At 41.9% G+C, this 72,089-nt stretch overlaps 1 protein-coding gene across 2 annotated transcripts; it reads left to right on the forward strand.

The window, feature by feature from the left end:
• The first annotated feature begins 7,120 nt into the window (after positions 1-7,120).
• SLC19A2 (solute carrier family 19 member 2) lies at positions 7,121-40,697 on the forward strand. 2 transcript variants are annotated; one of them, XR_002787015.2, is made up of 7 exons: positions 7,121-7,490; positions 16,489-17,091; positions 28,617-28,839; positions 29,973-30,165; positions 30,535-30,676; positions 32,782-32,913; positions 33,276-33,384. XR_002787015.2 is itself a non-coding variant. In XM_003414882.4 (6 exons), exons 1-6 carry the CDS (start codon positions 7,290-7,292, stop codon positions 33,402-33,404), a joined length of 1,491 nt encoding a protein of 496 aa, XP_003414930.1. In that variant the 5' UTR covers positions 7,123-7,289; the 3' UTR covers positions 33,405-40,697. The 2 variants fall into 2 exon arrangements, 1 of the variants encoding a protein (XP_003414930.1); XM_003414882.4 differs by lacking the exon at positions 32,782-32,913 and having other exon boundaries at positions 7,123-7,490; positions 33,276-40,697.
• The last annotated feature ends 31,392 nt before the right edge of the window (positions 40,698-72,089 follow it).

Below are 72,089 nucleotides of genomic sequence, written 5' to 3' on the forward strand. Positions count from 1 at the left end.
AACTGCCAAACTACTACATAACTGCCAAACCACTGAGAATTATGGCCCCTCAAGTAGACACACAACCTTAACCATCACAGCCCACTCCTTTTCAACTTGGCACCTGTATGTATGTCCTTAAACCATACATAATCTCTAAGTAAAGATGATTCTAAAGTCATACTTGCACCTAACATGATACAACTAACACCCACACAACAAAAAATCACTAGCCTGTTTACATCTTATATTTTATAAGTGAAGAAAACAAAAATATTTGATGCACACATACAAGGAAAAAATGCTCATAACAATTACAGTCCTTGTTTCTGGAACTGCTCATGTGGTCATAACTGGTATTTAGAACTAGCTTCTTCCACCATCCATTCTGTGTTTCCTTTGTCCTCAGCAACCTCCTCAGCAGGTTGTTGTTCTTTGCCTGGTGGGATGATCCAAACCTTCATTCCTGAAGGGTCTGGGCCATTAGTAGTCATGTTGGAATTGGATTGCCCTGCAGTTTTCCGTTGACTTTAATCACAGGTCATGGTAGTATTAAAAGACATTTTTAAGACATCTGTATTCCAGGCATACTCTTTTTTTACCTCCATTATGTAATATCAATCTGAATTCCTCTTGGTAATGAGGATCAGTCACACCAGCCAGTACATTAACTCCTTTCTTTACCTGTTGATCCAGAGGCATGAGGAGCCCAAAGTGGCCAGGTGGCACTCTTAACTTCCAGTTCAATGGAATCAGTGTTGTTTCTCCAGGTGGGAGTATTTCTTCCTTTGGAAAAAAGACCTCTAGACTTGCAGGGCCACTGGGACAGGAAGCAAAATTTTTGAGTGGGTCACTAGGTATAGTGAATGGTGCTACTCCTATTTCCATCTCTTGATTCCTGGAACCATGAATCCTGGCTATGGGATAACAGCACCGTATATTGGATGCTGGTTTAGAGCATATACAGCCTCCTGAAGAATATTGCCCCAATCCTGCAAGGTACTGCCACCTAGCTGGTGCCATAATTGTGTCTTTAGAAGGCCATTCCATCATTCTATCAAGCCAGCTGCTTCAGGATGATAGGGAACATGGTGAGACCAGTCAGTTCCATGAACATGGGCCCGTTGCCACCCTTCGTTTCCTGTGAAGTGAGTTCCTTGATCCAAAGCAATGCTGTGTGGGATACTGTGATGCTTGGATAAGGCATTCTGTAAGTTCATAGAAGGGACTTACAGGGAAGGAAAATCCACATCCAAAGTGTCTATTCTGGTAAGAGCAAAACGCTGCCCTTTCCATGATGGAGTGGCCCAATGTAATCAACCTGCCACCAGGTTGCTGGCTAATCACCTTGGGGAATGGCACCATACTGGGGACTCAGTGTTGGTCTCTGCTGCTGGTAGATTGGGCACTCAGCTGTGGAGGTAGCCATGTCGGCCTCAGTGAGTGGAAATCCATGTTGCTGAGCCCACGCATAACCTCCATCTCTGCTACCATGGCCACTTTGTTCATGAGTCCATTGGGCAATGATGAGAGTGACTGGGGAAACAGGATGGCTGGTTCCCACAGGATGTGCTGTCCTATCCATTTGATTATTAAAATCTTCCTCTGCCGTGGTCACCCTTTGGTGAGCATTCACATGAGGCACAAGTATCTTCACTTCTTTGGCCTACTCAGAGAGGTCTATTCACATACCTCTTCCCCATAAACTCTTGTCTCCAATTTTGCAATCATGTTGTTTCACAGTTCCTGGAGTTCCATTCAGCCAAACCATTGGCCGCAGCCCATGAATCAGTATACAATAGCACATCTGGCCATTTCTCCTTTCAAGCAAAGTAAATATCTAAGTGCAGTGCTTGAGATTCTGCCCATTGGGAGGATCTCCCTTCACCACTGTCCTTCAGGGAGGTCCCAGAAAGGGGCTGTAGTGCATGCATATTACGCGGAACCATCTGTAAACTAGGCACAAGTTTTTTCTTTCTCAGTCACCTGATCATAAGGAACTCCTCATGAGGCCATAGGTGCAGACTGGGAGGCGGAAGGTAATGTGACAAGAGTGGAGACCATAGCTATTTGGGCCACTTCCATATGCAACTTACTTATACCTTCAGGTCCTGCTCAGGCCCAATTTTTTTTTTTTTTTTTTTTTTTTGTGGGTGGCATACTTCAAGTCCTTGGTGGTGGTGGTAATCTCTGCAACCCCTCCAGGAATGTGATGTTACTTTTGATTTACTATTTTCCTAAGTAGGGGCAGTTCTAATGGCTTCCAGTTGGCTTTTTCTACCATAATAGCCCTTACTCCATTTGTCAGGGAGCCAACGTGGGGGCTCTGCCAGTTGCTGAGTATATGTATCCTAATTATGCATTCTGGAACTTAGAAATCATTATAGGATGAATTTGGGGACCGGTGGGCCTACTGTGTGACAGACATGAGCTAAGACTCTGTTAACCTCACCTCCACATGTCTCCATTCTAACTGGCAGGCCACAGTGATGTTTTGAGTCTCCTGGAATTAGTGTCAGTTTAGAGCCGGTAGTTCCCAAAAAGTCTGATTATTTCCTTTTACCCAAAGAATAGTCACTCTTGTAAAAGGCTGTAGATCCCTTTGGGGAAGGGCAGGAGAAAGATTAACAGTAGTGGGTCTCTAAACTTGCTCAAGTCTAGGAATTGATTCAGGGGCCGTGACTTTCTATTCTGGAGAATTGTTAGACTGTTGCACACTTGACCTAGGATTCTTCCACTTGTACAGATCAAGTAAATGTTTAGTAGATTTCCTATCTATTTCACCATGACTAAGCAGCGAATACCATAAGTCCATACGAGTCAGACTATTCTGATTACTGCTTTGACTTCACTGTTCATTACACTAACCACATCCACCTTGTCTTTGTTGACTGAGTGCCAACACTTGGCCCCTACCACCATGGGCTCCAATCAGCCCCATTGCAGTTAGGTGTCTTAACTCAGTTAGGGCAGTTTCCACTGTCAAATCTGACTTACGTAAAATAGCAATAACGACAATCTTCAAAGATGCTGGGGCTCCCTTCACGAATTTGTTCCTCACCATTGTAGTAAATGGTGTATCCTCTGGGAAGTCCATGTGTGGGTTTGTGGGTCTAACCTGAAAAATCCACTCTAACATGCCAATTTCCCTATGCCTTTGGATACCTTCTTCTACAGTATACCAAGGCAGGTCTGGTGCTTCAACTTGACTTAGTGTAGGCCACCATATGATTTATGTTTCAGTGGCCCAACCAGATAAACTATTAGATCCTTTCCTAACTTCTCAAGCAGAAACACTGAATGAAGACTCTGTGCTTAGTGGGTCCATATCAGTAAACTCAGACTGATCCATCTTTATGTTCCTTGTACCATTAGCCCACACCCTTAAAAGCCATTCCCACACATATTCCCCAGGTTTCTGTTTGTATATTAGAAAAGTCAAGCAGTTCTTTTCTAGTGTAGCATGCCTTCTCCTGGGTCATACTTCGTACTTCATCTTTTGTGGCCCGCTGGGACTCTTGTCTCATTACAGGTCTAGAAGCCAAAATGGATGGTAGAGGTGTGTTTTGAGAACACTCAGCATTGTCTCGGAAAGCATCTGCCTCAGGCCATGCCCCAGGCAATGGCTCAGCTGATATCTCAGACAAAGGCTCTTCAGATATAGCTGGATTCATCTCATCAGATGGGGTGGAGAGGATAATGGTTTCCTTGGCAGGAGCAATTCAAGAGAATTTAGGAACTCACTGTCCCCAGCTTCCTGATTATCTGCCCATATATCCCCATCCCAAGTCTCAGGATCCTATTTCTTCCCAATCAATGCTCTCACTTTAGCTTCAGATACCATTTGAGGTTAGGAATTCAATTGGCGTTGTAATTCACCCACTCTTACATTAAGACTCTGGATTTGGTTTTCAGCAGTATCAGCTCTTTTACTAGTAGAAATAAGGCTTTCTTTCAGGACACGAATGGCAACTTTGAGATCATTTATGTGGCACTTGAGCTTTGACTCTGAAGCCCTGAGCTCATCTCTTTCTTTCAGCACTTTCTCTAGCAAAAGTAGGACCAGCCATCCAGATTCCTTATACTTCTCACTCCTCTGACAAAATTTTAGAGAGGTATCAAACATGTGATCACCGAGAGCCTCACCTCTCCCCAATACCTCATCTATTGGTGGTGATATTTTGTGTATTTCTATTGCTACCTCATGCCATGGGTTAGCAGTGCTCTCTTTACTTACAGAAGCAAAGTCATCAAAATCTTTAAGACTAACCAGACTTCAAAACCATTTTAGAAAAGTCACTTTTACAATTTTCTTTCTCTAGAACCACTCTTCAGACCTGTTGGCACAGTGATTAAGAGCCCAGGCTGCTAATAAAATGTTTGGCAATTCAAATCCACCAGGCACTCCTTGGAAATTCTGTGAGGCAGTTCTACTCTGTCCTACAGGGTCACTATGAGTCAGAATCGACTCGATAGCAAGAGGTTTGGTTTTTGTTTTAGAACCACATTTGGTACAAAATATCTCAGGCTGGGTTCTCTAAAGAAGCAAAACCATTCATGTGTATATACACACACACACACAGATTTATCTCAAGGAAATGGCCCATGTGGTTGTAGAGCCTGCAAGTCTCAAGTCTGTGGGTTAGGCATCAGGCATTGGGCTGGAGGCTTCCCCTGACTCACGCAGCTGCAGGGGCTGATGAATCCAAGATCAGCAGGCAAGATGGCAAGTTGCTGATCCAAGTTTCAAGTCTGTCAGATGCTGATGAACTGAATGCGGTATCCAGAGCAGAATAAGAGACAGTGAGCTTTGTCAGAAAGTTCACACATATTTGATGCAGGCCACAACCCCAAGGAAACTTCTTTTCAACTGTTTGGCTACTCATAGCTGATCTCATCAGGAAAGTAATTACATCATTATATGACTGCCAAACCACTAAGAATCATGGCCCAGCCAAGTTGACACATACCCTGAATGATTACAGGGATTCTACAATGGCAAGGATCATTGGGATCATTCTTAGAATTCTGCCCACCCCGACCTCTGAGAGAAAAATAACAAAAATCATTTTCTACCTAATTCAAGAACATATTAGTTGTCAATATCCTGTCTTGTAGCAAGGAGGGTTTGAGGTGGCTAAGTGATTTATACCAAGAAGAGTTCCAGAACCAGTGATTTATAGATTAACACAGTTCAGGTCTCCAAGTGTCAAGGAAAAGGCACGAAGCTGTCCTTAATACATAGGCTTCTCTTTCTGAGGCCTCTCCTGGCTTTCTTTCTCTTCTCTTCTCTTACTAAAGCACTGAATGTAAATGCAAAGTGACTGCCAATAGGACCACTGGTGGTCTTTATGTAGGGTCAAGTCATGACGAGCTGGCAATATTTAAATGTGGGACTAGACAATTGTATTGTGTAGATGAGTAGTTCTCAAACTTTTTCCACTCAGGACCCCTGTTCCTGAGGACCCTAAAGAGTTTTTGTTTTTATGTTTTATACCTATTGATATTTGCCATTATTAGAAATTAAACCTGAAACATTATTTAAACACAGGACTATATAAGCACACTTTCTCTTCAACTTCAGAGTAATGTCATCATACATCATATAGCCTCTAGAATGGAAAAGGAAATAAGGTATTAGAATCATTATGAAAAATGTTTTGACCTGGTGGAACACTGAAAAGGTCCCGAGGACCCCAGGGCTTCCTGACCACACTTGGAGACCCACTGATACATGGCATAGTGGTTTAAGTGCTTGGCTGCTGATGCCAACTGCTCTGGAAGAGAAAAATGTGGTGGGAGAAAAATGCGGCACTGTTTCCTAATGTAAATATTACAGCCTTGGAAACCCTGTGGGGGCAGTTCTGCTTTGTGCTATAGGGTCACTATGTGTCAGAATCCACAAAGAGGTTTTTCGTTTGTTTTTTATGGATGTAAATACCAACAATTGAATTTCTTCAGTCTATTGGTGCATTTCCTCGTGCAGCCTTAGAAACAAACTTCCTTTTACTAACATCTGTTCCACTTGGCAGACTCATTTTTGTTGCTGACATATTCTACTTGCAAAAACTGTCATTTGTTACCAATAGGCGAAAATTGAGCTTGATGGGTCAAACATACATTAAAGAAAAATAGAGTTCAAAAATACTTTTTGTGAGCTTCTGGCATTGTCTGTTACTCTACAAACACACTGACAGGGAAACTTGGTTTAAATGCTGCAGCTAAGTCTCCAGCAGAATTGGGACAGGATTGAGCTGGGAGTCAGGCAGAAACACAGAGGGAGATGAAAGCAAGCACTGGGATTCTTGCCAGGCTTTGCCCTTGAAAACTATGCCAAGACCTACATCTCTCTCTCTCGCCCTCCTTTTTTCTCTCTAACGCAGAGATCATGTCCTTTTAAACAGTGATGCGCTTAATTGCTCTTTTTGTATCCTGCCTGCAAAAAAAAAAAAAGACGAATTCAAGCTAAATCCCTTTAATTGGGATTTTTGTTAAGTGATTAGCTTGTTCCTTCTTCTCACGCTATTTTTTTTCCACTTCCTTCGGTTCGGTCTCTCGCTAAGCGCCCTGAGCGGTTAGGTCCTGAGCTTCCAAAGTCTTTCTACCGGCAATGAAATAAAGCCGCTGGAGGAAAGGTTTAGCATTTCCCCGCCCCAAGGTCACCAAGTCTCTGGGAAAACGGGACGCCAGTGGAAATCCGAGCAACGGTGATTAAGAGTCAGAGAAAGTGACTGTGTGGAACGGCGCACTCCTTTCGCTGGCGGTTGAGGCCCAGTGGGGCACTCCCAACAGGTGAGCGGCAGCACTGAGGGTGACCCAGCCGACCTCGCTGTGGGACCGCGGCACGCCGCCTGACTAGCGCGCGCCGACGCGACCAGCCACTCAGTTCCGACTTGACTCCCACAAGCACCGCGCCAAAGCCGAAGCACAACAGCGGCCCAGCCTTCCGCGGCTGCCGGTTCGCATCTTGCGAGGGGCGTAGAGCCACTGACCAATGGGGAGCAGCGAAAATGCTAGCGTCCGCTGTGATTGGCTACCAGGCTGAAGGTTGGATGGGGAGGGTGGGCCTTGGGGCGTGTCTTGTTTTCGGCGGCGCGGCGGGGCAGCAACGCGTGAGGGAGCCGCTGCGGAGAAAGGCCCGGGGTGCTGCGATCGGAGGCGGCGGCTGGCGCGGGCCCTGCCGGCAGGAGGCGCCCCTCTCGGCTACAGGTGCCCGCGCCGGGCCAGCCGTGGAACCTCGTTCTAGCTGGAGAAGGAGGAAAAGAGGAGAAGGAAGGGGCCGGGCCGGTTCCTCGCCCCCCGCTCCCCGGATGGATGTGCCGGGCCCGGTGTCCCGGCGGGCGGCGGCGGCGGCCACCATGCTCCTGCGCACGGCTCGGGTCCCCCGCGAGTGCTGGTTCTTGCCCACCGCGCTCCTCTGCGCCTACGGCTTCTTCGCCAGCCTCAGGCCGTCCGAGCCCTTCCTGACCCCCTACCTGCTGGGGCCCGAAAAGAACCTCTCGGAGAGGGAGGTAGGGCGGGCCGGCGGGCCGCCGTGTGGGGAGCGGGGAGCGGGGGGCGACGGGGAGCGGGCGGGCCGCCGTGTGGGGAGCGGGGAGCGGGGAGCGGGGAGCTACGGCCGCCGTGTGGGGAGCGGGGAGCGGGGAGCTACGGCCGCCGTGTGGGGAGCGGGGAGCGGGGGGCGACGGCCGCCGTGTGGGGAGCGGGGAGCTGGGGGCGAGGAGGGCGCTTGGTGCGAGCAGGAGCGGCCGGCCATTCTGGACCAGCTTTTGTGACTTCCCGGCCGGAGGGCGGCTCCGCGCTGCGTGAGTTCATACTTTGCTGTCGTCCGTTGGGTTTATAGGGCGCGTCCTCTGTAAAGGGCTCGGAGCGCGGAGCTGGAGCCCCTATGCGCTGTACCTCGGGCGAGGTGCTCCTGCCGCTGTAATGTGGGCCTGACTGCCCAGACTGGTCCAGCAGCTCCTGGCTGTTGGAGGTGGAGGGGCCTATTTGATTGAAAAAAGTAACCACAGTAAACTGTACCTTGGACATGGTAGGGTTTTGGTAAAACATTTGTGGACTGACTGAATGTAGGGAGCCAGATGCTGAGTACTGCTTTTTTGAAAGCACCCCTTTCCCCCTACTTTGTTTGCCGTTGACGGATGGATATACCCAGTCAAGTGAGGACAGTAACAGGGACACCAAGAATCCATCGTTTTAATTTGTCTATTTTTAATTGGGTGACATTTCCCCCAAGGATACCCTGCCCATCCCCCCTTAGGTCCCATCTCCTGGGGTAAAAGCAGATACTTAGATGGTATGCCTAATTGTCACTTAATTATAGTTTCTCATGTGTTGTTAGTTGTTGCCTCACAGGTGTTAGTTTTGCTCAGCTAGATGGTGAGAACTTCGAAAGCTTCGGTACTCCTGTGATGCTCAGGGTAATTGAGAGCACACAGCCGATGATCAAGAACTTCTTGCTGATTGATTTTCCCTAGAAGAGGATTTATAAATAAAGTACTTCAGAAGTGCACATAGTGTGCTTTAGAAATGTGTTCACCTCTAAAGTGTATAGTCAATCCCAGCACTTGCCCTTAAACTGAAAAAGGAATTAATCTCCAGGTGCTGCCAAAAACCCAAAATAAATCAGATTCAACCACCTTTTCCTGGAACACAGCAAAGTGTGAAAGCTAATGTTTGGTATTCTTTTTCCTAGTGTTCACTGAGTGGCCACTCATTATCTGGGTTGCTGGATTTTTGTTGTTGTTTGGTTGGTTGGTTTTTCCTATGCCTTCTTTTCCTCCCATCCTGCCTCCCTGCCCCAAACAAACATAGCTGCCCTATAGGACAGAGTAGAACTGCCCCATAGGATTTCCAAGGAGCGCTTGGTGGATTTGAACTGTGGACCTTTTGGTTAGCAGCTGCTCCCAGTGCTGATACCTGGAAGGTGATCTGCTTTGTCACCTGCCCTGGACAGAATGCTGCTCAGTGATGTGTCATCGGGTGCCCTGTCTTATCAGAAAGCTTCCTAGGATGCGTGAGACATGTTCAGGGGTCATAGAAATGCAGCAGGGCTGCCAGGCCCAGCAAATATTTGCCAGTTGTGTAACTAAACCATAAGCCCACTTCTGTATTGCAGATTAGATGAGAAAGAGATCTGGGTTTGAAGAGAAATCTGGTGGTCTGGACAAGGGTGTCATTTTTCCCTGAGGCCCTCGAAATCATGACTCATCTGTTGGTTGTGCACAGTATGGCTCTGCTTACCCTGTAGATAACCCTAGGTGTTTCGAAGAGCTAAAAATTGAAATAAATAGAACAACTGACTCTCCTTCCCAAATGAGTACTTGCTTCCAGCGATGTGTAGTGAAATCGGAAATATTACGTAATTATTAGGCAAAGTGAATGCCAAGCCATGTTCCATGACACTTGTATTTAAGGTTGTATTTCCCACCAGAAGACTTCAGAAGGGCTAAGTTGGATCATCTTAGAGTTCTTGTTATCCTAGTTTGAAGACAAAAAGAGAAAAAAAGACAGAATTTCTTCTTTCCATTCTCAAAGGATTTTTCCTTAGATTTCAGAAAAGTGTTACCTTTAAAAACAGGTACCATTTTATGTCTTGAAATAGGTTAGAATTTGACTGCATTTCAGTAGTTGAAAGCCAAACTTTGAATAAAATAGAGATAGAACTCTTTATCTCCCAACACGTTTTTTTTCCTTTTTTAATTGTACCTTAGATGAAAGGTTTACACAACAAACTGGCTTCTCATTAAACCATTAGTACACATGTTGTTGTATGACATTGGTTAACAACCCCACAACATGTCAACACTCTCCCTTCTCAACCCCGGGTTCCCTATTACCAGCTTCCCTGTTCCCTCCTGCCTTCTAGTCCTTGCCCCTCGGTTGCTGTGCCCCTTTAGTCTTGTTTTGTTTTGTGCGTCTGTCCAATCTTTGGCTGAAGGGTGAACCTCGGGAGTGACCTCATTACTGAGATGAAAGGGAGTCCGGGGTCCATACTCCCAGGGTTTCTCCAGTCTCTTTCAGGATGGCAAGTCTGGTCTTTCTTTTTGAGTTGGAATTTTGTTCTACATTTTTCTCTAGCTCTGTCCAGAATCCTTTATTGTGATGCCTGTCAGAGCAGTCAGTTCACAACACATTTTTTTTATCCTTACATCTTTTTAGTGTGTGGTCTGACGGATATTCACTGCCTTTCTTTGATTTTTTCTAAACATTCCACGTTTTCTGCCTGACGTTCAGAGCCTTACAGTTCGGCGCTTGCCTCTTTGACAGCCTTATCTCTCACCACATCCTTTTTCTCTTTGCCCTTTTGCACTGACCCAAACCCCAGTCACATTAATCCTGTCATCACAGATCCATTCTGTGCATGGTCTCTAATCTCCTAGTCACACTTAAAGGGGTGACCTCTGCTTGGACTAATCTGCCCAAGTGTGTCTGTTGATGAATTTCTCTTAGCCTCTAACTGTCTCATCCTCAGGACCCATCTCAAGGAAGCAACTTCATAGTTCCTGTTCCTTGGCGGCACTGTGTGTGTATGTAGTCTTCACCAGGCAGGGAACTCTGGGGAAGCCGAGGTTTCGTTTTAGTCTTCTTCTCTAACCTCCACACAGCTTCAGAGTGGTGTTCTGCAAATAAGTGCTTACAAAGTGCTTGTTTAATTGAGACTCGGCTCTGCAGTAAGGTCCAAATCTGAGGAAGTGCTTAAAGCTGAACATCTGTTTTCCATTGACGTTTTGTATCTCAGAAGAAAAGATAAATATGCTCTGATCCAGAGTTGGGAAAAGCATCTTGATTAGAATAAAGTAAATTCCCTTGGCTCACGTGGCAGGTTTTACCCGAGATGAGAGATTACGGTATGGACAATTAATAGGGTCTGTAATTGTACAAGGAGCCCTGTTGGCCCAGTGGTTAAAGTGCTTGGCTCCTAACAGAAGGATCAGCAGTCCAAACCCACCAGTTGTTCTGCAGGAGAGAGGTGTATCAGCCTGCTTCTGTAAAGATTTATGGCCTTGAAAACCCTATGGGGCAGTTGTACCCTGTCCTATAGGGTTCCTTTGAGTCAGGATCGACTCAGTGACAGTGGGTTTAGTTTGGGTTGGTAATTTGTACATTTTTGCCTGTAGGAAGTTTCGAGTATCTATCAAAGAACCATTTTCTGGTTTAAAAGTCTTCTCCTTGGGAGCATTGAAAGAGGAAGAATTGCGTTTAGATACTGGACAGCTAAGCTGTGGGGACTGTATCTCTTATCTCTTCATAAAACAACGCATTGCGATCAAGTCAGTTCCAACTCATGACAGCCTCATGTGTTACAGAGTGTAACTGAACTCCTCCATAGGGTTTTCTTGGCTGTAATCTTTACCGAAGCGGATTGCCGGCCCTTTCTTCTGGATCTCCACTGGGTGGGTTTGAATCACCCATCCTTCCATTGGTAGTAGAACACGAACTGTTTGTGCTACCCAGGGAAAGTGCCCTATAAAAGCACCTTAGTGAAGATTGCAAAAGCTGCTGCAGCCATTAAAAGTGACCCTGGAACATAGTAGTGATCAGTAAAACCTTCCTGTTAGAAGAAAGGAGGCGTTTTAGTGTGGTAGAGTCGTAATTTCAGATTCTTCCTCTGCCAGTTACTAGATGTGATAACTTTGGACAGCTTATTTAACCTTTCTTTAAGCCCAAGTTTCCTCAGTTGTAAAACGGAGGTGCTAAAAATAAATATTTACTTCATAGGGCTGTTGTTTGGATTAAATGAGGTGATTCAGGTAAAGTGCTTAGCACAGCGTGTAGCACGGCAGTTTGGTGTTGGGTGCCGTCAAGTCGATTTTCAACTATGGTGACCCCATGTGACAGAGTAGAACTGCCCCTTAGGGTTTTATAGGCTGTAATCTTTACAGGAGTAGATGACAGCCTAGAGTGGCTTTCTCCCCTGGAGTGGCCAGGTGAGTTTGAACCGCCAACCTTTCACTTAGCAGCGCAGTGCACCACCAGGCTTCCTTGCACATCAGTAGAGGTTTGCTGTTACAATGCTGATAATCGTATTAAAGGGACATTCACCTTAGATTGATACCCATTATGGGAAAGGATGAAAGTCTCTTACTTATAGTAAATGAAAGAGAATTTGTCTGGTCTTTTCTCCCACTTGCCTTTACTTTTGTTTTTAGTTGGCACTGCAAGGCTGACTGCGTTACTTTCCCTTGTTTTCATTATCTAAGTTGTGATTTTGTGCTAGGAGTAGAATTAGACTTGTAATTATAGACATTTTAAATTGATAGTTAAGAGGATGGGGTTTAAACAATGTAAACTTGGCAGGTAATCATCTTGGGGCAACTGAAGGAGGCTGAGTGGCACAAGCAGTTTGTAGTCAGCTGCTAGCCTAGAGGTTGACAGTTCAAACCCACCCAGTGGCTCTGTGGAAGAGAGGCCTGGTGAACTGATTCTGTAAGGCTTACAGCCAAGAAAACTCTATGGAGCACTCTACTGTGAAACACGGGGTTGCCATGAGTCAGGGCTGCCTTGATGGCAGCTAACAATTTTTTTTTTTTTTAATTTTAGGTGAAGGTTTATGGAATAAACTACCTTGTCATTAAACAGTGCACATATTATGACATTGGTTAACAACCCCATAACATGTCAACACTCTGCTTTCTTGACCTTGGGTTCCCTATTACCAGCTTTCCTGTCCATCCTGCCTTCTAGTCCTTGCCCCTGGGCTGGTATGCCCCTTTAGTCTTGTTTTGTTTTACAGGCTTGTCTGATCTTTGAATGGAGGGTAAACATCAGGAGTGACCTCATTATTGAGCCAAAAGGGTGTCCACGGGCCATACTCTCAGGGTTTCTCTAGTCTCTGTCAGGCCAGTAAGCCTGCTCTTTTTTTGTGAGTTAGGATTTTCTACATTTTTCTCCAGCTCTGTCTGGGACCCTCTATTGTGATCCCTGTCAGAGCAGTCAGTGGTAGCCGGTCACCAGCTAGTTGTACTGGACTCAGTCTGGTGAAGGCCATAGTAGTTGTAGTCCGTTAGTTTTTTGGACTAGTCTTTCCCTTGTATCTTTAGTTTTCTTCATTCTCTCATGCTTCTGAAGGGGTGAGACCGGTGGAGTATCTTAGATGGCCGCTCACAGTCTTTTAAGACCCCAGACACTACTCACCAAAGTAGAACGTAAAACATTTTCTTTATAACTATGTTATGCCAGTTGAGCTAGATGTTCCCCGAGACCATGGTCCCCACAGCCCTCAGCCCGGCAGTTCAGTCCCTCAGGGAGTCTGGATGTGTCTATGGAGCTGCCATGACCTTGGCTTGTACAGGTTGTGCTGGCTCCCCCAGAATTGTGTACTGCCTTACCCTTCACCAAAGTTCCCACTTACCTATGAAGTGTTTTTCCATCCCCACCCCCCCCATAACCATCAAAGATTGTTTCTTCTTGTGTGTAAACCTTTTCATGAGTTTTTACAGTAGTGGTCTCATACAATATTTGTCCTTTCGTGAATGACTTGTTTCACTCAGTATAATACTTTCCAGATTCATCCATGTCGGAGCTGCTTTGTAGATCCATCACTGTTCTTTATCGTTGCATAGTGCTCCATTGTGTATATGTACCATAGTTTGTTTATCCATTCCTCTATTGATGACAACTAACAGCATTTTTGAAAAGTATATAAAATGTCCAAGTACAGACAATATTACTGGACTCAAGGTCAAAAGTCCCAGGGGGTGTGATGGAAAACAAAAGAAAATGAAATGTTGGAGGAGTGATAGAGGACATTTTTAAAGGAAAGACTTGAAGGCTAGTAGCTTTATGGTGCTGTGTTTGGCAAAAAACATACTGGGGAAAATGTGAAGTGAAGAAACATGCTGAATCAAACAGGAGGCAGTTTTCAAACATAAGAAAACTGAAGGAAAGTTTCTGCAAAACTGTAGACAAAAGGAGTGGGAAGCTGTTAGCTGGGAACCCTTCACTCTTCACTGGTTTTATCTCAAGGTTACCTTGCTCCTTCAGTTTTGTGCTGAGAGGAGCCTTAGACTGTGATCATGCCAGCCAAGTGTACTCTGTTCCTCATATTACAGAAAAGGGCAACAAAATTTCCTGATCACGTGGAGGTTGCTAACTGATGTACAAATGTGAATTAGACCAAAATTCAGGAAGACAAGGCTATTTAAACAAATCACTTCGGATATTTGCCCAGTCAGAAATCAAGTCTGGAGTGTATTTCAGAAAATGGGGATTGCGTTTTATTTTATAGTTGTGCTCTAAACTGGCAAAAGTTTCATAGTACTTATTTACTTTATTATTTCTCTACAACACTGGAAAAATTAGCCCATTTCCGCTGGGATCAACTGAGGTATACGTGAGAGCTAAAGAGAAAGTTACCCTTCATCTCAGATTGTCAAAGTCCAGGATTAGTCTGTTCTGTCCAGAGCATTTAGTCTGTTAAATACTACATTTCAGAAAGCACTTAAAAACTGGGGCCACTGATCCTGGCTTTAAAATGATCCTTTAAAAAACTATGTTACCTAAGCTGTCAGGACCTTGCTGGACACTGGGTAGGTGTAAGAAGAGGGAATGTCTTCTGTGATTGTTTCTGGAAGAATGGGGTTGACAGTCCAGTTAATGTAGTTATTCACGTTGCACCAGGTGGTATGTTTCAGCGTCTGTCCTCTAGTTTTCAGACCTGTAAATAAATAAAGCATGGTAAGTGATTTACATGCGTTCTCTCATTTAATCTTTATAACAAATAACCCTATGAGGTAGGTCATATCCCTCATTTACTAATGATGAAGATTGAGGTTAAGGGAAACTGAAGAAACTTGCCTGTAACCACACAGCTAGCAGATAATAGAACTGAAATTCCAGCTGGGGATTTCCTGATTTCAAGCTTATATTAAAAGTTATTTCTACTATAAAAAACCCAGTGCCGTCGAGTCGATTCCGACTTATAGCGACCCTATAGGACAGAGTAGAACTGCCCCGTAGAGTTCCCAAGGAGCGCCTGGTGAATTTGAACTGCCAACCCTTTGGTTAGCAGCCATAGCACTATATAACTGAAAAAATATGCATTAAAAAATAGAAAAAACTCCTGTTATTTTTTTCATATTAAGGAAAAGTGAAAGGGACATACAAATTGCCTACAATCCTACCATCCAGAGATAGTTATCCTGTCAAGACAGTAGGAAAGATTTTCTATCTTCTTTACCTATTCTTTTACAGGCCCCCTGTTGGCGCAGTGGTTGCAGCAGTTGCCTGCTAACCGAAAGATCAGTGGTTCGAAACCACCAGGGGCTCCGTGGGAAAAAGATGTGGCAGTCTGCTTCCATAAAGATTATAGCCTTGGAAACCCTGTAGCGTCTGTATGAGTTGGAACAGACTCAACGGCAGTGGGTAGGGTTACCTTCTCCTTAACCCGAAAGAAACAAAAACTGAAATCCGAGAAACCGAACCAAATGGTAGGATCAGGCTCCCTAACCTGTGGCTAGAAGTAAGAATTACTTGATGCTGATTCAATCATTGAGCCTAGTATCTTCCAGAAAGTATACTGGCTATTAGATGGGTTATATATATGAACATGGGGTCCACCCTTACAAACCTGTAAGGCAGTGGTTCTCAACCCTGGCTCATATTAAAGTCTGGCTTATGGATGGCCATCAATATTACTTAAAAGTTCCCTGGGAGATATGCAGCCGGGGTTGAGGAGCAGTGCTATGAGGTATCTGGGGAGTCTGACACTGTCTTAGTTATCTAGTGATACTGTAACAGAAATACCACAAGTGGAAGTTTTAACAAAGAGAAATTTATTCTCTCACAATCTAGGAGGCTAGAAGTCCAAATGCAGGGTGGCAGCTCCAGGGGAAGGCTTTCTGTCTTTGTCAGCTCTGGGGGAAGGTCCTTATCATCAATCTTCCCCAGTCGAGGAGGTCCAACTCATGTGCTGTGCTCCCAGTGGTTCTTTCTTGGTGGCATGAGGTTCCCATGACTCTCTGCTCGATTCTGTCTTTTATATATCAAAAGAGAGTAACTTAAAACACAACCTAATCTTGCAGATTGAGTCCTGCTTCATTAACATAACTGCCGCTAATCCCACCTCATTAACATCATAGAAGTAGAATTTACAACACGCAGGAAAATCACATCAGATGACAACATGGTGGACAATCACACAGTACTGGGAATCGTGGACCAGCCAAGTTGACACACATTTTGGAGGGACGAGTTCAATACATAACAGACAAAAACAAAGAAATATCAGTAGAGAGCTGTAAATGTTGTAATACAAATACTGTCAGGTCCAGCAGAGTCTTCTCGGATGAAGAAGCCCTTGAACTAGGCTTTGGTGAGTGGGAAGGATTTTATTAGGGATGGTGGTGGTGGGTGAGGAGAAGGATATTACAAATAATTATTAGAACTGCCATTCCTGTTGTCAAGGGTTCTTTGGTTGATTAGGATGAGGTTGATTTATAAGAATAAATTGTTACGAATATTCCATTTGATGGCACTAATAGCTTTTTGTTCTTCTCTTTCTACCAGGTCTTCAATGAAATTTATCCAGTATGGACTTACTCTTACCTGGTGCTGCTGTTTCCCGTGTTCCTTGCCACAGACTACCTCCGTTATAAACCTGTTGTTCTGCTGCAGGGACTCAGCCTTATCGTCACATGGTTCATGCTGCTCTACGCCCAGGGACTGCTGGCCATTCAGTTCTTAGAATTCTTCTATGGCGTTGCCACAGCCACTGAAATTGCCTATTACTCTTATATTTACAGTGTGGTAGACCTGGGCATGTACCAGAAAGTCACAAGTTACTGCCGAAGTGCCACCTTGGTGGGCTTCACAGTAGGTTCTGTCCTGGGGCAAATCCTTGTCTCAGTGGCAGGCTGGTCCCTGTTCAGCCTGAACGTCATCTCTCTCACCTGTGTTTCTGTGGCTTTTGCTGTGGCCTGGTTTCTGCCCATGCCACAGAAGAGCCTTTTCTTTCACCACGTTCCATCCACCTGCCAGGCTGTGAATGGCATCAAGGTACAAAATGGTGGCATTGTTCCTGACACCTCAGCTGCTAACCGCCTTCCTGGGTGGGAAGATCTTGAGTCAAAAATCCCTTTAAATATGGCAGAGCCTCCCACGGAGGAACCGGTAAGTTCAACATTAAATGTCTTGGGTGAGTACTTAGTTGCTACTCTGGGGACTGGACCAATAATGGAAAAGCAGTCCCTCTTGCTAGACCTTGTATCCATTTGTATTCAGGCTTTATCCTGAGTTGGTTCATTCATTCCTTCATTTGTTTATTCTGGAAAGGGTTGTTTTATTTTGGGAATACCAAGTATATGTTCCCCTGGAGTGAGTGACCTCCAAAGTCAGGCCCGTGAAATAATATAGCGCTCATATCAGAGAGTTCTTCAATGACAGGGACTTTGTCTTCCTCTTTATATCCCCGGTGCTTGGTATGTAAAGAAAGCACTCAAAAAATTTTCCCTAAACGAATAGGTGAAATGATTCCAATAAATGATGAATATATTCTTCAAGTTTCTGAATCAGCGTCCAGAGTATCTAAGGATAGGAGGTTATGTCCCTCTTCTGTGCTGGAAGTGATACCGGGTATCTATTCTGAAATGACCGTTTGAAGAAGTGGTAATGAGTAATACAGAGGAAAAGAATCACAAGAGAAACGTTTAAGATAATGATGGAATAAATATTAAAAGTGTGACTGTGAAGTTGCTTCTTAAAAGAAAGGGATATAGTATCATAATAATTTATCCCTCTATTCTTTCTAGCCAGGAAGGCTAATTACCGCCTCCCCCCCGCCGCAGCTCCCACCTTCTTAAATTTTTTTTTTCTTTCTACCAGATCATAGCTGTGAGTGGCAAGATTCATTCTAACTTTGTTGAATTAGTCTCAGTTTTCCTGGGACATATTTGGAAATAAGCCTATTAACATTGCAATTTTGCAGGTGGGCTCAATCAGACATAAAGCTTCATAAGCTTTGTAGGCTGGGTGAGGATAAAGAGCCACCGTGAATAGAATGTTTCAACTTGGCATTTAACGTTTCCTTTCAATGGCAATGGGTTTTTTTTTTTTTTTTTTGACTGCCCATAGCCTTCACCTCTGGTTAAACCAAAACCAAACCCATTCCGACTCACAGCGACCCTATAGGACAGGCTAGACCTGTACCATGGGGTTTTTAATGCTATAAATCTTTACGGAAGCAGACTGTCACATCTTTTTCCCACGGAGTGTCTGGTGGGTTAGAACGCCGACCCTTTGGTTAGCAGCCAAGCGCTTTAACCACCGTGTCACCAGGGCTCTTCCTCACCTCTGGCTACTGGTTAAAATTTAAGTTATCATCCCAAAGATCCATCCCTATAACCTGGGCGATCCTCATCATGAAACTCACCTTGATTACCAGGCACCTGAGGATACTTTGGTCAGAATGAGCAGGGATAGGTGAGCAATGAAATGCTTGTTCCCTCATACTGTGTTCGATGATGCTGGGAGCCAACAGAGGGTTGATGGAGTGGGAAAGGGAAGTATAATCGTTTAATAGCTTTCATGTGATAGAAAAACTCAGGACCCTTTTGATCTGTTTCAAATGTGTTGTTATGGCTTTAGCTAACAAAAAAATACATATACACATGCATATGTATAAATTTTAAATATTAACATATTGGTGATAGTTCTAAAGACTTTCATAGACCAGTGATTTTCAGGCATTTTGAACATGACCCATAGTAAGAAATATATATTTTACATAGTAAAGAGTACGATATAAACCCAACCCATGGCAGTTACTGGGCAAGGATGGATTATATTAGTAGAAAACAGGCCTCTAATCCATTTTGAGAGAACCGTCTTATATATCCACATATTGCTAATCCAGCAGCTCCAGCCAGGAAAGCCAGCAATGCTCTTGGCCATGAGACATGAACATGACCCATAATAAGAAATATATTTTACATAGTAAGGAGTACATATATAAACCCAACCCATTGCCGATGAGTCGATTCCAACTCATAGCGACCGTCTAGGATAGAGTAGAAGTGCCCCATAGGGTTTCCAAGGAGCGGTGGATTTGAACTGCTGACCTTTTGGTTGCAGCCAAACTCTTAACCACTGCGCCACCAGGGCTTCAGTACATATAGGTATGTGTTTATTTTGCTTATGACTGAAACAGAAGTTTTACAACATAGTACTTTATCCTAAGACGGTCTATCCCATTTTTTTTTTTTAGAATGCAGGTTACTATCAGAGATCAGGCTGCTAAAAGGTCAGCAGTTCAAATTCAGCAGCTGCTCCTCGGAAATCCTATGGGGTAGTTCTACTCTGTTCTGTAGGGTCACTATGAGTGGGAATCAACTCGACGGCAATGGGTTTGTTTGTTTTTTTTGGTTTAATAAAACTATAATTATGAACCATAGTTTACAAAGCTCTGTCTTAGACCAACTGTAAATTTGTTGTTTATACATATATGTAATGCCCAGGGACCGATTACCCAATAAGCAAAGTAAGCACCTGTTTAGGGCATCAACAGAATTGGGGCACCAGCTGTCCAAAGCAGACACCTATAGATGTCAAGCAGATAGGATACAAGGAAGAACAAGCGCAGCAGTAAAAAGGGAACTGACAGGGTACTGAGTGAAACCGATACCAGCTCCAGTGCCTGAAAATGTGCTGGCTGGAAATAAAGTTCATGCAGGGTCACCAGGGTGCCCATGCACAAAGTCGTTTAAACTGTGAGGCCCTACCACTTCCACACCTTTGTCGACATGTCTCCTATGATTCCCTCCCATGTCATTGAAACTCCTTGTCTTAGTGGGTCTCTCTGGAGTATATTGTTTATTTCAAATAAACAAGAGGTGGGGGTGGGCTGTCGAGTCTAACTCTTGCTGCATTCATCCAGTATGCAATGGATCCAACATAAGCAGTTACTGGGCAAGGATGGATTATATTAATAGATAACAGGTCTCTAATCCATTTTGAGAGAACAGTCTTATATATCCACATATGCTAATCCAGCAGCTCCAGCCAGGACGGCCAGCAATGCTCTTGGCCGTGATGTAAACACAGGGCATGCGCTGGCATACATCCTGATAAACAGCCAATGGGAACTTCAGTTCCAGATAACGCGCAAAAGCGAGAGAACTCCAATGACCACTGCAGTAAATTCAATCAAGTTACTTTTTAACTGTTTAGGATTTATGTGCAGAGTTATGTCCTAAATTTTGTAAATAATAATTATAATTTTAACTTTAAAATATGTTTGGCATACATGCAGATGCAATCTAGCATACATTTAATGTAATACTAACATGAGTAATAATTTGAGATATTAACATAGCAAATGTCCAAAACACACTGGAAAAATTAAAAATTATCTAACACATAGTTTCACTTTATGTATCAAGTGAGTTCATTTTTTATTGTCTGATGCACCACAGGATACAGTGCTTGATATGACTGTATATATGCTGCATTGAGAGGATGCAGAATTCAGTATTTATTGTGCAAAATATGTTTCTGTTTTGCAACAATGAGTGTTTCTAAATTTGTCTTCCAAGAAAACAACAAAGGACATTTATCAGAACATTACATTTACATTTTACCATAATATTTACATATCTCTGTGTAAGGAAATTGAACAATTCCTTGAGGAAATAAATGAATAGTTAGATAATAAAAATTATGTAAATATATTTTCCATTTTCCATCACACTGACTTCTTTTAAGAATTGATTGATATTGTTGTGACCCATAAAATAAACTTGCTTATCTAGAAGTGGTGCTATTGCTTTATTAATTATGTACATATCTCCAAATATAGGAGTTGAACAATTCCACAAAGAAATAAAAGGAACATTTTATAAATTTTTTTACATTAACAGTTATATTTTAATTTTGGACTGATCAGGTATAACCTCACATTCAGTTCTCTCTCATCAGCCACATAAGAATAGAAAGAAATGTTTTTAATTATAACACATTAGAGATGAATGATCTATCTAAAATATAGTAATTCCACATAAGAATAGAAAGAAATGTTTTTAATTATAACACATTAGAGATGAATGATCTATCTAAAATATAGTAATTAGTTGTAATATTTGTTTTCTGATCATCAAATTTTCTTTTATGACATCTTTTCATTTGTTCATTTATAGCATTTCCACCACATTTTTGTCAGTTTGTCATACTGTGGTAGCTTGTGTGTTGCTGTGATGCTGGAAGCTATGCCAGCATTATTTCAAATACCAGCAGGGCCACCCATGGTGGACAGGTTTTAGCAGAGCTTCCAGACTGAGACAGACGAGGAAGAAGGACCTGGTGGCCCACTTCTGAAAAAATTGGCCAGTGAAAACCTTATGAACAGCAGCAGAACACTGTCCAATATAGTGGCGGAAGATGAGCCCTTCAGGTTGGATGCCGAGCAAATAATTGGAGAAGCTGAATTATAGGAAGAGAAACGGGCATCAAGATTGGTGGAAGACTCATTAACATCCTTTGATACGCAGATGACACAACCTTGTTTGCTGAAGGTGAAGAAGACTTGAAGCACTTAACTGATGAAGATCAAAGACCACAGCCTTCAGTACGGATTACACCTCAACATAAAACAAAAATCCTCACAACTGGACCAATAAGCAACATCGTGATAAACGGAGAAAAGACTGAAATTGTCAAGGATTTCATTTTACTTGGATCTGTAATCAACGCCCATGGAAGTAGCAGTCAGGAATTCAAACAATGTATTGCATTGGGCAAATCTTCCGCAAAAGACCTCTTTAAAGGGTTGCAAAACAAAGATGTCATTTTGAGGACTCAGCTGTGCCTGACTCGAGCCAGTTGCTTCATATGCATATGAAAGCTGGACTGTAAATAAAGAAGACCAAAGAAGAATTGATGCCTTTGAATTATGGTGTTGGTGAAGAATATTGAATATTTCATGGAGTGCCAGAAGAACGAACGAGTCTGTCTTGGAAGACATATAGCCACAGTGCTCCTTGGACATGTTATTAGGAGGGACCAGTCCCTGGAGAAGGACATCATGTTTGGTTAGGTAGAGGTCAGCAAAAATGATGAAGACTTTCGATGAGATGGATTGACACAGTCGCTGCAACAGTGGGCTCAGACATAGCAACATTTGTGAGGATGGCGCAGGACTGGGCAGTGTTTTGTTCTGTTGTATGTAGGGTCACTATGAGTTGGAACTGACTCAATGACACCTAACAACAACAGCAGCCAGTTATAGCATTTATTATGAAACAAGCATCAAAATTGAAGTATGACCCATTTAAAGCAGAATTGGTGAAAGTCTGTTTTTCGTTGTGGAGATCAACAGAATTTTACATTGATTGTTGGAACAACTAAAATCACGGACTCATTTTCTTTGTTGTAGAACATGTGGAATATTCTTTTTGTATAAAATGTGGTGTATAGTAAAAGTCTTAGTACCCCGCATCCACTAAAAATCTTATAATCCAGTTCATCTCATTCTGCTCAAATGGTGTAGGCCACTTTTGTGTTCAGTTGCTAATATAACCACATTTACAAAGAAGTTACATCATGGATAGCTAAGACACATCCACAAACACGTATATATACCTGTGTGTCTGTATAACATATCCGGTTCAAATGCATGAGTAAGCAGAGGAGGGGGCACCACAGATTAACAGTGTATAGGGCCCTCAGCAGCCTTAATCCAGCCCTGGTAATGCAGGTATTTCACATACTGAAGAATTGTAAAATTTTAGAGTTAGAAGTGGTTCTAACCACAGTTTATGGAACAATCAAAGCACCTGAACGTTAGAGGGAACTTGAGGTCTCCTTAGCCCTCTCATTTTGGAGATAAGGATGTTGGGGTCATAGATTAGTGACTTGTGTACAATTCTACAGATGTACTCCTAGTCTAAGCATAATTTAATAGGTATTTATGAGATCCACTTCTCTTTATATGTTGCTCCGTAAAGTCTTCCACTAGGGTGACAACGTTGTCAGGGCTGTCTTGTTGGCTACCTGAGAAACCCATTGCGGTCAAGTAGATTCCTACTCACAGTGACCCTAGAGGACAGAGTAGAACTGCCCCCATGTGGTTTCCAAGGAGCGGCTGGTGGATTTGAACTGCTGACCTTTTGCTCCCAGAGCCCCATGTTAGCTACAGTGTGGTCAGAATTATCCTTGGCTCCGCTGCTGACGCTGTGGCAGGAAGACAGTACTGCTTGGCAGCAGTACTAACTGGCCCTAAAATGCTGCTGCTTTGTCTTTTGCAAGCTTGAAAGAAAGTCAGTATACGGATATTGGGGATCACGGGGCCATTTAAGTTGACAAAGCCTGTAAGTATTGTGATTGTGGTAATTATGGTAAAGAAGAGTAGGTAGGTGAGTGGTATTACGTTGATTTTCTAAAAAGGAAAAATGAAGTAGGAGGAGTCAAAGCAGTAGCCAGTCCCCAAGCCGCCTTGTGAGTCCTTTCCGGAAAGAGCCTGTTGCTTTGGGACAAGCGGAGCTGTTGCTGCTGGAGACACCAAAGCCAGTGACTGTTTTCACAAACAGGGAAATGGAGTCATTATGTGCTTGGTGTATAGCCGGATCTGATTGGTTCTGAGTTGTTACTCTATTAGAAATTATGTAAATTAAAGCACCTCTTTAACACAGGGCCTGGCGTTAGTAAATGATACCTGCTACAATGGAAATACTTTCTGGTAGACCGACACCTTTTACCGTTAGCAAGCATTCTGTGTGTGTATCCATGTGTGAATCCTGTTCCTATAAGAGAGACTATAATATGCACTTCATGGAGTAATTTTGCGTACTAAATGAGGCAATGTAAAGCTTTCAATTGCACATACTTGAGTAGGTACTCAATACATGATAAATATTCTTACTATCATTATTAGATATGAATAACCAAGAACAGCTTTGTACCTTCCCTGTAGATGGTTATTTTTTTGAGAGGCTGTAAATAATCTTTTTCCCTTTGAATTAGTACCCCTGGTCTTCTGGACCTTTTGAAAGGAGTCACCAGATCTAATACTAGTTCCATCACTAGTTCTCCCTCTTAAGCTGAGTTAGACAGCTCTTAAATGTAGAGCAGGTTAAACCAGATCGTACTAAGCTTTCCTTAACTCTAGAATCTGAGTTTAATGAGCTGATTGGTGTGAAGAGACTCTGTTTTTCTCCTGCTTCCCCGGTACAATGTGGACAGCTTCTCCTTTTCTGCCTTGTTATCGGTAGTTGACGCCAAGCTGATTCTGACTCGTGGCGACCCCTTGCATGCAGAGTAGAACTGCCATAAGGTTTTCAAAGCCATTTGGAAGCAGATAGCCAGGCCTGTCTTCCAGGGTGCCTCTGGGTGGACTTGAACTGCCAGTCTTTCGAATAATAGTCAAGCGCTTAACGATTTGTGCTCCCCGGGGACTCCTAGCTTCTCATACAGGTAAGAATGCATAATAAAGTCATCGTTGTTACATAGAAGTGATTTAATTGCAATCATCAGCCCTTAATATCGTCTCGGTTTAGGCATTAGCCCTATTTCTCCTTCCCTGTGTGTTTTCCTGTTACATGTAGAAGAAAATCCGAAATTCTCATCATGACCTGTAAGACCCTAGTCTGACCCCTTGCCAGTTTCTCTGTCAGTATCTTTTACTACTGTGCTCTGCAAAGCTCTGGCCTAAACTGCATCAAGCTTATTTCTACTTCAGAGCCTTAGTCAGGAGGTTCCCTCAGGACTGCCCTTCATTCTGATTTTTCCATGGCTGATTTCTTTATGTCAATTCAGATCTCAACTCAGACACCAGCTTTTCAGAAGGCCATTCCTCAAATACTCCACCGTCGTTACTTCCCCATAACATAGTCACTTGCTAGCCTGTTCCCCTGTTTATTGTCTTCGTAGCATTATCATTGTGGCTGTTAGTTGCTGTCAGGTCAGTTCTGACTCATGGTGAAACATCGGCTTGTCCTTGCCATTTTCATGATCATTGGTATGTTTGAGTCCATTTGTCTATTGTGTCACTCTCGTTGAGGGTTCCCACATTTTTGCTGATCCTGCCTGTACTTTACCAAACATGATATCTTTTTCTCGCAATTGATTTTTCCTGAAGACGTGTCCAAAGTAAGCAAGTCGAAATATCACCATCCTTGCTTCTAAGGTTGTACCATATTTTTACATAAATAGCACACACCTTCTGTGTGTGTTTGCCCACTGTGCTCTCCCACCACGAGACATTTTCGTAAGGATGTTTGCTATTTTTTTTACAGCAATGGGTGGAAGAGGATTAAGGTAGCAGCGCTTGTGAGGGTGTCTTTCAGAGGGAAGACGAGGCCGGCAAACAAACACAGAAGGCACGTGTTTTTGTGTAAAAATAAGATATTTTGTGCAAGACTGATTTGTTCATGCTTCTGGCAGTTCATGGTATATTCGCTATTATTTGCCAACACCATAGTTCAAACACATCAGTTCTTCTGTTTCCCTTTTTCTTTGTCCGGCTTTCACATTCATTTAAGGCTACTGAAGAGGCCATGGCTTGGGTCAGGTGTACCTTGTAAACACTCATATGTGTATTTGTTTATTGTCTGTTTCCCTTATTAAAACGGGAATTTTATGAGGGTAAGGACCTTGCCTGCTGTAATCCAAGTACCTAGAACATTGTCTAGCATGTAGTATAACCAGAAAACCGAACCCACTGCCGTCAGGTTGATTCCAACTCATAGTGACCCTATGGGACAGAGTAGAACTGCCCCATGGGGTTTCCAAGGAGCTCCTGCTGGATTTGAACTGCCGATGTTTTGGTTAGCAGCCATAGCTCATAGGCATTCAGCAAGTATTTGTTGAATATATAAATGAATAGAATGTAAGGGAAGCCTGCTTTTGTCGAGCACCTGCTACACGCGGAGTACGACTCATTTAATTCTTCCAGCAGCCTGTCACGGTAAACATTAATTTCTAGTTTGTAGTAAGAAAAAAAAACCCTAAAATATAGTTTTCTCATGTGCATGCATGCAGGAATGCTCCTTCTGTGTCATCATAACTCCCGTTTATTTTGACTCTGGTACCAGATACCATTTTGACTGAAGCTGCTAAGAACCTTGGATTCATTATCTCATTTAATTCTTATTAAAACTCTATGATGTCGGCACTGTGTCTACATTTTACAGGTGAGGAAACTGAGACTTGGGTTAAGTAAATTTCCCCGCTGCACATGGGAAGTGACGCAGCCAAAATTTCCAGCCCAGGTCTCCAAAATTGACTCTAAAAATCACTAGAGTAGACGGCCTTTTCTTGAATGAGGGCAATAATTTTTTAGCTTTTTTTTTTTTTTTTAATTAAAGCAGTATCAAGAACATTTCTTTAAATAAGATCTGAAACTAGAGGCCCAATGGGATAAACAAGTGAAAACTGAGCTTTTCTCTTTGAAACAGGACTAAGGGTCTGAGACTCTCACCCTCTTGGGCCTATCCTATTCTGCACCCCACATGAAACTCTTAAGGCCCCTTGAGCACATTGCGAAGGTCACTTGATTTAGATAGTGTCCGTGTTAGCTATGGAACAGCTGAAAGTCTTGATGTAATGGAACAGGTTTTTGTTCATTTATAAGGTGTCATTTAGGGATGTAAATAATAACACTTCAGATGCTTCTTTAGAAAGTGAAATTCATATGAGCTCAGCGTTTGAAACCTGGGAATAGCATAGAAGAGAGCAAGCAGATTACCACCAGAGGCACTGACTGTAATCAGGGAACGGCAATCTTTTTTTATTGTGTACCCAGATAATAGACAGACTACTTCTTAACTCCTTACGGCAGAATTCATTATGATAGAGATCTATCTTAAATCCTGAAGTTGGTTACACTGGGCATGATTTTATGTACAGTATGAGTCCTTTGGAGCCCTGGTGGCGCAGTGGTTAAGAGCTTGGCTGCTAACAAGAAGGTTGGCAGTTGGAATCCACCAAGCACTCCTTGGAAACCCGATGGGGCAGTTCTACTCTGTCCTGCAGGGCCGTTAGGAGTTGGGATCAACTCGACGGCAACCAGTTTGCTTGTTTTGGCCTTCAGTGTTTTAACTATGTAATAACAGTAGCAGATTTATTGAGCATTTTATAGTAAATAGATGCATATGTAATCTCAATAATCTTATGCAGGTAGGTATTATTATTATCGTTTCAATTTTCCAGATGAGAAAACCGTTTCTTATTATTTATGTATCAATTTATGGCAGAGCTTCTGGATTCTTTTCAATTCTTTTAGAAGTAGTAGTGCAAGAATTTTTTTTTTTCTTATAACCTTTCAGCATCTTTGGAAGTTTTAGATATCACAAACATTTTGTAACTTTCGCCACTTGGACAACTGAGACTCAGTAGTAAAATTCTTTAAAGTAGCTCAGTAAAACTGGTGGGCTTAGTGTAGAGAATACAGAAAATGTATTAGGTGCCATTCACTCAACTCAACAAATGCATATACATTTAGATGTTATTAACTATCGACTTGTACTAATTTGTTTAAATTGACCAAGTTTGCTCTCACAGAATGTCAGGAAAGCAGTGTAATGGCAGCAGTATTTGGTTTTTACTTCTAGAGGATTAGCATCACAAATTCAATTGAAGCATTTTCTTTTAGCCTGCCCCCCCCACCCAAGTGCCAGTACCCTCATGCAGTACCAAGAAACCACTACAGTAAGGTTGCTTAGGGCTGGTGTGAGTAGGCAGAATGAGGGAACATTACCTGGTTCTCGGTATATGATAGTGTTGTTTCCCATTGCACAAATACTGAGTAATGTAAAAAGTATTAAAAAAAAAAACCCAAACCAAACTCATTGCCATCGAACCGATTCCAACTCATAGCGACCTTGTAGGACAAAGTAGAACTGACCCATAGAGTTTCCAAGGAATGCCTGGTGGATTCAAACTGTCAACCTTTTGGTTAGCAGCTGTAGCTTTTAACCACTACACCACCAGGGTTTCCAATAAAAAAAAAAGTATAAGAAAATAAAATCACTAATAACTCCACCACCCAGAGAGAACTACTACTCCCGCCCCCCCCCCCCAAGATTTCTGTCTTAACTACTACTGTTCAACGAATCTGTCAGCTGTAAGGATAGGAGTTTCTCACTAACGGACTATAACTGAACAGTGTTTTAATAGGGTTACTGTCTGGATCTGTTGCTTACTAATGTTACTTGCCTTTGTGTTTGGCAGTGGGGAATATCATCTCCCTTTGGCTGTGTATGCAATCTCTGACCATATTTCTACCTTCGTTTTGTAAACAATAACACCCTTTGCTGGGTTGATTATATACAGCTGTGCTAATGGTTATGTTGTTGTGTGCCGTCGAGTCTATTCCAACTCATAGTGACCTTATAGGACAGAGTAGAACTGCCCCATAGGGTTTCGAAGGAGCAGCTAGTGGGTTCGAACTGCACACCTTTTGGTTAGCAGCCTGAGTCATAACCCCTTTGCCACCAGGGCTAATGGTAATAGAACATATAAAGCAAAAATTATATGAGAACTTATTTTTGCCCCAGATGGGATGAATGTAACTGCTAACAGATTTTTTTTATAGCAAAGAGTATGCAGTTCATTTTTACAAGAAGAATAAAAAAATCCGTTAAGCAGAAAATTGAAACTGTGCAATTGGCTTCATGCTGTTTGGGCTTTGTTTCCGTTTTGCCGTGCAGGAAGCCAAGCCAGACCGTCTCCTTGTGCTGAAGGTACTATGGAGTGATTTCTTGACATGCTACTCCTCTCGCCCTCTGCTCTGCTGGTCCGTGTGGTGGGCCCTCTCCACCTGTGGCTATTTTCAAGTCGTGAACTACACCCAGGGCCTGTGGGAGCAGGTGATGCCTTCCCGCCATGCTGCTGCTTACAATGGCGGTGTGGAGGCTGTTTCAACCTTGCTGGGTAAGCAGCACAAGGTGGTGGAGGCTGGGCCGGAGGGCGTACCCTTGGGAGTTGAGCCACCAGCAATCAGATTTGCTCCCCCTTCCAAATTCGTGGCAGTCCCAAAGAATGATTTACTTATCTTGAGCTCTGGCTTTATAATCGGGGAGGAAAATTTGGACGTGCTTAAGTGGTGAAGGAATATGACTAACACGCTGGAATTCTTTACAAGCTGGGGGAAACCTAATGTAATGATTTTCAAAATCGTTTGCTTATCCAAGTTTCCATCATCTCTGTATTTACCATGTGGTTTTGCCACTTGATGTGAAACTTTGAGTATCCATACACAATAGTTTGTAACAACACCTGTGTAGTGCTTTAATGTGTTCTAGGTGCTATTCTAAGGACTTTATGTATGTTAACTCAGTCCTCACAAAATGTCTAAGATAGGGCAATTATTATCCCCAGTTTACAGTTAAGGAAACCAGAATACAGGTAGGTTAAGAACTTGCACGACGCCATATAGACTGTAAGTATGAAAGTCAAGATTTGCACTCAGACAGAGTGGCTCCAGCACCTGTGTCTGTGACCATTACACTCTGTCCCTTCCTTGTTTTTTGACTCACCTCCGTGAGTTGTCGAGAGGCTTTACATGTTTTCTGAAAACATTTAGAACTATGCCTGGCCCCTAAAAAGGACTGCAGTACATTTTAGCTGTCATTATCATCACAGTCATTTACCAAAGGCAGAGAAGCCCCTTTGCCATGCTTTCGGCTGCCCCTGGGTTTAAATGATAGATGACCCATTCTGCCGTGCTGCCAAGCTAGCAGCATCGGTCTTTTTTGATCCTTCCCTCTGCCTCAGCACCAGTAGTATTTTTCGTTAGCTGTATCCCTGGGTCTGTGCTCTCCTTTTCCATCTCACTGTTACCTGCCTCTACCCAGTCTTTCATCATCTCTCAGTGGTTCCATGTTGTTTATTCCACTGAGTCCAAAATTCTCTGCTTGGGTTTCAAGGCTCTCTACAGCCTTGAGCTACCCTATGTATAAATTTAGAGATTTTAAAATTTAGTCATCTAAGCTGATTGTTTTATTTATTGAAATAGTATTCATTTAGCAAAATAACTAAGTTACTTTTCTCTTTTTGTTTTGTAGGTGCTGTTGCCGTGTTTGCAGTTGGTTATATAAAAGTATCCTGGTCCACTTGGGGAGAAATGACGCTGTCTCTGTTCTCACTCCTGATTGCTGCCGCTGTGTACATCATGGACACTGCGGGTAACATTTGGGTGTGCTACGCAGCCTACGTTGTCTTCAGGATCATCTACATGCTACTCATCACTATAGCAACGTACGTATTGTGGTTCAAAGAAGCCTCGCGAACATCGTGGCAGGCTGAGCTTTGGTTTCTTCACAGACCGAGAAGTTCAATTTTCTGGTTAAAAGGGGCAAAGAGGAGGAAACATTGTGTCGTATGCGTGTCATCAGTCTTTCTCCTGAGGAAGCATGTAGCAAGGTCCGCTTATCCCCTTGTTTACATGTTCCTACTCTTTTCAAGTGTTGGCATGAAACCTGCATCAGTTAGCAACAAACTGCTTATCACTTACTTGGGAAGGGAATTGACAGTAGAAAGAAGAGGCTTCTCTTCACATTTAAAGTAAAAAATTGTAACTATCCAGGAAATAATCTTGCTTATTTATTTCTATACTTTTTTCTAAAGTTTCCAGATTGCTGCAAACCTCAGCATGGAGCGCTATGCCCTAGTGTTTGGAGTAAATACCTTCATTGCCCTGGTGCTGCAGACTCTGCTCACTCTGATTGTGGTAGATGCCAGTGGTCTTGGCTTAGAAATTACCACTCAGGTAAGATGGTCTCTATTTCAGAAGATGTTATGACTTGATCAGTGTGACCAAGTGGAGCATGCTTAATGAAAACGTGTTCCAGCGATGTAAACCCATTGCCGTGGAGTTGGTTCTGTCTCATACCAACTCAAAAGACAGGGTAAAACTGCCCCGTAAGGTTTCCAACGAGCGGCTGATGGATTTGACCTGCCGACCTTTTGGTTGGTAGCTGAGTTCTTAACCACTGTGCCACTAGGGCTTCTCCAACAATGGAGACAGATAGAAAGTAAAAAAGTAGAAGTGTTCACTCTTTCCTTTAGTCATCCTCTCTTCCTGGTTCTTTTTTACTTAAAGGATGTTGGGACTATCCTTTTTTTGTTTTTTTATTAGGCCCTAGAACCATCTTGAGTGTACCTAACTAGCCCATTGGGACTATTTTAGGTGAGAGGTAATAATAGTTCCTTCCAAGCCAAGTTCCTCTGCTCAACCATTATTCCTCTCCTTGCTTAACTGTGTGCCGAGAATACTGTACCCCATGTTTGAGATACCCTGCTTCATGTCACAGCTCCCTAAATCTCCTCCCATCTTTGTTTAAAATACCCCTTACCCAAATACCAATATTTGCTTTTGACAAATAGTGTAATGATTCTTTACATACGACCTATTAAGAAAACACCTGCACAAACACTCAGGGACAATGTGGCAATGTGGATACTTAAATTCATCCAAGAATTGTATAGTTGTATATACTCACAGGATCGCTATGAGTCAGAACCAACTCGACGGCACCTAACAACAACAATATACGTTCATGGAGCCCTGGTGGCGTGGTAGTTAAGAGCCCAGCTGCTAACCAGAAGGTCGGCATTTCCAATCCACCAGCCACTCCTTGGAAACCCTTTGGGGCAGTTCTACTCTGTCCTATAGGGTCGCTTTGAGTTGGAATCGAGTCAACAGCAGCGGGTTTGGTTTGGGCTTGTATACCTTCATGCATTGTGAGTTTGTACGTAGGGCTTGCTCTTTACTTTGGTAAAATGGGCAATTGAATCAAGAAGCTTCTGCTCCAAGCCATCCCAGCGCAAGTGATTCCTTCCCCGTTGATCTCTCCTTACATACCACCTGATAGTCCACACTTACCTGTTAGTTTTCTTAGGTATCAGTACCAACATGCTGGCAGAAATTAACTTCGTTTTTATTGAGGAGATCTAAAAGAAATAAAAGAAATAATAATGTGTATTGCGGAACTCTGGTGCCACAGTGGTTAGGAGCTATGGCTGCTAACCAAAAGGTCGGCAGTTCAAATTCACTAGCCACTCCTTGGAATCCCTATGGGGCATTTCTGCTCTGTCCTGTAGATTACTATGAGTCAGAATCAACTTGATGGCAATGGGTTTGGTTTGGTTTTGGTACTGTGTATTGTGTGCCATCTGTGTGCCAGGTACTTTATATAGAATTTTGCAGGGTTCTTGTCAGGATTAGAAAGTAAGAAAATGAGAGGGATGTTAAATGATTTATTTTAGGTCACACAGTTTGTAATGGTGCAACAGAACTAGGATTTAAACCGATGTCCGTCCAACCCGAAAGCCTATACTTCTTCCAGGTCTTTACTATGCTTCCTCCTAAAAGGGGGCAAAAGTTGGAGCTTATTACTTTCTGTATGTTTCACAGTTATTACCAGAGGAAAAAAAACAAGAAGACCTCTCAAGGATTAGGTGCTCACCCTTGAGGTGGCGAGTGGGAGAGAAACTAAGCGCCCGCTGTGCTGTGTGTTTCACGAGGAAGTCTCCAGGTCTAGTCGAGGGGAACACACAGCTGACGTGTGAAACTGAATGTGACAGTCTGCTCTTGTTGAAAATGGTGGCTTTAAACACATGGAATAATAGGATTTTATGGGCTGTGCCCAAACTACCATGATTAATTGTTTTCCTATAGGAAAAGCCATCCAAGTTTACTTGAATCAAAAGACTTAGGGCCACACTCTTTTTATAAGCTCTAATCCAGCTTATATTTAGTAAAAAAAAAAAAAAAAAAAATTTAGTAAGTTGTGTTTAATAGAGGTGAAGATGTTGATAAACATTAGAATATTAGCTTAGGAAAGTTGTTTTTTTTTTTTTTTTTTTTTTAAGTAACCCTGTAGTGGCGTATGTTTGACCTTCTGCCGCCCTCTTCTGGGGATGAATGGAGTTTCCTGATCCTCAGGGCTTAGCCTGTTGTTCCCACCTGCCAGCTGGAGGGTAGAGACCCTGACTCTTACAGAGGTAACAGCGACAGTATGAACAGTGGTACCAACGTCAGCATTACGCTAATCAGCATTTACATGCATGATCCTACCTTTTTAATCATTTGAGGGTATTATGAGCAGTATTTTGTAAATGAAGAAGTCAAGGCTCAGAGAAGATTAAGTATCTTGATCAAGGTCACACAGCCAGTAGGGGACGAAGCCAGGGCTGACACTCAGGTGGCCAGGCTCCAGGGCCACTGTGGTGTGCCATCTCTTTGTATCTTCAGGGCTTGAGAAACTCTGAATATACCTTTAAAAATAGAGAATGTTCATGTGCATGTAAGAAAACAGTTCCTCTGCTAACGGATAATTCTGTAAATGACTGCTTTCCTCCTTTAGTTCCTGATCTACGCCGGCTATTTTGCTCTCATTGCTGTGGTTTTCCTGGTTAATGGCACAGTCAGTATTATGAAGAAATACAGAAAGCAGGAAGATCCAGAATCGAGCTCTCAAGTAACCACTTCATAATCTACTGCCGAAAGCCGCCTTCTTACAGCAAGAGCTCTGCCCAACGACTGTGCCTGGATGTATTTAACTTTTTAAGGTGTAGACATATATCTATGAATGTGCATTTCATGGCCTCAGAGCAGCCGCTTGACTAGTACCTTGTGTTCTTGGACTAATGTAATGCTATTCAGAGGAGCCAGAAGTGAAGTTTATTTCACGGATTATTTATGAGAGCTATTTTAAGGATAACTCTTCCGTGATTCAAAAGTGAACTTGATTTTGAAACTAAGTAATCAAGCAGCACATGGCTTGTATACTTGATTAACGGGTGAGTTTGATGTTTTAAGGGTCAAGTACTTCTCAACGCCCTTGGCCAGAAGCTTGACCTGGTAGGACCAGGGCTTTCCGGGCCCACAGGAGGCTCTAGTCGAGATGGAAGTGCGGTCTAACAGCACCTGCCTCTGTTCAGCTTAGTTTTGATTTCTGTATTTACCCACGGGCATTTGTGTTTCTACAGATGAAAATTGTTCCTATTTACTGACAGTATTTGCTCTGGTTTAGTGTTCTGTAAGGAGCGTATGTCATTTCTCATTTTAAGTTATTTTTAAAAATTCATTGTATGAGTGTTCTCGGTTAATGTCTTGACAGTTATGTACTCGTGTAGGTTTTCTTCAGAAGTACATTTTTGCATTGTTCATCTGCTTCCTAGAGAAGCTCATGGACTTAGAGGAGAAGGCAAGTTTTAAAGCCTAACAACCTAAACAAAGAGACTAATCAGAAAACTTAAGGTAGGCCTGCTGCCCTTCTTTAATTCTTCGTTATGAAAGACTGTCAATTCCGTGAGGAAAAGTTGGTATCTGGGCTAAGGATATAACTAGCCCATTTTTTATTTGCATTCCCTTTATCTCCAAAATAACATTAAAAAGTTTTTTTGTTTTTTTTCGTCATCACCATCTCTAGCTTTTCTATTGTTTTGTCCTTCTTATACAAGTTAAGGATGCAATTAGGACTTGGGGCATTCCAAGGCCTTTTTCATAAACTGAGCCCCTCTAATTATTTCAGCCGGACAGAGACTTACATTGACTCGATGCCTGGATTTTGTGTGTGAAATCTGTCTTTGTTTCTAAGAGTCAGTAATCCTGAATATTTGCTTAAAATTAGGATTGCTAGTGATTCCATTTCTAAGTTATCTGAAGAAACGGCCTGTATGCGTTTAATTTTGAAATCAGTCTACCAAGTGGCTGCAGTGTATGTGAGATATGAACACTTTTCAGTTTTTGAAAAAGCCAGTTTTCTTGCCTTAACCTGCAAGATCTTTAGGTAGGTGCTTTGAACGAGAGTGTTAACTTTTTCAGAATGACACAGCTGAACAGTGATGATGATAACAACGTGAAGATCGTGAAACTGACGTATTCAATTTGGCTTAAGCCGGAACCCGAACGGCAGATGAACGGGGAGAAGTAGGTCGTTTTCCATGTACCTTCCTTCCCCAGTAAAGGAAAGGAGAGGAGCTCTGGCTACAGAAGGAGGGGGAAGCGGTGACTTAAAGGTAGCAGCCACCAACTTTGCATTTTGTGGATCCCTTTTTGCTTTGTTTTGTTTTTTTGCTACATAGGGAATTGTTTATTCAGAAACAAATAGAAAAGTGGTGTTTGAAGGATTTTATTTAATCTTTTTTTTTTTAAATAAAGTGGACTGTGGTACAGTAAATTATTCACATTACCAAAGCAATATTTCCCTGTAATTTAATCGGAAGTTGTGGCATACAACCGAAGCCTTTACTTATTTAAGACAAGAATAAGTTCACATTTTGGTGTGTGGCCGTATTTATGGAATGCTAAATCTAGTCTTCAAGTGGTATTGTATGCAGTTTTGCAAAGAAGTGAAAATAATTTGTGGTAACTTTTTATTCAATTCTGTATAGATTATGAAAATTATTTTTATTAAATAAATATTTTACATTCTGTGTCCTTTCTTTTAGGAAATTATCTAAACATCTCACCAGCAGGAACATCTATTCTATCTTTTAACAGTTCCCCCTAAGACAAATTTCATGCCAAGTCTCCCCTCTCCTGGTCTTCTCGACCCGCCTCCAGTCAGCCTGGTTGTTCTTTCATTGCCTGCGGTCTTTACTTTTGATTCTTTTTCTTTGGTACTCTTGTTTTTCCAGTTTTCCCTGGCCTCACTTTGCACTGTTATTTTTCTTGGTCATTATCTTGGCACCTCTCTATCTCTTTTTAAAGCATTGTTCCCTTTAGAAACCTAAAAGATCCATACTCCCTTTGAAGTTAACTGAATTTTAAAAATAAAATAAGTCAAGGCAATGGCAGAAAGTACCATCTTGTTTTGAAACTTATAAAACCTTTCCTCCACCTCAAAGTATTCTGATACCCATCAGCTGAGAACCATTCTTCCTTATATCCCAGAAATTAAATCAATCTTTTCTCACAGTATCCAAATCAGTACCTTCCCTTTCATATTCCATTCCAAAACCTATTTCATTAAAGCATTTCATTAACTATCACCAAAGACTAGGAAAGTTTTCATGAAAATTAATTAATTAAAAATAGAGGATTTTCTGTGTCTACAGTTACATCCCCTGTAACTCATTGCCGTTCAGATTGTAAGCTATCTGAGCAGATTCCGTGTCTTATTTTTGTCTTCTATTGCAAACTACATCCTGGTGCCAGAAGAATATTGAATTGTAATGGCTTGTTCATATGATGGACTCAACATAGTCACCTCCTGTACTACATAGCTCCATGCCCGTGGCCTTAAAAGCCACGTCAACAAAAACGTTAATATGAAAGTGCCTGTTGATGACCTCTAGTCAAGGCATTGCTGTGCTTTAATCAGAGAAATGGGATGAGAACTCCTTGTTTGGCTTTTTATGGCCTCCTCTCCATAATTGATACCTTACATTTGTTTAACTTCTACTTTGGAAAAGGCCTTTGTGAACATTATCTCCTTTGATTCTGGAAAAGGATCTTTCAGTATTACGCATTCCTCTACTTCTTTCAGAAAGTAATACTGATGGAAGAGAGTTCTGAATGCCAGATTTGCCACTCAGCTAAAGCCGTGATACCTTTGGGAAGTCACTCTATTGAGCCTCAGTTTCCTTGTCTGTAAGCGGGGATGATACCGATGTCACAGGATGGTTGTGAAGAATCGAGAAAACATCCATGACAACACCTGTCACAGTACTGGACCCTGAAGAGAAGATTGAAAAATCAGCTCCTTTCCCCTTCCTCTCCATTTACTATTCATTTGTAGTTATCTGAAAAGCAGACTCTCAAAGGAAACTTTTCTTGGAATGTTTCCATGAAAATGAAATTGATCAGAGGCTTTTAAAAGCCCTCCTGCCTTTTTTATTCACGTTTTGGAAAGCACTTCACATTTTCAAAGATGAAGAAATCATGGCTCCTGCCCTTAAGGAACTTAAAATGTACGATAGGAAAAGATAAGTAGAAAGGATAACAACTACACAACTAATATAAGACAGTATGTCAGCTAACGTAACAATCCAAAGCCTTGGATTGCAAAGAGAGCAAATAAATACATTGGGAAAATCAGGAGTGGCTTCCTGAAGGAGATGGCATTTGAGTTGACCATGCAGAATGGGTAGGATTTTAACAGAGATTTGGAAAGAGGGAACTCTGAAGTGGAGAAACAGGCATGACGTGTTAAGGACAGACAGTGTGGAGGTGTATATGAGATAGGGTACAATTAACAAGAAAAATGTGGAGAGGAATAGGGTAAGATAAAGCTGGAAAGACAATTTGGGGGTTGTCTTAGGGTTCTCTAGAGAAACAGAACCAAAAAAGATTTATTTAAAAGAGTTGGCTCATGGACTATGAGGGCTGGCAAGTCTAAGATCTGTAGGTCAGACACCAGGCTGGAGATTCTGTCTTCTTGTGTCCCAAAATCCATAGGTCAGGCAACGAGAAGAGTGGAGAGCTTCTGGCAAGATGTCTGTTTACAGTCTGGAGGCAGAATATAGCCTAGGAAAACTCCATTTCACTCGTGAGGCCTTGAATTGATTGGATGAGGCAAACTCACATTATGGAGGGTAATTTGCTTTACTTAAACATAGAAAAAAAAAAGAAACTTTTTTTTTTTTTTTAACTACTTAATAATAGCCAAACAACTGGGCAGCATAGCCAGCCTAGCCAAGTTAACACGTAAAAAACTAACCATCATAGTCCATTCCTTGTCACCTGGGCACCCATAATGCATCTCCTTAAACTGGGTTTAAACCATGCTTAATCTCCAAATAAAGACAATAGCGAAGTCATACTTCCTGCTAACATCATAACGTTATCCTGCTTACAGCCAAAAATGCACTAACCCTTTCCCCAGAGAGGATGCAGGGTCCTTCACTGATGTTGGCCCTATAACATAAATACTACGATGTAAAGTTTATACATCTTATGTTTATGATAAGTAATGGAATAAGGAAGGTGGCACAGTGGTTAAGCACTCAGCTGCTAACTGAAGGGTCAGTGGTTTGAACTCGCAAGCTGCTCCTCGGTAGAAGGATGAGGCAGTCTGCTTCTGCAATGATTTGGAAATGATAGCCTTGGAAACCCTGTAGGACAATTTTACTCTGTTCCTGGGTCGCTGTGATATGGAATAGACTCGAAGGGAATGGGTTTTTTTGTTTGTTTTGTTGTAATAAGACAGGGAAGAAAACAAAAATAACTGAAATTATATACATACATATACCACACACACCAAACCAAACCCAGTGCCATCAAGTCGATTCCGACTCAGCGACCCTATAGGACAGAGTAGAACTGCCCCATAGAGTTTCCAAGGAGCACCTGGCGGATTCGAACTGCCGACCCTTTGGTTAGCAGCCGTAGCTCTTAACTACTATGCCACCAGGTTTTCTGTCACACACAGAATTCATAAAATAAGGAAGAAATATTCAACAGTTAGAATCGTCATTTCTTCAACCGGTCAGGTGGTCATAGCTGGTATGTACAACCAGGGCTTTCAGGTTTGAACCCCTGCTGAGAATTTGCATTTCTAACAGGTTCCCAAGAAGTTATACACAAGAATCCCCGGGGGATTTTGTTAAAATGTGGAGTCCAATTCAGTATACCTGGGGTGGAAATGCACATTTTCAGCTGGGAATTTGTTACAAATGTGAATTCTCACAGGAGTTCTAACCAGAACAAACTGGTTCGAAGCCCTGTGTATGACTGTCTTCTCCCGCTGCCAATTCCATATTCCCTCTGCCTTCAGCAAGCACCTCAGCTGGTCGTGTTCTTTGCCTGATGGGGTGAGTCAGATCTTCATTCCTGAAGGGTCTGGGCCGTTGGTTTGTAGCTTCCTATTGAATTTAATCAGAGATTAGTACTGAGAGATGCCTTAAGGAATCTCCTGTATTCCAGACATACTCTTCTTCAGCTCCATTATATAACAGTTCAGTTTCCCTTGGTCATCGGGATCAATGACATCAGCCAGTATGGGCCCATTGCTGCATTTCACTTGCTGTGATGTGAGTTCCTTAATCAGAAGCAATACTGTAGAGAATATCATGATGGTAGATAAGAAATAATAGACCTCACTTCACATGTCAGAGAACTAACATTCTGCCAGTTGTTGAGTATGTCTATTCCAATTATGCATTCTGGAATTGGGAAAATCACTACAGGATGGGTTTGGAGACCTTCTGGATTCACTATAAGACGGACCTGAGCTAAAACTCCATTGCTCACCTGACATCCATACACCCCAACTCTGACTGGTGGACCACAACGATGTTTTGGGCCTCTCGATTAGTGTCAGTTCAGAGCCAGTATCTTAGTAATCAGGAAAAGTCTAATGCCAGTCACCTTGGTAAAATGTATGAAGGTGTGGGGGTGTTTATAAGATAGGGAAGAATTAACAAGGAATGTGTTGGAGAGGAGTAGGGTGAGATAAAGTTGGAAAGACAGTTTGGGGGTCATCACATAAGGTTATTAATTAAGAGATGGGGGTGAGGGGTAATGATTAAGCTGATCTTTAAGAAGTATACCTGGCAGCGGTGAATAGGATGAATTGTATGGGACGATACTACCTAAAATTGCTAGTTGGAATGCCATTGTAATTGGTAGGTGACTTACGGCAGTCGAAATAGAAATGGAGAATATATACCAGTGAAGCTCATAATACTGTGTCAGTCTACCCCTGCTGATTTGATAGCATAAAAAAAAAAAGTAGCCGTCAAGTCAATTCCGACTCATAGCGACCCTATGGGACAGAGTTCAACTGCCCCATACAGTTTACAAGAAGTGGTGGGTGGATTCAAACTGCTGGCCTTTTGGTAGCAGCCAGGTTCTTAACCACTGCACCACCAGGGCTCCTAGATAGTCCCCTAGATTGTCTGCTGTGTACAAATACAATGTACAAAAGGCTCCTGTGTTAGGGTAGGTGGCATTGTGCTGGAAGAAGGGCTATGGCTCAGTTGAGGCTGGTTTGAGAGGCAGGAATTGCTGGAGAAGTTCAATTCCAACTTTGGAAAGTTCTCCATTGGGTCTGAGCAATAGTGATTTACAGATTTACATCTGAAGGTTGAGTTTGGGGATGGGTAATTAATGATAGTTAATGAAGGAAAAGGAAAACCTAGGATCAAAAAGCAAGATCGACGATCACAGACCGGGGGATAATTACAAAATGCAAAATTATATATCTAATAAAGGACTTGTCACCAGAGTATATAAAGAACTTTTACAACTCAATAAAAAAATAAACAACCCAGTTTAATAATTGGCAAAAGATTTAAATAGACATTTCATCAAAAAAGACGTACCAATGGCTAACAAGCACATGAAAATTGCTCAACATCATTGGTCATCAGGAAAATGCAGATTAATGTGAAATGAGGTACTAAATATACCACTAAAAAACCCTAGAATGGCTGTAACAAAAAAGGCAGACAATACCAAGTGTTAGCAAGGATGCAGAGAAACTGGGACCCTCATACACTGCTGGAGGGAATGTAACATGGTTCAGCCATGTTTGCGAACAGCTTAGCAGTTTATTGAAAAACTTACATATGGCAGGCGCCATTCTACTGATCCAGATCTAACCAAAAAAGAAAACATACAGCCACACAAACAATTGTGTGCAAATTTTCATAGCAGCATTATTCAAAATAGCCCAAAGGGGAAAAGAAACCCAATGCCCATCAACTGGTGAGTAGATAAAATGTAGTCTACCTGTACAGTGACTACTATTCTACCACAAAAAGGAACAAAATCCTGATAGAGAACCTCAAAAACATTGTGCTAAGTGGATGAAGATAGATGTAAAATACTATATATGTGTGATTCTATTCATATGAAATGCCCAGAAAAGACAAATTTAAAGATGAAGAAAGCGGATCAGTGTTTCCCTGGGGCTGAGTGGGCGGGGGGGGGGCGGGGGGGCAGGGATGCAGTACAGATGGGCTCAAGAGAATTTGGGGAGATGATGGAAATGTTTTTAAATGATTGTGGTGATGGCTATACAACTCCGTAAATTTTCTAAAAATCATCTAGTTCCACACTTACAGTGGGTAAATTTTACAGTATGTCAATCATATCAATCAAGTGGTTTTTTTTTTAAGCACAATTAGTTGCTCTTGTCAAAATCATCAGGATATAATAGTAAAGGAAACTGAGAGAGTAGCAACAGCTTCTGAATTTGACATACTAAATGTTACACTTTATATATTTATGTACGTACTTCTTGGGGGGTTGCCCCTCCTCCAGTGGAGTGCAAGGTTCGTGAGAGCAGATATTCTTGTCTTATTTCACTGTTTTATCCCCAGGGTCTAGAACAGTGCCGGGCACATGTAGGTGCTCAATGCATATTTGTTGAATGGATGAATGTATAAATTTAGAAAATGTTTGTTGCTTTGACAAAGCTTTTTTTTATGTAATTAATCTCAATGCCATTTATATATATATATATATATTGTACTTTAGATGAAGGTTTACAGAGCATGCTAGTTTCTTATTAAACAGTACACATACTGTTTTATGACATTGGTTAACAACCCCACAACATGTCAACACTCTCCCTTCTTGACCTTGGGTTCCCTGTTACCAGCTTTCCTATCCCCTTCTGCCTTCTAGTCCTTGCCACTGGGCTGGTGCACCCTATTAGTTTTGTTTTATGGGCCTTATGACAAAGCTTTTTTAATTACAAAAAAAAAAGAAATGAGCCACCCCCCACCCCCCGAAAAAGATTCTTGACCAAAGACCAATATCACATCATGTTTTGGAAGATTCAATTGAGAAGGAAGAAATATCTTTCCAGAAGCCGCCTTATATTATTTATTGGCTTTTTTTTAATTTTTATATTTTAGACTAAAAACTATGGAAGTGATCAGAGTTGATCGTGCAACCTGTGATTACCACAGGGTTAGAAACATTAGCTTGCATTCAATATGCTTTCTACTGGTACCAAAAACAACGAAACCTATTGCCATCCAGTCGATTCCGACTCATAGCTACCCTATAGGACCGAGTAGAACTGCCCCATAGGGTTTCCAAGGACCGCCTGGTGGATTTGAACTGCTGACCTTTTGGGTAGCATCTGTAGCTCTTAACCACTATGCCACCAGGGTTTCTCATGCTTTCCACAGAAAAGACAAAATAAAGATCTAAAATTTTGAGAGGTGAAACCTAATGGAATGGATAGACTCTTCAGAGAAATCATCCAGGTTCATTACATTTGAAAAAATGACAATGCAGAATTATGGAAGAATTGATAATGCATAAAAACTTTTCAACTACAATGCAGTCACTTTGTCTATGAAAAGTATTGTCAAGGAATTTCCAGTTTCAGCTTCAACATGTAAAGAGCTTGGAAGTTGTCACTCCTGTCCTTAACAACAAGAAAAAGCTGAACAAACTAAAAATCAATGACTTATCTTTGACCCATCGGAGAACAGGTTCCAGGGAAAATCGACACCCAAAAATCTGGAAAGATAGTTGAATCCAGAGAATCACGGCTGAGATCTCCTTACCTGAGAACATTAACATTAGAGCCATAAACTGGTGGTGTTGTGTGTCCTCTACTTGGTTCCAACTCATAGCGACGCTGTTTACCAGAGTGGAACTGCCCAGTAGGGTTTCCTAGGCTGTAAATCTTTATGGAGAAGAGAGCCAGGTCTTTTCTCCCACAGAGCCCCTGGTGGATTTGAAACCCCTACCTTTCAATTAGCAGCTAAACACTTAACCATTGTACCACCAGTGTAACCAAAAAAACCCGTTGCCGTTGAGTGCATTCCGACTTATGGCAACCTGAGAGGAAAGCGTAAAACTGCCCCATAAGGTTTCCAAGGAGCTGCTGGTGAATTAGAACTGCCAACCTCTTGTTAGCAGCCAGGTTCTTAACAACTATGCAACCAGGGTAACCAAACCAAACCCAAACTCATTGCCATCAAATTGATTCCGACTCACAGAGACCCTGTAGGACAGAGTAGAACTGCCTCACAGGGCTTCCAAGGAGCAGCTAGTGAATTCGAACTGCTTACCTTTCGGTTAGCAGCCTGAGCTCTTAACCACTGCATCACCAGGGCCCCCTGCCACCAGGGTCCAAAAACCAAAACCAAACCCAGTGCCATCGAGTCGATTCCGACTCATAGCGACCCTATAGGACAGAGTAGAACTGCCCTATAGGGTTTCCAAGGAGCACCTGGTGGATTCGAACTGCTGACCCTTTGGTTAGCAGCTGTAGCACTTAACCACTATGCCACCAGGGTTTCCGCCACCAGGGTACAAACACTTAAATAATAATTGTGATGAACTGCTGGAGGCTGAATGTAGACCAACATGAGAGTGAGAAACTCCTGGGGGCTGCAGTCTTAGGGGTCTCCCGCATTTCCATGGGTTTTATCTCTAGGAACCCCAGGTTCTGATAAAAAGCCAAGAAAGACCCCCTCTTGTCTCTGGCTAAGGGAAAGGGAAAAGTAACCGTTGGGAAATATGCCCAGAGCATTTTCCTTTAAAAAAAGTCTACTCTCCAGGAGTGCCTGGTGGCACAGTGGTTAAGAGCTATGGCTGCTAACCAAAAGGTTGGCAGTTCAAATCCACCAGCCACTCCTTGGAAACCTATGGGGCAGCTCTACTCTGTCCTATAGGGTCACTGTGAGTCGGAATCACCTTGAGGGCAACAGGGTTGGTTTTAGGTTTTACTCTCTAGGAGTAAAGACATTCCCCAAAACCAAACCTACCTGGCCCCATCTAGCTTTCCTGTCTCACCTAAGAGGGAGAAAGGGAAGCTAAGAAACACTTGTGAAGGTCACAACCTTGGGACCCAGGCCCCTAAAAGACTGAGATTTAATCTCCCCCACACCTTACCACCACACTAACAGGGCTTCAGTATAACAACAGCGGGTTACAGCTGAAGGATCTGCAAGACGTAGATTCTCTCTGAGGAGGTGTTCTTAGGGAAAGCAAAGGACAACAGAGGAGACAAAAACGAAGACAGTAGAAGAATTTTATGCCTATGGCTAGAGCAAACATTAGACACAAGCTAACTGCTAGCCAAATTAACATAAATCCTCACATTAAAGGCCAATTTAGCTGGCCCTCTACCAAGCATGATGTCCTTCTCCAGGGACTGATCCCTCCTGATAACAAGTCCAAAGTATGTGAGACAAAGTCTCACGTGAACATAGATGCAAAAATTCTCAACAAAATATTAGCAAAGTGAATTCAACAATGTACAAAAAGAATTATACACTATGACTCAGTAGGATCTGTGCCAGGTATGCAAGGGAGTTCAACACTCTTTTAGCTCACGTGTATATACATGCACCATGTGTCTGTCAGTTTGTCATACTGTGGTGGCTTGAATGTTGCTGTGACACTGGAAGTTTTGTCACTAGTATTTCAAATACCACCAAGGTCACCCTTGGTTGAAAAGTTTTAGCAGAGATTACAGACTAGGAAGAAGGACCTGGCAGTCTACTTCTGAAAAATAGGCAGTGAAAATTATACGAATAACAGCGGAGCATCCTCTGATACAGCTCTGAAAGATAAGCCCCTCAGGCTGGAAGGCGCTCAGAATATGACTGGGGAAGTGCTGCCTCTTCAAAATGGAATTGACCTTAATGATGTGGATGGAGTCAAGCTTTTGGGACCTTCGTTTGCTCATGTGGCATGACTTAAAATGAGAAGAAATAACTGCAAACATCCATCAATGATCAGAATGTGGAACGGACAAAGTATGAATCTAGGAAAACTGGAAGTCATCAAAAATGAAACAGAATGCATAAAGATCAATATCCTAGGCGTTTAGTGAGCTGAAATGGGTTGGTGTTGGCCATTTTGAATCAGACAATCATATACTATGCCAGGTGTCTTAGTTATCTCCCATCGAGTTATCTAGTGCTGCTAAAACAGAAATACTACAGTGGATGGCTTAAAAAAAAAAGGAAACTTATTCTCTCACAGTGTAGGAGGGTAGAAGTCTGAATTCAGGTTGTCAACTCCAGGGGGAGGCTTTCTTTCTTTGTCAGCACTGGGGGAAGGTCCTCATCATCAATCTTCCCCTGGTCGAGGAGTTTCGCAGCACGGGGACCCTGGGTTTGAAGGATGTGCTGTTCTCTTGGCTCTTGTTTCTTGGTGATATGAGGTACCCCTGTCTCTGCTTGCTTCTCTCTTTTGTATATCAAAAGAGATTGACTCAAGATACAACCTAATCTTGTAAATTGAGTTCTGTGTCATTAACAAAACTACCTCTAATCCTGCCATATTAACATCATAAAACAAACGAACAAACAAACCCATTATTGTCCATAGTGACCCTATAGGACAGAGTAGAACTGCCTCATACAGTTTCCAAGGAACACCCGGTAGATTCAAACTGCCAACCTTTTGGTTAGCAGCAGTAGCTCTTAACCACTACACCACCAGGGTTTCCATTAACATCATAGAGGTAGGGTTTACAACACATAGGAAAATCATATCAGAATGATGAACAATCACACAGTACTGGGAATAACAGCCTAGCCAAATTGACACAAATTTTGGGGGGACATGATTCAACCCATAACATTCTACCCTTTGGCCCTCCAAAATTCATGTCCTTATCACATGCAAAACACATTCATGTCATCATATCATAGTAAATCTTAAATCCAAAAATTCCCCTTCATCTGTGAAGTGTGGAATATAAGTTATCTGCTTCCAATGTACAGTGGTGGAACAGACACAAGCCAGACATTTCCTTTACAAATGAGAGAAATGGGAGGGAAAGAAGGGATAACAGGCACCAAACAAGTCAGCAGAATACATTACATTAGCTCTCAAGGCTTGAAAATAATCCTGTGTTCTCTGAGACCATTTAGGCAATGGGTCTGCCCTCCAGATTCTGGGTGTTGGCCACACTCTCGGGTTCTGGGTGGAGGCCCCTCAGCCCAAGGCTTCAGCTCTGCCTCCTAGGCCCAATGGAACAGCAACTTTGCTCCCTCACCTTTGGGTGGCCCCATTCTCCTAGTCTGAGTGGCAACCCTACCCCCTCGGCACCAACAAGTCCTGTTCTGCCCCTTGGGCATGGCAGCCCTGCCCCCTCAGCTTTGGGCAGCAGATTTGGCCCCATCCTGCTGGCACTCGTGAACAGAAGCCCCATGCTCCAGAACCAAATTAGTGAAGATCTGACTCTTTGAAACCTAGGAGGCTGTGGCTCCACCATTTGAGATCCCAGAGGTTGTGGCCTTACCCTTTGAGACTGAGGCAACTCTGTTTCCTGTGTTCCTTGTCTCTTCAGCTTCTGATTCCTGGTTCCTTGGCCTCTTGGCCCCTTTGGACTTTGGGCCAGCCAGCATCTGCCCTGCTCAGGCAAGCGTTCCAAAACTCTTCAGCTCTACCAATGAGAGCCTGGAGGCACCCCACTCCATCAGTAAACTTCAGCAGGAAGGCACTCAGCTCTCTTGCTCTGTGGGTTGGCAAGCCTAGGTCCACCAATAAGTGCCCATAGGTACCCCACTCTGCCAGGAAGCCTCCTGCGAAAAGGCACTCAGCTCTCTTGCACCAAGAGTCGGCTCCAGTGCTGTCTCCCATTGGCCTCCTGGTTCTGCTGCCACCATCTGTGCCATCTCCAGTGTAACAGCTCTCCTCACTTCCTTTGGAGACCTCACCAGAATTACCTGACGTCCATAATTCCAGCAACAGTCTCTTCAAGGCAATCTAGGCTTTTACTATTAGACACTTTAAAACTCTTCCAGCCTCTACCCATTCACAGTTTCAAAACTGCGTCCATGTTTTAGGTATCTGTTAGAGCAGCACCCCATTCCCCATACCAAGTTCTGTCTTAGTTATCTAGTGCTGCTGTAACGGAAATACCACAAGTGGGTGACTTTAACAAGCAGAAATTTATTCTCTCGCAGTCTAGGAGGCTAGAAATCTGAATTCAGGGTGCCAGCTCCAGGGGAAGGCTTTCTCTCTCTGTCAACTCTGTGGGAAGGTCCTTGTCATCAATCTTCCCCTGATCTAGGAGTTTCTCAGCATAGGGACCCTGGGTTCAAAGGACGCAATGTTCTCCTGGCTCTCGTTTCTTGTTGGTAAGAGGTACCCGTCTTTCGGCTCAATTCTCTTTTTTATGTCTCAAAAGAGACTGACTCAAGATACCTAATCTTGTAGATTGAGTCCTGTGTCATTAACATAACTACCTCTAATCCTGCCTCATTAACATCGTAAAGGTAGGTTTTATAACACTTAGGAAAATCATATCAAATGGCAGAATGGTGAATAATCACCCAACACTGGGAATCACGGCCTAACCAAATTGACACACATTTTGGGGAGACACGATTCAATCCATAACACCTGGAATGACAAATTGAAGAGGAATGGCATTGCATTCGTTGTCAAAAAGAATATTTCAAGATACATCCTGAAGTACACTGTTAGTGATAATATCCATAAGTCTACAAGGAAGACAAGTTAATACGCCTATTATTCAAATGTGTGAACCAACCACTAAAGCCAAAGATGAGAAAATTGAAGATTTTTACCAACTTCTACATTCTGAAATTGGTCAAGCATGAAATCAAGATTCATTGATAATTACTGGTGATTAGAATGGCAAAGTTGGACATGAAGAAGAAGGTCGGTAGTTGAAAAATATGGCCTTGATGATAGAAACCACTCTGGAGATCACATGATAGAATTTTGCAAGACCAACGACTTCTTCATTACACATAGCGTTTTTCAACAACATAAATGACAACTATACACATGGACCTCACCAGATGGAAAACATAGGAATCAAATAGACTATATCTGTGGAAAGAGACAATGGAAAAGCTCAATATCATCAGTCAGAACAAGACCAGGGCCAATTGCAGAACAGACCATCAATTGCTCATATGCAAGTTCAAGCTGAAGCTGAAGAAAATTAGAGCAAGTCCACAAAAGCCAAAATATGAACTTGAGTATATCCCACCTGAATTTGAAGACCATCTCAAGAATAGAGTTGATGCATTGAACACTGATGCCCGAAGACCAGACAAGTCGTGGAAGGACATCAAGGACATCGTGCATGAAGAAATCAAGAAGTCATTAAAAAAGACAGGAAAGAAAGAAAAGACCAAAATAGATGTCAGAAGAGACCTGAAACTTGATCTTGAACACAGAGAAGCTAGGTGAATGGAAGAAATGATGAAGTAAAAGAGTTGAACAGAATATTTCAAAGGGTGGCTTTAGAAGACGAAGTCAAATATCATAATGAAATGTGCAAAGACCTGGAGTTAGAAAACCAAAAGGGAAGAACGTACTCAGCCTTTCTCAAGCTGAAAGTACTGAAGAAAAAATACAAGACTCAAGTTGCAATATTGAAGAATTCTACGGGCAAAATATTGAACGGTGCAGGAAGCATCAAAAGCAGATGAAGGAATACACAGAGTCACTGTTCCAAAAAGAATTGGTCAATGTTCAACCATTTCAGGAGGTAATATGTGCTCAAGAACCTATGGTATTGACAGAAGAAGTCCAAGCTGCAGAAAGACATTGGTGAAAAACAAGGCTATAGGAATTGACAGAATACCAACTGAGATGTTTCAACAAACGGGTGCGGTGCTGGAAGCATTCACTTGTCTATGCCAAGAAATTTGGAAGACAGCTACTTGGCCAACCGACTGGAAGAGATCCATATTTATGCCTATTCCCAAGAAAGGTGATCTAACAGAATGAGGAAATTATTGAACAATATCATTAATATCACGAGCAAGTAAAATTTGATGAAGATTATGCAAAAGCTGTTGTAGCAGTACATCCACAGGGAACTGCCAGAAATTCAAGCCACATTCAGAATAGGACATAAAACAGATGTCAGATGGCTCTTGGCTGAAAGGAGAGAATATCAGAGAGATGTTTACTTGTGTTTTATTGACTATGCAATTGCATTTGACTGTGTGGATCCTAACAAATTATGGATAACATTGCAGAGAATGGGAATTTCAGAACACTTAATTGTGCTCATGCAGAACATGTACATAGACAAAGAGGCAGTTGTTCAAACAGACCAAGGTTTAAAGTCAGGAAAGGTGTGCCTCAGGGTTGTATCCTTTCACCACACCTATTCAATCTGTATGCTGAGAAAATAATCTGAGAAGCTGGACTATTTGAAGAAGAACGGGGCATCAGGATTGGAGGAAGACTTATTAACAACCTGCGTTATGCACATGTATTTCCTTTTCTGTCTGCCGAGAGGGCCTAGAAGAAACCATAACTCAGTAACAACAATTACAACTAAAACCCAAATCTTGGTTTCTAATAACATTATCCATTAAAAAGAACCAGGGAAAGGGGAAATAAACAGTAATTTTATAAGGGAGAAACCTAGTAAACTCATCCTCCAGGCAATCAAGATCAACGTCAACAGTGATAAATCATGTTGATAGTGTTTACCCTTGTTATGATGTGATGAAGATAGCACTTTATTTCTGTGGTCTTCCTCCATAAAAATCCATAATCCCTAATCATAGGGAAAATATCATACAACCGAGGGACAGTCTACAAAATACCTGGCCAGTACTTCTCAAAACTGTCAAGGTCATCAAAACAAGGGAAGTCTGATAAACTGTCACAGCCAAGAGGAGCCTGATGAGACATGACAACTAAATATAATGCGGTATCCTGCATGGGATCCTGGAACAGAAAAAGGACATTAGGTAAAAACTAAAGAAATCTGAAGCAAGTATGAACATTAGTTAGAAATAATTTATCAAAATAAGTATATTAATTGTAACCAGTGTACCATGCTAAATGTAAGATGTTAGTAATAGGGGAAACCAGATGTAGGCTATACAGGAAGTTTCTATACTATCTTTACAAATTTTCTGTAAATCTAAAGCTGGTCTAATAATTTTTCTAAAGAAATTTTAATTTCAAGAAAAGTATCTCTATACTTATGAGAGAATCCTCATGATAAAGTCTAGCTGCAGCTGATTTTGAGAAAATTTATCAAGAAAGTGGCTATACCATTTTGCATTTCTGCCAGCAATGGATAACAGTTCCGGTTGCCCCACATCCTCACCAACATTTGTTATTTTCTGTTTTTTTTTTTTTTTTTTTATCTCAGTCATCCAACCCACTGCCATTGAGTCAATTCAGACTCATAGTGACCCTATAGGACAGAGTAGAAATGCCCCATAGAGTTTCCAAGGAGCACCTGGCGGATTTGAACTGCCGACCTTTTGGTTAGCAGCCGTAGCGCTTAACCACTATGCCACCAGGTTTTCTTCAGTCATACTGGTGGGAGTGAAATGGCACCTCACTGTGGTTTTGATTTGCATCTCCCTGATGGCTAATGACACTGTCCTTTTTGGTGAAATATCTATTCTTTTGTCCATTTTATAATTGGGTTATTTGTCTTTTTGTTTTTCAGTTGTTGAAGTTTTATATATATATTGGTTATTAGATTCTTCATCGGACATATAGTTTCCGAAGATATTCTCCTAGTTGGTAGCTTGTCTTTTCACTTTTTTTGGCAAAGTCTTTTGATAAACAAAAGTTTTATTTTTTACGAGGTCCTGTTAATTTTGTCTTTTGCTCTTTGTGTTTTTGTTATTATATTAGATCAAAAGCTAGACCCGACAACATTGCCCCTGCATTTTCTTCTAGAAATTTTATGGTTTTGTTTGCACGTTTAGGTCCTTGATCCATTTTGTTTTATTGTGGTTTAAGTGGAAGTTTACAATTCAAGTCAATCTTTCACACAACGACTTATACACACATTGTTATGTGACCTTAGTTGCTCTCGCTACAATGAGACAGTATGCTCCTTCTCTCTACCCTATATTTCCCGTGTCCTTTCAACCTGCTTCTGTCCCCCTCTGCTTTCTCATCTCACCTCCAGACAGGAGTTCCCTACATAGTCTCCTCACCAGTATCATTTTATGTCTTATAGTCCAATCTAATCTTTGTGTGAAGACTTGGCTTCAGGAATGTTTTTAGTTTTGGGCTAACAGAGAGTCTGGGCCTTGATCCATTTTTAATCTGTATTTGTGTATACTGTGAGACATGAATCCTGTTTCATTCTTCTACATGTGGAAATCCCGTTTTCCTAACAACATTTACCGAAGAGACTCTTCTTTCTCCACCAAATGGGCTTAGCACTCTTGTCAAAAACTGGTTGACCATAGATGTATGAGTTTATTTCTGGACTTTCAATTTTATTACACTGGTCTATGTGCCTATTTTTATACCAGTACCAGGTTGTTTTGGTTACCGTATCTGCATGGTATGTTTTCAAATCTGGAAGTGGAAGTCCTCCTACTTGTTTTTCTCTTTCAACATTACTTTAGCTATGTGGGGCCTCTTGCCATTCCGTATAAAATTTAGGATTGGTTTTTCTGTTTCCATTTTTTATCCATTGCTGGTGGAATGCAAAATAGTACAGCTGTTGTGGAAAACAGTGTGGCGGTGTCTCAAAAAACTAAAAATAAAATGACCATATGAGCCAGCAATGCCACTCCTAGGTATATATCCAAACAACTTGAAAGTAGAGACTCAAACAAAGACTTGTAAACCAGTATGCAATGCAGCAGTATTCACAATGACCAAAAGATGGAAACAACCTAAATGCCCATCGATAGATTGCAGCGCAATGGATCACTTTTGTGTGGCCTTCCTAGCCATGACCTTGTAACTCCCAACCAAACGATTGGCCAGGGCCGTGTGATTCGGTAACTTTGACCCACCAAAGATATGGATCAGTTTTTTTCCCAGACTTTGCATTTGAAAAAGCATCCAGAATCACCTGGAACTGCCGATAGAATGATTTGCATTGGAAGGAAGGACCTGCAGAAAAAGAGTAAATGTCTTGCTTTTTGAATTTTGAGGAAATAGTTTGCTGTTGGGTGAATAAATATAGGAAAAGTCAGTGTCAATCAGAAGGGGTGCCCGTTCAGTACTGGAAGTTAAAGGAAGCCAGCAAATAAACAGCTTAGTCTGCTTGCTTGTATTGACCATCTGGGTCAACTCATGAGTGGAAGTGGGAGAAGTGCAGCAATGAAGAGACAGGCTGAGTTTGGACATGTTTCATTGGCGCCCATTGACCTGGTCCATAGGGGACCAGGGATGAGAGAGAGAAAGGAAGGGCTGGCTGGTCAGAAGTAAAAGGAGTTGTGAGGACTACTGAATTACGGTGGAACCCGTTGACTTAGCCCAAGAGCGCTAGGGACAACAGTGTGTGAAGGGGATATCTGAAGTACTGGGAGGTGTGTGTGAAATTTCAAGCCTAAGGCTGCTACCCATTTTGCTTAGCTTGGATGGCTAGGTATGAGCTGACCTGAACCTGACCAAATGAAGAGAAAGATGTTTGATGCTGTGAGCTGGTGTAGATTGCTGCAATTTGATGGCTGCCTCTAGACTGGACTTTGCTATGGATGCAGATGTACAAAGTTCCAACCAGAAGAGAAAACTCTTGAAGACCGAGGAACGTGCTTGTCTCGTCAGAGTACTGGTTTGATGGGGATGGGCAATTTAGAATTGGCTATCTAAAATGGGGGGAGATAAAGGCATAAAGTGACTGAATTACACCCTTTTGTGAGTGCGCTTACATTACATGAAGGAGACACAGGAAGATCCCCACTGAAAAGATTTCTTTTCTCCTGATGGGTCTAGGGAAAAGAGGGTAGGGGAAGACGTTGACAGGATTGTATGATTCAGTTGTGAGTGTTGATTGTTCCAAGGGTTAATTTTGATTGTAAAATCTGTAATTGTAGAAGCTATAAGTGTTAAAGAGTGGACTAAGGGGGTGCTGGACTCAAGTACAGTGGCCAAACCTGTAGTTTCTTATAGGTTTTGCTATGCTGACACCTCGAGTGAGGCTTAGAGCAAGGGAATAATCTTTTCTCAGTTAAATGTCCTCAGAGGCCAGAAGGGGTGAAGATGAGAATAACTATAGGGGAACCTGACCAAATCAGATGGACATCTGCACCAGGCCTTAATGATTGGTACCTGAGTAACCTCACCCCGAGGTCTCTTTGCCCTACTGAAGGACTAATTGTTAATGACTGTTTTGGACTGGTAAAGTGATTGGGAGGGGGAAGTTATCCTCCAAATATGAAAGAACCATGATTAGAAAAACCAGGGGGTGGACAGTGGTGCAATGGATCATTTTTGTGTGGCCTTTCAGGCCATGGTCTTGTAACCCCAACCTGAGTGACAGGGTAATTGTGGCCCACCAAAGAGATTGGTCAGTTTTGCCATCTTGTGGGGCTTGAAATGAACCACCCCAGAGGCGGGAAAGAGAAGATCCCACCACCACCAAGGAAGAACACCAGGATCCAGGACATCCTTTGGACCCAGGACCCCTGTACTGAGAAGCTCCTGGGACCAAGAGACAAAGAGAATGAGAGCTATAACACTGAAGGCAGTGACACCTAGCAACAGAGACCCAGCAGTAGAGACCTGGCATCAGGAGATAGCATGGTGGGCTTCCCAGAGCATGGAAAGAGGAAGCTAAGCACCTTTGGGCAGAGGCCTAGGGCCAGGAAGAGGCGTGCCTGTGAGCATGTCTGGCAAGAGGCTGTCCTGATGGAAGAACTGTACCCTGAGTGTTCCTGAGCTTGAATTGTAACTGTTACTTCCCTAAAAAACCCCATGATCATGAGTATTGTCTGAGAGGTCTGTGTGGCCACTGCAATGAATTATCAAACCCAGCAAAGAAGAGAGTGCTGTGGGAAGAATGGTTAGTGTCAGAATTGGTGAAGATGGCAGAGAGAGAATGCATGTCTGACTGCTGCCTCATAGGACTCAGCCTTGGGCTGTTGATCTTGATTCTCCTTCCCCCTTGTGAAATTAGTGGAGGTCAGACAGCACCCCCATGCCATTTTTACAAGATGAATGGATAAACAAAATGTGGTGCACACATATATAAGAATACTACTTAGCCAGTAGGAGAAATTAAGTCTTGTTACATATTACAGTATGAATGGAGCTTGCAGATATTATGCTGAGTGAAATAAGCCATTCACAAAAGGACAAATATTGTATGACCTCACTTACATAAAATGACAAGAAAAGGCAAATGTGCAGACATCAAAGTTTATTAGTGGTTTCCAGGGGCAGGAGGGAGGGGGAACCAAGGCGTTAATGGTGATGGAAAAATAGCATTGATTAAGAATAGGGTGGGCTAAAGCATTACTGAAAAAGAAGAACAAAGTGGGAGGCCTCATACTACCTGATTTTAGAACCTATTATAACCACCACAGTACTCAAAACAGCCTGTTACTGGTAAAACAACAGATACGTAGACCAGCGGAACGAAATTGAGAATCCAGACATAAATCCATCCACATATGAGTGGCTGATATTTGACAAAGGCCCAAAGTCAGTTAAATGGGGAAAAGACAGTCTTTTTAACAAATGGTACTGGCATAACTGGGTATCCATCTGCAAAAAAATGAAACAAGACCCATTCCTCACACCATGCACAAAAACTAAATCGAAATGGATCACAGACCTAACTATAAAACCTAAAATGATAAATCATGGAAGAAAAAATAGGCACAATGCTAGGAACCCTAATACATGGCATAAAGAGTATACAAAACATTACTAACAAGGGGTGGGGCCAAGATGGCAAAACGGACAGACATTTCCGGTGAGCCCTCTTACAACAAAGACCCCAAAAAACAAGTGAAATGAGTATATTTATGACAAGCTAGGAGCCCTGAACATCAAAGGCAAGGTTAGAAAATGAACTGAGGAGCAGGAGAAGGAAGAGACAGTTCAGAATAGGAGAAGAGTTACCGGACCTGAATCGCCAGGAGCCCTCAGGCACCATTCCCAGAAGTGGCTGCGGTTGGCTGGTACTAGCATTCAGCTGCAGTTTCCTCAGGGAGGAGCAGGCAGCCACACAGCCTACTCACAGCTCCAGAACCACAGAAGAACGGCACTCTAGGCAAAAGCTAAGTACTTGTGTGTAATCCCCCTCCCCCCGCCCCACTTCCAAGCTGACTTCAGCAACTGATTTCTCTGGGCCTGAGATAGGCCCTGTTGAATGCCTAGAGCCATCCTCCTGGCCTTGGAGAAGGAATAAATTTGCAATTGGGAGAAAAGATAATTTGCCATCTCCACTAACCAGGAAAGCTCAGGACAGAAGCGGATCCTGTCCAGGCATAAACAGTCCATGGACTTTGAGTACCTTTCCCCTCTGCATGGACCTGTGTGGGCCTATTTCAGGAGAATAGGCCCTTGCTGGCAGACTACAACTGTTTCAGCTGTGCAGTGGAGAGGTGGGTATTTGATGTTTGACACCATTTTGCCTATTAAACAGAGTCCGCAGCTACCCACATCAGGGGCCTAAGGGCTGGTGGCACCACTCAGGTCACCCAGCCACCCGCAACAGGGGTCCAAGGATAACTGGCACGTCCCTGTCCTTACAACAAAAAACATTGGTTCCCATAGTCCATCTGCAGAACACACCCACCAGTACGCTCTAGGGAACAGAGAAACTTGGGGGATGATTCTCAGCCCCCTGCCTTGTTCAGAGCATGGCACCCTGGTACAACCAGATACCGGTACCTACACCAATCACCCCTGCCCCTCTAAGACTGTAGGACAGAGCCTATAGCACACATTTGATGCTCAGCTACCTGGACACCTGCGCTGAATTCATGCAAGAAAAGTGAATGGACTCCTAGACTGATATACCTGATAACAGCTCTAGCCATTTGGGGACAGGACATCAGAGCTCCAAAGGTGAAAATAATCAAGCTAGCTCACTCAAGCAACCTATTTGGGCATATCAAAAACAAAACAAAGCTATAACACAGTAAGCAAACATAAAATAAACTAATACAATAACTTATAGATAGCTCAGAGACAACAGACAATACCAAGTCACATAAAGAAACAGACCATGATTGCCTCAACAAGCTCTCAAAATGAAGAATCTAGGGATCTCCTAGATGAAAGTGCATTCTTGGAATTACCAGAGGCAGAATACAAAAGATTAATACGCAGAACCCTTCAAGACATGAGGAAGGAAATCAGGCAATATGCAGAACAAGCAAAGGAACACACAGATAAAGCTGTTGAAGAAATTAAAAAGATTATTCAGAAACATAATGAAAAGTTTAATAAGCTGGAAAAATCCACAGACAGACAGCAATCAGAAATTCAGAAGATTAACAATAAAATTACAGAAGCAGACAACTCAGTAGAAAGCCAGAGGAGTAGAATTGAGCAGAATTTCTGAACTTGAAGATAAAGCACTTGGCACCAATATATTTGAAGAAAAATCAGATAAAATAGTTTAAAAAAATGAAAAAACCTTAAGTATCATGTGAGACTCTATCAAGAGAAATAACCTACGAGTGATTGGAGTACCAGAACAGGAAGGGATAACAGAAAATACATAGAGAATTGTTGAAGATTTGTTGGCAGAAAACTTCCCTGATATCATGAAAGATGAGACGATATCTATCCAAGATGCTCATTGAACTCCACATAAGGTAGATGCCGAAAGAAAGTCACCAAGACATATTATAATCAAACTTGCCAAAACCAAAGATAAAGAGACAGTTTTAAGAGCAGCTAGCTATAAATGAAAAGTTACCTATAGAGGAGAGTCAATAAGAATAAGCTTGGACTGCTCAGCAGATACCGTGCAGGCAAGAAGGCAAAGGGATGACTTATATAAAAAACTGAAGGAAGAAAACTGCCAGCCAAGAATCATATATCCAGCAAAACTGTCTCTCAGATATGACGGTGAAATTAGGACACTTCCAGATAAACAGAAGTTTGGGGGATTCGTAAAAATCAAAACAAAACTACAAGAAATACTAAAGGGAGTCCTTTGGTTGGAAAATCAATAATAACAGGTATCAACCCAAGACTAGAACACTGGGCAGAGCAATCCGAAGTCAACCCAGACAGGGAAATCCCCAAAATAAATCAAGGTAAAAAAATGCACAAAACAGGGAAACAGCAATGTTATTATGTAAAAGAAGGCAACATAAAAACAATAAACGGGGATTAAGAAATGTAATCATAGATATTCCATACGGAGAGGAAGACAAGGAGATACAAAGAAATAAAAGCTAGGTTTAAATTTAGGAAAATAAGGGTTAAAAATAAGGGTTAAAAATTTGTCTCCACAAAGGAGACAAATATCCTACACATCAAAATAAAATACAAGAAAAAAAAAATGGAGACTCAGCAGAAACAAAATCAACAACAGTGAATATGAGGAAAGGACAATATAAAAACATAATCTACTCAGCACATAAAATTAAGTGGGAAAAAGAAACTGTCAACAACACAAAAAAAGACATCAAAATGATACCACTAAAGTCATACCTATCCATAATTACACTGAATGGAAATGGACTAAATGCACCAATAAAGAGACAGAGAGTGGCAGAATGGATTAAAAAACATGAACCATCTATATGCTACCTACAAGAGACACACCTTAGACTTAGAGACACAAACAAGCTAAAACCGAAAGGATAGAAATATATATATATATACATATATATATATATATATATAGCAAACAACAATCAAAAAAGAGCAGGAGAGGAGATGGAGCCAAGGTGGCAAAATAGACAGATGCTTCCAGTGAGCCCTCTTTACAACAAAGACCAAAAAAACAAGTGACATGAATATATATGTGACAACCCGGGAGCCCTGAGCATCAAAGGCAAGCGTAGACAACGAACTGAGGCACGGGGGAGGAAGAGACCGTTCAGAAGTAGAGAGGAGTTACCGGACCTGAATCACGGGGAGCCCTCAGGCACCACTCCCGGAGCCGTGGAGGCACCAGGCTGGTACTAGCATTCGGCCACAGTTTCCTCAGGGAGAAGCAGCCAGCTGCACAGACTACTCACACCTCCAGAACCTGAGGAGAACTTGCTCTCGGCAAAAGCTGAGTACGTGCGCATATTTTACCACCCCCCCACCCCACAAACAGGCTTCAGCTGCTGAATCCCTGGGCCCGAGATAGGCCCTGTTGAGCACCTAGAGCCATCCTCCCGGCCTTGGGGAAGGAAAAAATTTGCAGTTGGGGGAAAAAGATAATTTGCTAGCTCCATCAACCGGGGAGCTCAGGACAGAAGCGGCTCCTGTCCAGGCATAAACCTTCCGTGGACTTTGAGCTCCCTTCTCTTCTGCATGGACCTGTGTGGGCCTATTTTGGGAGAATAGGCCCTTGCTGGCAGACTCCAACCATCTCATCTGTGCGGTGCAGAGGTGGGTGTTTGAAATTTGACATTGCTTTGCATATTGAACAGGTTCCTCGCCTGCCCACATCAGGGACCTAAGGACTGGTAGCTCCACTCAGGTCATCCAGCCACCCGCGACAGGGGTCCAAGGATAACTGGTACCTCCCAGTCCTTGCAACCAAAAATTTTAGGTGTCCATGGTCCGTCCGCAGAACCACCCACCACCACACTCTAGGGAACAGAGACGCATTTTCCTCAGATACACTCAGGAGTCAGTTCTCAGCCCCCTGCCTTGTTCAGAGCGTGGCCCCCTGCTGCAATCAGATGCTGGTATATACGCCAATCACCCCTGCCCCTCTAAGACTGTAGGACAGAACGCGTACCACACACTTGATGATCAGCTACCTGGAAACCTGAGCTGAATTCATACAAGAAAACTGAATGGACTCCTAGACTGATATACCAGATAACAGCTCTAGCCAGCTGGGGACAGGACACCAGAGCTCCAAAGGTGAAAATAAGCTAGCTCACTCAAGGAACCCATGGGGGTATACATAAACAAAACAAAGCAAGCAGCTACTACACAGTATGCAAGCAAAAACTAATACAATAACTTATAGATGGCTTGGAGAAGACGATTAATACCAAGTCACATAAAGAAACAGGCCATGATCACCTCAACGGGCTCTCAAAACAAAGAATCCAGGGATCTTCTAGATGAAAGTGCATTCCTGGAATTACCAGACACAGAACACAAGTTTAATATACTGAGCCATTCAAAACATAAGGAAGACAATGAGGCAATACGCAGAACGAGCCAAGGAACACACAGATAAAGCAATTGAAGAAATTGGAAAGATTATTCAGGAACATAATGAAAAGTTTAATAAGCTGGAAAAATCCACAGACAGCAATCAGAAATTCAAAAGATTAACAATAAAATTACAGAAGTAGACAACTCAATAGAAAGTCAGAGGAGCAGAATTGAGCAAGTAGAAGCTAGAATTTCTGAACTCGAACATAAATCACTTGGCACTAATATATTTGAAGAAAAATCAGAGAAAAGAATTAAAAAAATGAAGAAACCTTAAGAATCATGTGAGACTCTATCAAGAGAAATAACCTACGAGTGATTGGAGTACCAGAACAGGGAGGGATAACAGAAAATACAGAGAAAATTGTTGAGGATTTGTTGGCAGAAAACTTCCCTGATATTGTGAAAGATGAGAAGATATCTATCCAAGATGCTCATTGAACTCCACATAAGGTAGATATCAAAAGAAAGTCACCAAGACATATTATAATCAAACTTGCCAAAACCAAAGATAAAGAGACAATTATAAGAGCAGCGAGGGATAAACAAACAAACAAACAAAAAAAAAAAAAACGAAAAGTCACCTACAAAGGAGAGCCAATAAGAATAAGCTCGGACTACTCAGCAGAAACCATGCAGGCAAGAAGGCAATGGGATGACATATTTAAAAAATTGAAGGAAGAAAATTGCCAGGCAAGAATCATATATCCAGCAAAACTGTCTCTTAAATATGAAGGTGAAATTAAGACATTTCCAGATAAACAGAAGCTTAGGGAATTCATAAAAACCAAACCAAAACTACAAGAAATACTAAAGGGAGTTCTTTGGTTAGAAAATCAATAATATCAGGTATCAACCCAAGACTAGAAGACTGAGCAGAGCAACCAGAAGTCAACTCAGACAGGGAAATCTAGAAAAACAAAGCAAGATTATAAAAAAAAAAAGCCCAAAACAGGGTAACAGCAATGTTATTATATAAAAGAAGACAACATTAAAATAATAAAGAGGGACTAAGAAATGTAATCATACACCTTCCATATGGAGAGGAAGATACAACTATCCCAAGAAATAAAAGTTAGTTTTAAATTTAGAAAAATCAGGGTAAATAATAAGGTAACCAAAAAGGAGACAAACTATCCTACTCATCAAAATAAAATACAAGGGAAAAATACAGACTCAGCAGAAACAAAATCAACAACAACAAATATGAGGAAGGTACAATATATAAAGAAAACATCAGCACATAAAATCAAGTGGGAAAAAGAAACTGTCAACAACACAGAAAAAAAAGACATCGAAATGATAGCACTAAATTCATACCTATCCATAATTACCCTGAATGTAAGTGAACTGAATGCACCAATAAAGAGACAGAGAGTGGCAGAATGGATTAGAAAACAAGATCCGTCTATATGCTGCCTACAAGAGACACACCTTAAACTTAGAGACACAAACAAAAAAATATATCAAGCAAACGACCATCAAAAAAGAGCAGGCGTGGCCATATTAATTTCTGACCAAACAGACTTTAAAGTTAAATCCATTATAAAGGGTAGGGACGGGCACTATATAATGATTAAAGGGACAATACACCAAGAAGATATAACCATATTAAATATTTATGCACCCAATGACAAAGCTGCAACAGACATAAAACAAACTCTATCAGCATTGAAAAGTGAGATAGACAGCTCCACAATAATAGTAGGAGACTTCAACGCACCACTTTCGGTGAAAGACAGAACATCCAGTCCTTTCTTGTGCACATGGAACATTCTCTAGAACAGACCACATACTAGGTCGTAAAGCAAGCCTTAGCAGAATCCATAACATTGAAATATTACAAAGCATCTTCCCTGACCATAAGGTCATAAAAGTGGAAATCAATAACAGGAAAAGCAGGGAAAAGAAATCAAACATTAGGAAACTGAACAATATCCTGCTCAAAAAGACTGGATTATAGAAGACATTAAGGATGGAATAAAGAAATTCATAGAATCCAGTAAGAATGAAAACGCTTCCTGTCAGAAGCTTTGGGACACAGCAAAAGCGGTGCTCAGAGGCCAATTTATAGCAATAAATGCACACATCCAAAAAGAAGAAAGGGCCAAAATCAAAAGATTATCCCTACAACTTGAACAAATAGAAAGGGAGCAACAAAAGAAACCCTCAGAAACCAGAAGAAAACAAATAATAAAAATTAGAGCTGAGCTAAATGAAACAGAAAAACAATTCAAAGAATTAACAAGACCAAAAGCTGGTTTTTAAAAAAAAATCAACAAAATTGATAAACCAATGGCCAAACTGACAACGGAAAAACAGAAGAGGAAGCAAATAACCCAAATAAGAAATGAGATGGGCGATATTAGAACACACCCAACTGAAATTAAAAGAATCATATCAGATTACTATGAAAAACTACAGCAGATTTCTACCAAACTTTCAAAGAAGAGTTAACACCACTACTGCAAAAGGTATTTCAGAGCATAGAAAAGGAAGGAATACTACCAAACTCATTCTTTGAAGCCACCATATCCCTGATACCAAGACCAGGTAAAGACACCGCAAGACAAGAATATTATAGACCTATATCCCTCATGAACGTAGATGCAAAAATCCTCAACAAAATTCTAGCCAATAGAATTCAACAACATATCAAAAAAATAATTCACCATCACCAAGTGGGATTCATGCCAGCTATGCAGGATGGCTCAACTTTAGAAAAACAATTAATGTAATCCACCATATACATCAAACAAAAGACAAGAATCACATGATTTTATCAATTGATGCAGAAAAGGCATTTGACAAAGTTCAACACTAATTCATGATAAAAACTCTCAGCAAAATAAGAATAGAAGGAAAATTCCTCAACATAATAAAGGACGTTTATACAAAAAAGCCAACAACCAACATCACCCTAAACAGAGAGAGCTGGAAAGCTTTCCCATTGAGATCGGGAACCAAACAAGGATGCCCTTTATCACCGCTCTTTTTCAACATTGTGTTGGAGGTCCTAGCCAGAGCAATTAGGCTAGATAAAGAAATAAAGGGCATCAGATTGGCAAGGAAGAAGTAAAAGTATATTTGCAGATGACATGATCTTATACACAGAAAACCCTAAGGAATCCTCCAGAAAACTACTGAAACTAATAGAAGAGTTCAGCAGAGGATCAGGATACAAGATAAACATACAAAAATCAGTTGGATTCTTCTACGACAACAAAAAGAACATCGAAGAGGAAATCACCAAATCAATGCCATTTATAGTAGCCCCCAAGAAGATAAAACACTTAGGAATAAATCTTACCAAAGATGTAAAAGACTTATACCAATAAAACTGCAGATTACTTCTGCAAGAAACCAAAAGAGACCTACATAACTGGAAAAACATACCTTGCTCCATGCATAGGAAGACTTAACATTATAAAAATGTCTATTCTATCAAAAGTGATCTATACATTTAATGCAATTCTGATCCAAATTCCAACAACATTTTTTAATGAGATGGAGAAACAAATCACCAACTTCATATGGAAGGGAAAGAGGCCCCAGATAAATAAGGCATTACTGAAAAAGAAGAACAAAGTGGGAGGCCTTACTTTACCTGATTTTAGAACCTATTATACCACCACAGTAGTCAAAACAGCCTGGTACTGGTACAACAACAGATACATAGACCAATGGAACAGAATTGAGAATCCAGACATAAATCCATCCACACATAAGCAATTGATATTTGACAAAGGCCCCAAAACAGTTTAATGGGGAAAAGACACTCTTTTTAACAAATGGTGCTGGCATAACTGGATATCCATCTGCAAAAAAATGAAACAAGACCCATACCTCACTCCATGCACAAAAACTAACTCAAAATCGATCAAAGACCTAAATGTAAAATCTAAAACAATAAAGATCATGGAAGGAAAAATAGGGACAATGTTGGGAACCCTAATACATGGCATAAACAGTATACAAAACATTATTAAGAATGCAGAAGAAAAATTAGATAACTGGGAGCTGCTAAAAATCAAACACCTATGCTCATCCAAAGACTTCACCAAAAGAGTAAAAAGACTACCTACAAACTGGGAAAAAGTTTTTAGCTATGACATTTCTGACCAGGGCCTGATCTCTAAAATCTACATGATACTGCAAAAACTCAACTACAAAAAGTCAAGTAACCCAAATTAAAAATGGGCAAAAGATATGAATAGACACTTCACTAAAGAAGACATTCAGGTAGCTAACAGATATATGAGGAAATGTTCACATCATTAGCCATTAGAGAAATGCAGATCAAAACTACAATGAGATTCCATCTCACTCCAACAAGGCTGGCATTAATCCAAAAAACACAAAATAGTAAATGTTGGAGAGGCTGTGGAAAGATTGGAGCACTTATACACTGCTGGTGGGAATATGAAATGGTGCAACCACTTTGGAAATCAGTTTGGCACTTCCTTAAAAAGCTAGAAATAGAACTACCATACTATCCAGCAATCTCACTCCTCGGAATATATCCTACAGAAATAAGAGCCTTTACACGAACAGATATATGCACACCCGTGTTTATTGCAGCACTGTTTACAATAGCAAAAACATGGAAGCAACCAAGGTGCCCATCAATGGACGAATGGATAAATAAATCATGGTATATTCACACAGTGGAATACTACGCATCGATAAAGAACAGTGAGGAATCTGTGAAACATTTCATAACATGGAGGAATCTGGAAGGCATTATGCTGAGTGAAATTAGTTGCAAAAGGACAAATTTGTATAAGACCACTGTTATAAGAACTCAAGAAATAGTTTAAACTGAGAAGAAAACATTCTTTTGTGGTTATGAGAGTGGGGAGGGAGGGAGGGTGGGACAGGGGCATTCACTAATTAGATAGTAGATAGGAGCTACTTTAGGTGAAGGGAAAGGCAGCACACAATACAGGGAAGGTCAGCACAATTGGACTAAACAAAAAGCAAAGAAGTTTCCTGAATAAAATGAATGTTTCCAAGGACAGTGTAGCAGGCTCAGGGGCCTGGGGACCATAGTTTCAGGGGACATCTAAGTCAATTGGCATAATAAAATCTGTTAAGAAAACATTCTGCATCCCACTTTGAAGAGTGGTGTCTGGGATCTTAAACATTAGCAAACAGCCATCTAAGATACATCAATTGGTCTCAACCCAACTGGATCAAAGGAGAATGAAGAACACCAAGGACACAAGCCGATTACTAGCCCAAGAGAGAGAAAGGGACACATGAACCAGAGACTACATCATCCTGAGACCAGAAGAACTAGATCATGCCTGGCTACAACTGATGACTGCTCTGACAGGGAACACAACAGAGAGCCCCTGAGGGAGCAGAAGAGCAGTGGGATGCAGCCCCCAAATTCTTGTAAGAGCAGACTTAATGGTCTGACTGAGACTAGAAGGACCTCAGTGGTCATGGCCCCCAGACCTTCTGTTGGCCCAGGACAGGAGCCATTCCTGAAGCCAACTCTTCAGACATGGATTGGACTGGACAATGGGTTGGAGAGGGATGCTGGTGAGGAGTGAGCTTCTTGGATCAGGTGGACACTTGAGACTATGTTGGCATCTCCTGCCTGAAAGGTAGATGAGAGGGTGGAGGGGTTAGAACTGGCGAAATGGACATGAAAAGAGAGAGTGGAGGGAGAGAGCGGGCTGTCTCATTAGGGGGAGTGTAATTGGGAGTGTGCAGCAAGGTGTATATGGGTTTTTGTGTGAGAGACTGACTTGGTTTGTAAACTTTCACTTAAAGTACGATAAAAAATATTAAAAAAAAAATTGAACACTTCAAAGGCCAGCATAGAAGGGGCAGGGGTTTGAGGACCATGGTTTCAGGGCACATCTAAGTCAATTTGCATAATAAAATCTATTAAGAAAACATTCTGCATCCCACTTTGGCAAGTGGCGTCTGCAGTCTTAAACGCTAACGAGCAGCCATCTAAGATGCATCAGTTGGTCTCAAACCACCTTGAACAAGGAAGAATGAAGAGCACCAAAGGCACAAAATAATTATGAGCCTAAGAGACAAAAAGGACCACATAAACCAGAGACTACATCAGCCGGAGACCAGAAGAGCTAGATGGTACCTGGCCACAACCGATGACTGCCCTGACAGGGAACTCAACAGAGAAACCCTGACGAAGCAGGAGAGCAGTGGGATGCAGACCCCAAATTCCCGTAAAAATACCAGACTTAATGGTCAGACTGGGACTGGAGGAACGTCGGAGGCCATGGACTCCAGGCCTTCTGTTACCCCAGGGCAGGAACCATTCCCAAAGCCAACTCTTCAGGCAGGGATTGGACTGGAATAGGGGATGGAAAATGAGACTGGTGAAGAACAAGCTTCTTGGATCGAGTCTACACATGAGACTATGTTGGCATCTCCTGCTTGGAGGGGAGATGAGAGGGCAGAGGTGGCCAGAAGCTACCTGAATATACACAAGGAGAGGGAAGGGAGGAAGTACTGTGCTATCTCATCAGAGGGAGAGCAATTAGGAGTGTATAGCAAGGTGTACGTAAATTTTTTCTGAGAGTCTGACCTGATTTGTAAACTTTCACTTAAAGCACAATAAAAATTAATTAAAAAAAAAAAAAAGAGCAGGAGTGGCAATATTAATTTCTGACCAAACAGACTTTAAAGTTAAATCCATTATAAAGGATAAGGAAGGGCACTATGCAATGATTAAAGGGACAATATACCAAGAAAATATAACCATATTAAATATTTATGCACCCAATGATAGGGCTGCAACAGACATAAAACAAACTCTATCAGCATTGAAAAGTGAAAAGGACAACTCCACAATAATAGGAGGAGACTTCAACCCACCACTTTCAGTGAAGGACAGGACATCCAGAAAGAGGCTCAATAAAGTTACGGAAGAGCTAAATGCCACAATCAACCAACTTGACCTCATAGACATATACAGAGCACTCCACCCAATAGCAGCCAAGTATACTTTCTTTTCTAGTGCACATGGAACATTCTCTAGAATAGACCACATACTAGGTCATAAAGCAAGCTTTAGTAGAATCCAAAACATTGAAATATTACAAAGCATCTTCTCTTACCATAAGGCCATAAAAATAGAAATCTGTAACAGAAAAAGCAGGGAAAAGAAATCAAACCCTTGGAAACTGAACAATGCCCTGCTCAAAAAAAGACTGGATTATAGAAGACATTAAGGATGAAATAAAGAAATTCATAGAATCCAATGAGAATGAAAACACTTCATAACAGAACCTTTGGGACACAGTGAAAGCAGTGCTCAGAGGTCAATTTATATCAATAAATGCACACATACAAAAGGAAGAAAGGGCCAAAATCAAAAGATTATCCCTACAACTTGAACAAATAGAAAGAGAGCAACAAAAGAAACCAGAAGAAAACAAATAATAAAAATTAGAGAAGAACTAAATGAAGTAGAAAACAGAAAAACAATTGGAAGAGTTAACTAGACCAAAAGCTGTTTTTTTGAAAAAATCAACAAAATTGATAAACCATTGGCCAAACTGACAAAAGAAAAACAGGAGTGGAAGCAAATAACCCAAAGAAGAAATGAGGTGGGCGATATTACAACAGACCTAACTGAAATTAAAAGAATCATATCAGATTACTATGAAAAATTGTACTCTAACAAATTTGAAAACCTAGAAGAAATGGATGAACTACTAGAAACACACTACGTATCTAAACTAACACAAATAGAGGTAGAAAAACTAAAGAGGCCCATTACGAAAGAAGAGATTGAAAACGTAATAAAAAAAACTCCCAACAAAAAAAAAGCCCTGGCCTGGACGGCTTCACTGGAAAGTTCTACAAAACTTTACTAAAGTTATTTCAGAACATAGAAAAGGACGGAATACTCCCAAACTATGAAGCCAGCATAACCCTAATACGACAACCAGATAATGACTCCACACACACACAAAAATTACAGACCAGTATCCCTTTTTTTTTTTATCCCTCATGAACTTAGACACAAAAATCTTCAACAAAATCCTAGGCAATAGAATTCAACAACATATCAAAAAATAATCCACCACAACCAGGTGGGATTCATACCAGGTGTACAGGGATGGTTTGACATTAGAAAAACAATCAATGTAATCCACCACATAAATAAAACAAAAGACAAGAACCACATGATCTTATCAATTGATGCAGAAAAGGCATTTGACAAAGTCTAATACCCATTTATGATAAAAATTCTCAGCAAAACAGGAATAGAAGGAAAATTCTTAAACATTATAAACTGCATTTATACAAAGCCAAGAGCCAACATCATCCTTAGTGGAAAGAGACTGAAAGCATTCCCCTTGAGAACAGGAACCAGACAAGAATGCCCTTTATCACCACTCTTATTCAACATCGCGCTGGAGGTCCTAGTCAGAGCAGTTAGACTAGATAAAGAAATAAAGGGCATCAGACTGGCAAGGAAGAAGTAAAAGTATCTCTATTTGCAGATGACATAATCTTATACACAGAAAACCCTAAAGAATCCTCCAGAAAACTACTGAAACTAATAGAAGAGTTCAGCAGAGGATCCGGATACAAGACAAACATACAAAAATTAGTTGGATTTCTCTACACCAATAAAAAAAACATTGAAGAGGAAATCACCAAATAAATACCATTTACAGTAGCCCCCAAGAAGGTAAAAAACTTAGGAATAAATCCTACCAGAGATGTAAAAGACTTATACAAAGAAAACTACAAAACACTTCTGCAAGAAACCGAAAGAGACCTACATAAGTGGAAAAACATACCTTGCTCATGCATAGGAAGACTTAACATTGTAAAAATGTCTATTCTACCAAAAGCGATCTATAGATTTAATGCAATTCCGATCCAAATTCCAACAACATTTTTTAATGAGATGGAGAAACAAATCACCAACTTCATATGGAAGGGAAAGAGGCCCCAGATAAATAAGGCATTACTGAAAAAGAAGAACAAAGTGGGAGGCCTTACTTTACCTGATTTTAGATCCTATTATACCGCCATAGTAGTCAAAACAACCTGGTACTGGTACAACAATAGATACACTAGACCAATGGAACAGAATTGAGAATCCAGACATAAATCCATCCACATATGAGCAGTTGATACTTGACAAAGGCCCCAAAGCAGTTAAATGGGGAAAAGACAGTCTTTTTTAACAAATGGTGCTGGCATAACTGGATATCCATCTGCAAAAAAATGACACACACATCACACCATGCACAATAATGAACTCAAAATGGATCAAAGACCTAAATATAAAACCTAATATGATAAAGATCATGGAAGAAAAAATACGGACAACATTACAAGCCCTAATACATGGCATAAAGAGTATACAAAACATTACTAACAATTCAGAAGAAAAACTGGATGACTGGGAGCTCCTAAAAATAAAACATCTATGCTCATCCAAAGACTTCACCAAAAGAGTAAAAAGATACCTACAGACTGGGAAAAAGTTTTTAGTTATGACATTTCTGATCAGTGCCTGATCTCTAAAATCTACATGATACTGCAAAAACTGAACTACAAAAAGTCAAATAACCCAATTAAAAAATGGGCAAAAGGTATGAACAGACACTTCACTAAAGAAGACATGCCAGTAGCTAATGGATACATGAGGAAATGCTCACGATCATTAGCCAGTACAAAAGAAAAAAAAAAAAAAACCCAGTGCCATCGAGTCAATTCCGACTCATAGCGACCTTATAGGACAGAGTAGAACTGCCCCATAGAGTTTCCAAGGAGTGCCTGGCGGATTCAAACTGCCTACGCTTTCGTTAGCAGCTGTAGCACTTAACCACTACGCCACCAGGATTTCCATTAGCAAATCAAAACTACAATGAGATTCCATCTCAGTCCAACAAGGCTGGCATTAATCCAAAAAACACAAAATAATAAACGTTGGAGAGGTTTGGAAAGACTGGAACACTTATACATTGCTGGTGGGAATGTAAAATGATACAATCACTTTGGAAATCGATTTGGCACTTCCTTAAAATCTAGAAATAGAACAACCATATGATCCACCAATCCCACTTCTTGAAATATATCCTAGAGAAATAAGAGCCTTTTCATGAACAGATATATGCATCCCCATGTTCAAGGTAGCACTGTTTACAATAGCAAAAAGATGGAAGCAACCAAGGTGCCCATCAATGGATGAATGGATAAATAAATTATGGTATATTCACACAAATGGAATACCATGCATTGATAAAGAACAATGATGAATCCGTGAAACATTTCATAACATGGAGGAATCTGGAGGGCATTATGCTGAGTGAAATTAGTCAGTTGCAAAAGGGCAAATGTTGTATGAGACCACTATTATAAGAACTGAAGAAATAGTTTAAACAGAGAAGAAAACATTCTTTGATAGTTACGACAGTGGGGAGGGAGGGAGAGAGAGGGGTATTCACTAATTAGGTAGTAGACAAGAACTATTTTAGGTGAAGGGAAAGACAACACACAATACAGGAGAGGTCGGCGCAACTGGACTAAACCAAAAGCAAAGGAGTTTCCTGAATAAACTGAATGCTTCGAAGGCCAGTGTAGCAGGGGCAGGGGTTTGAGGACCATGGTTTCAAGGGACACCTAGGTCAATTGGCATAATAAAATCTATTGAGAAAATATTCTGCATACCACTTTGGAGAGTGGTGCCATGGTCTTAAATGCTAGCAAGTGGCCATCTAAGATGCATCAATTGGTCTCAACCCACCTGGAGCAAAGGAGAATAAAGATCACCAAAGACACAAGGTAATTATGAGCCCAAGAGACAGAAAGTGCCACATAAATCAGAGATTACATAAGCTTGAGACCAGAAGAACTAGATGGTGCCCAGCTACAGCCAACAACTGCCCTGATAGGGAACACGATAGAGATTCCCTGAAGGAGCAGTAGAGCAGTGGGATGCAGACCTCAAATTCTCATAAAAAGATCAGACTTAATGATCTGACTGAGACTAGAAGGACCCCAGAGGTCATGGTCCCCAGACCTTCTGTTAGCCCAAGACAGGAACCATTCCCAAATCTAACTCTTCAGACAGGGATTCGACTGGGTTATAAAGTAGAAAATGATGCAGGTGAGAAGTGAGCTTCTTGGCTCAAGTAGTGGGCAGCTCCTGTCTGGAGGGGAGATGAGAAGGCAGAGGGGGACAGAAACTGGGTGAATAGACATGGAAACAGAGGGTAGAGAGAAGGAATACGGTATCTCATTAGGGGGAGAGCAACTAGGAGCATATAGTTAGGTGTATATAAATTTTTGTATGAGAGACTGACTTGATTTGTATACTTTCACTTAAAGCACAATAAAAATTAGAAAAGAATAGGTTTGCCAGGGGAACATGGCTCAGCCCAGAGAAGTCATTGCTCTGTTCCCCAGGTCCCTGGTCAGCAACTGGAGCAGTACCAGCCCCCCAGGGAGGGATGCCCAAGCACTGAGTAAGGTCTGAAGACAGAACAGCAGACATCCCCCTCACCATCATTCCCACCCTCACCAGACCCTGCATCTTCCCAGCGGTTTGGGCCCTGGGAGCTGGCAGCACATGAAAGAATTAGAATCTCAGGAAAGAAATTGGGGGCTGTTTTTTCTGTAATTGTGAAAACAAGGTCTTCAAACATGAAGACTTCTCCCCCGTCACATGAGCATATGTAAATGCTCAGAACCCACCCTGGAAAGGAAGACCCAAAGCATTTGTCCCACCAGGGCCTTGAGTTACCTGTAAGGTGAAGGGCAGGGGTCACGACACCAGCACAGGACTCCCCAAGGATACTAAGAGTGAGCTGGAGCTAGATATGAAAGAAGTCTATGAAATAGGACCTGCATTCCCACTGAGTCCTGCTGCTGCTTTTCCCCCACCTCCTTGCCCTTTTCTCTCTCCCCTCCTGACCCTTTGGTGCCTTTGGTTCCAAAGACTCAGATAAAATGGTATCCTCCCAGCACAGGAAGCTTTGGTGTCTGCCAGGCCACCTTAGGGCAAGACCCAGGGGCAGAGGCCCTGGGAGCACCCAGCAGCTCTTAGAGATGTCCTGTCCATTCAGTCATCTGAACATCCTGCTCATTTAGGGTCACAAGTATATGGAGCCTGAGTTCCTCTGTGTGCAAGTACGTGGTTTTCTACAGCTCAATCTCTGATCTCCATGTGTGACAACAAAAGCTGTGTTTCAATGTAATACCCGTGTTTCTATCTTAGGGGCCGCTGGCCGCGGGAGGTTATGTCTCTTAGACCCTGGGCTAACACATCCAAGCCATTACTCCTCAGAGCCGCAGAGCGTGCTCAGCATAGCTGTGCTTTGAAGCTGCGGACTTTTCTCTGCTGTCCTTAAAACTGCAGTCTCCCAGTCCAAGCTTTATGCTGTTTTTGCTTGGAAAGTGACAGTGATTTGGTGGCTTTATTGGAGTCATTTCCTCCCCAAGGGGTGAGGTGCCTTTGCTCTTCCTTGCTTTTGAGGTATCATCCCTTTGTTCTCCCCTCCTGTCTTTCCTTGGCCTTCTGAATTGAGGGAGAAAGACTGATGGCAACCTAGGCTAAAGAAGGGTGTTTGTGACCCGAGTGCCAGAAGGGACAATTTAAGAACAAGGACTGGGCTCTGACTTGGCTGGAGAGGAGGGAGACGGGGGACAGAAAGCACAATGCCCAGCAGAGGTTGGTTTCTAAGAAGCCTGGAGCCCTAGACGTAGATAGGCTTGAGATCATCTGCCCAAGAGGAGCCACCTCTGACCTGCAGACATTTCCTCCAGGTTTCATGTCCTTGTTTTTGTTCAAGTTGGGTTAAGCCTTCCCCCCTGCCCCCGAAGAAACTCCAATGTTTTATACTTCTTGCCAGCCCCAAGCAGCCTCCCTCTCGCCCATCATTCCTTCTGCTTCCTGCTGCCCCATCGGGCGGTGTTTGGAGCAGTGACTTCCTTTTATCCAGTGAAGTAGCTGGTACGGACATCTTCACCCCACCTAATCTGAGTCACCTCCTGCAAGATGACTCTGAATTTCAGCCTAATTATGCCCTCCCAGGCTCCTGTGGGGTTGACCACGGAACCATCTCTGTTCCTGTTTGCTTTAAATATTGTTGTGTGTTTTGTATCTGTGGCCTTGGCCTACATCGTGCTCTGTACATATTGTAAAGTAACTGTTTGGAGTGATTTTCTTTCCCGTTGGGCAGATGTGGCCCCATATTCCTGCGCTTTCCACTTC

This window comes from Loxodonta africana, chromosome 3 (assembly GCF_030014295.1).
Source record: "Loxodonta africana isolate mLoxAfr1 chromosome 3, mLoxAfr1.hap2, whole genome shotgun sequence".
Classification (NCBI taxonomy): domain Eukaryota; kingdom Metazoa; phylum Chordata; class Mammalia; order Proboscidea; family Elephantidae; genus Loxodonta; species Loxodonta africana.

What these genes read in the sequence shown, in the direction of transcription:
- SLC19A2 (XM_003414882.4), top strand. Translation starts at nt 7,290, where the DNA reads ATGGATGTGCCGGGCCCGGTGTCCCGGCGGGCGGCGGCGGCGGCCACC. An exon ending in AGCCTCCCACGGAGGAACCG is followed by an intron (nt 17,092 to 28,616) that starts GTAAGTTCAACA and finishes TTTGCCGTGCAG; the next exon opens with GAAGCCAAGCCAGACCGTCT. An exon ending in CTACTCATCACTATAGCAAC is followed by an intron (nt 30,166 to 30,534) that starts GTACGTATTGTG and finishes TTTTTTCTAAAG; the next exon opens with TTTCCAGATTGCTGCAAACC.